This window comes from Nerophis lumbriciformis, linkage group LG04, assembly GCF_033978685.3.
Source record: "Nerophis lumbriciformis linkage group LG04, RoL_Nlum_v2.1, whole genome shotgun sequence".
In the NCBI taxonomy this organism is placed as follows: Eukaryota; Metazoa; Chordata; class Actinopteri; order Syngnathiformes; family Syngnathidae; genus Nerophis; species Nerophis lumbriciformis.
In genome coordinates, this window is record NC_084551.2 from 40,708,178 (window position 1) to 40,769,125 (window position 60,948).

At 38.3% G+C, this 60,948-nt stretch overlaps 2 protein-coding genes across 3 annotated transcripts in view; one reads left to right on the top strand and one right to left on the bottom strand.

Moving 5' to 3' along the window:
* pdp1 (pyruvate dehydrogenase phosphatase catalytic subunit 1) overlaps window positions 1–3,156 on the top strand; it is a 13,673-nt gene extending 10,517 nt beyond the window's left edge. For both annotated transcript variants that reach the window (XM_061955057.1, XM_061955053.1), the window contains one exon: window positions 1,200–3,156. In XM_061955057.1, the coding sequence (XP_061811041.1) occupies window positions 1,200–1,565 (366 nt within the window). In that variant the 3' untranslated portion in view covers window positions 1,566–3,156. The remainder of the gene's footprint in view (window positions 1–1,199) is intronic.
* A 14,369-nt stretch (window positions 3,157–17,525) lies between these two features.
* On the bottom strand, window positions 17,526–60,032 carry cdh17 (cadherin 17, LI cadherin (liver-intestine)). Its single transcript, XM_061955060.1, has 19 exons — window positions 59,952–60,032; window positions 54,613–54,672; window positions 54,253–54,348; window positions 54,023–54,160; window positions 50,999–51,134; window positions 50,777–50,935; window positions 44,270–44,422; window positions 37,892–38,097; window positions 37,693–37,824; window positions 37,475–37,625; window positions 35,052–35,261; window positions 34,854–34,930; window positions 34,592–34,780; window positions 31,543–31,787; window positions 26,051–26,181; window positions 25,743–25,967; window positions 25,561–25,671; window positions 17,972–18,088; window positions 17,526–17,899 (listed from the first exon to the last, which is right to left on the bottom strand). Exons 2-19 carry the CDS (start codon window positions 54,658–54,660, stop codon window positions 17,826–17,828), a joined length of 2,598 nt encoding a protein of 865 aa, XP_061811044.1. The 5' UTR covers window positions 54,661–54,672; window positions 59,952–60,032; the 3' UTR covers window positions 17,526–17,825.
* Between the last annotated feature and the right edge of the window lie 916 nt (window positions 60,033–60,948).

Consider the following 60,948-nt stretch of genomic DNA (forward strand, 5'->3'; position numbering starts at 1 on the left):
TCACAATTATAATCAGACAAAAACACAGGATAGTGATGTAACAATATCTGGATATTTTAAATGATGTCCTACTATTGGCTTTGATTTTAATTCTTTGTTTTTGCCCTTAAAAGGAAACTGCAGTTTTTTATTTACTTTGCCTATTGTTCACAATCATTATGAAAGACATGACGAGGGATGGATTTTTTTTATGATGCATTCTAACTCGTGAATAAACATAAATAAAATTCAGCTTACAGGGGAACCAACGAGAGGTCCTCTATTCCACCCATAAAACCCAATAAATAACCATCCAAAAACCGCCAACAATACTTTGTTTACATTTCGTGACCTGAATATTAACCAATTATTAGTGATGTTGTTGTAAGCGCTAACGCAGACAAACTATTTATAGCGGCGACGTGATCACTACCGTGTGTCCCTATGTTTACATCATCGAGTGGTCTGCTGTTTCCTCGATTCCCTGCTCCTTGGAAGTTTATTGTAGATCATAAATCATGCCTCTCACCTGGACAGAAGAAGGCTGAGGACGTATTCCGACTAGTTGGTACACTTTGACATCCAATTTAGACCCAGGAATGGCAAAAACGACACAAAAAGACACTTGGTCACTCCCCCATACAGCAGACCTTATACAGTAAGTGATGTTTTATTATGTTTGTTGGTTCTCATGAAGTCTGCAGTAAGTAATAATCAGTGATGAAGAAAAAAAACAAACGTTGTGATGCGTTTTTTAAATTAATGTGCCGTGTATGCTTAAAATGATCAAAATACGTAAATATTAAATGTTATATTGTACATGTGCCCGTTACTACATTACATATGTACTTACATAATGTATATAAAACATTAATGGAGGTGTTTGGATGTTTTTTCAAGGGCTTTATAGGCAGAATAGAGCGTCTCCCATAGGCTCCATAGTAAGTGGACTTTTGATTGCATTTATCTATTATTTAGAATCCATTAGAAAAAAAATCCATCCATCCTCATGTCTTTCAGAATGATTGTGAATGAGAGGCAACATTCTCCCCCAAAAAGTGCAGTTTCCCTTTAAAGTACCAGTATAATGTGAGACTTATGTTTGTGAGTTAGTAGATATATATTTATGTATGACACCATCTCTCTACAAAATAGACTTTTTTTACATTTCTGATGTTTTGATTGACACAATCAAGTGAATCCTAGTCTTCAACCTGCAGGTGATCGGGTCGGACGGCCTCTGGGAGACGCTCCATAGACAGGAAGTGATCCGCATCGTGGGAGAGTACCTGACAGGTGTGCACCAGCATCAGCCGCTCACAGTCGGGGGCTACAGGGTTACCCTAGGACAGATGCAGGGCCTGCTGGAGGAGCGTAAAGCCCGCGCATCGTCCGCTTTCGAGGACCAGAACTCGGCGACACACCTGATGCGTCATGCCGTGGGCAACAACGAGTTTGGCACGGTGGACCATGAGAGGCTGTCTAAGATGCTGTCGCTGCCCGAGGAGCTGGCCCGCATGTACCGTGATGACATCACCATCATCATCTCACAGTTCAACCCGCACGTGATCGGAACGCAGCGCTGAGTAAACACACACATGTAACTGAAGGTCGAGTGGTTGTGTGGATGAACTTTTTAATATTTTTTTCAAATATTTATGAAGACAGACAAGTTGCATACATCATGTTACCTTACTGTATTTATGTAGTTAACACTTTGACGCTGTTACAAACGTATCTTCTGCCAAAAGATCCTTCAAAGTTCCCAAGAGTGTCAGGTGGAAATTCCACCAACTTCAGGTTTGGCATGATGTTGGAAAAAAAAAAGCGCTGAATTATGTTTCACAAAAATATTATTTTATTGAAGGAATGTGGCTTGGCTGCTTTACTGCTCAGCTTGTAAGCTTTTAATGTTGTTTTCATTGCAAATAATCCAAAATGGCCAGATTTACATGATATTTTATTGCTGGCCATCTTTCTTTGTTTATTTGCAATATATTAGTATATATATTTAAATATATATCGACTGTAAGGGATGCTTATCTTAGCTTTAGCACATTCTCTACCAGTGATTTCCAACCGCTGTGCCGCAGCACATTAGTGAGTCGCAAGAGGTGGGCAATGAGAAATGATCTCATTAACTTAATTGCTCTGAAAATTATTATTTACCACAAATTATATCTTTGTTCATCAGAACAATTGAATGTTCTTCTACTAGATGGAAGAAGGTACATACTGTAATTAGTAGAAGTAGAAATCTTTGGGAACCTCAAAATCCATTTGATTTTGATCTTGGGGTGACGATTTCATTCAGAATCGATTCTGGATTCAACACGATTCTCGTAACGTATTATTTGGTATATCGATTATAAAACCTTCTCAACACAGGTCACAAAGGCGCCTCTTGGCTGCTGACGTACAACTTATACACGCAGCCTAAAAAAAAGTATTTTTAAAAACATAGTTTTTAAAACTATTTACAGAAATCAGAGAATGTTATTCAATCTAATACAATAAAATAGAGCAACTTCAATCCAATCCCAGTAACATTACCAATAATAATAATAGCAATACTTTGTAAAATGTTTTTAATCCAAAAATAGATTCTTAAAAAATAACACCGCTTCTCAAAAATTATGTATCAATTTAGAATCTAAATTAATAAAAGTTGCGATTTGGATGTGAATCTTTTTTTTTTTTGCGCACCCCTAATTATAAATCTTGTTAATCACCTTTTGCAAAATGTGTGCCTTGGCACAACAAAGGTTGGGAAACACTGCACTAGAATACATGTTAGTCATTTCTTATCACTTGTATTATTATTATTATATATTTGTCTAGGGTGTATCCCGCCTTCCGCCCAATTGTAGCTGAGATAGGCTCCAGCGCCCCCCGCGACCCCGAAGGGAATAAGCGGTAGGAAATGGATGGATGGATTATTATTATTGTTGCTATTATTGTTGTTACAACACTTCGTTTTATTTCTACATGACTCACACAGCAGTGTTTTTGCTGCACTTCAACTCCAGTCAAATAGTCTCTATGTATGCTTGGATATTTATTCATGTTACATGCTTTTATTTTATCTACGGTGGATGTATAAACTGTTATGAAAAGTGGGCTCTTATTTTGTATATGGAAAGATTAATAAACGTACATAACCAAAAATCTGTTGTCTTAAAGCATTAAATCTCAAAGTGTGGCTAATGTGATTTTCTTGCAAACCTTTAAAATGCACCAGCGCTGCAAAATCACGATTTAAAAAGCTAATTAAAAAAAAAAAAAAAAATTCTGCTGTACAAAGAATTGAAAAGCATTAAGTAGGTCATGGCTGTGTGTTTACATACTGTGTTCCTGAATACTGCCACTAACTGGATTCCTATAATAATACATTAATGACGAGTCAAACAAGTTAATAATCTTCCCATTGAAAAGTTGATTTAAAAAAAGTCGTTTCTGACGAAGAAAAGCAACGTAATAATGATAAACAGTTGTTACAGAGTAGGTGACCTTCATGTTTGCATATGACATAATACAAATATGTGGCCTCATAATCTTCTTATTTACTTGGTCTCCACAGCAACTGGCCTGTGTGTGTTTGTAATTAAAATGAAGTCGTTCAGTCGTACTTCCATTGAAAAGGAGGTCATGTGATGTAAGAAGAGAGAAGGACACTTTTTATTACATTTTCTAATTTATCTGGTTACATCAGATATGCATCTACATTGCATATGTACATAACCTATAATAGATGACAGTATGTGCACTGCGTATCATATAATATATTGTGACTAAATGGAATTTATGGCTTTTTGAAGGGAGTCTGATCTTCAGGAGCAGTTTCTTTCAAAGAATCGTTCAAAATACTGGCTCATTATTATAGCTACATTTTTTTATTTTTTATTATTAGATTTTTGTTGTGATTTTGTTGTAAACATTCCATAAGGTGGTGCCTTATCCCTATGCTTTGACAGTGACGTCACCATTTGGAATTTTCTCACACCTAAATAAAACTTTGTAACACAATAGCATTTTAACGATACATATAAAAAAATACACAGCTAGATTAGATTAAAATGTACTTAGATATAAAAAGTAGAGATGTCCGATAAATGCGTTAAAATGTAATATCGGAAATGATCGGTATCGGTTTTTTATCGGTATCGTTTTTTTTGTTGTTTTTTTGTTTTTTTATTAAATCAACATAAAAAACACAAGATACACTTATAATTAGTGCACCAATCCAAAAAACCTTCCTCCCCCATTTACACTCATTCACACAAAAGGGTTGTTTCTTTCTGTTATTAATATTCTGGTTACATTATGTATCAATACAGTCTGCAAGGGATACAGTCCGTAAGCACACATGATTGTGCGTGCTGCTGGTCCACTAATAGTACTAACCTTCAACAGTTAATTTTACAAATTTTCATTAATTACTAGTTTCTATGTAACTGTTTTTATATTGTTTTACTTTCTTTTTTATTCAAGAAAATATTTTTAATTTATTTATCTTATTTTATTTTATAACATTTTTTAAAAAGTACCTTATCTTCACCATACCTGGTTGTCCAAATTAGGCATAATAATGTGTTAATTCCACGACTGTATATATCGGTTGATATCGGTATTGGTAATTAAAGTGTTGGACAATATCGGAATATCAAAAAGCCATTATCGGACATCCCTAATAAAAAGTATAAATAAAACAAAAATCAGGACAAAATACAAATGTGAATACAAAATTGTATTACCCTACCTAACAGAAAAGTGATGACATACAAAATTAAACATTTGTTTATTGACATTTTTGACACACAGTTAACAGAAATACAATTCAATGCAAATCAATTTCATTTTTTTCCCCACCCTCAAAAATTAAATCTGTCAAATAAGTACAGACAAATATTGATATGAAGCCACAGACAACTGCACTTCCAAATGGCCCCAACATTGTGCAGCAACACACCAAAGCAAACAAAAGGCTCATCAATCATTCAACCACGTCTCCCCACATATTTTAGGAAAGTACCCCATACTTTTTGAAATTTTACAGAACAACCGTTCAATGTCAGCCTAATTTTCTCCAATTTAAGGAAATAAATAATATCTCACTGCAACCTTCCAGTTTAGCACAATACGTCTTCTCGTTAACAAAATAATGAATGCCACCAGATTCTTATTGAATTTGCTGAGAGAAGATGGCAGAGGGGCTAGGGAATAGTCCACTTAGAGGATTCGGTTCAATACTTTCGCCAATTAACAAAGACAAAGTATTAAATATTTCAGTCCAATAACTGCACATGGCTGGGCAGAGCCAAAACATGGGTATTACAAAACCCAAAACCAGTGAAGTTGGCACATGTACATCGTAAATAAAAACAGAATACAATGATTTGCTAATTATTTTCAACTTATATTCAATTGAATAGACTGCAAAAACAAGATACTTAACGTTCAAACTGGTAAAATTATTTTTTGCAAATATTAGCTTATTTGGAATTTGATGCCTGAAACATGTTTCAAAAAAGCTGGCACAAGTGGTAAAAAAGACTGAGAAAGTTGAGGAATGCTCATCAAACACTTACTTGGAACATCCCACAGGTGAACAGGCTAATTGGGAACAGGTGGGTGCCATGATTGGGTATAAAAGCAGCTTCCATGAAATGCTCAGTCGTTCACAAACAAGGATGGGACGAGGGTCCCTACTTTGTGAACAAATACGTGAGCAAATTGTCCAACAGTTTAAGAACAACATTTCTCAACGAGCTATTGCAAGGAATTTAGGGATTTCACCATCTACGGTCCGTAATATCATCAAAAGGTTCAGAGAATCTGGAAATCTGGAGAAATCACCGCACGTAAGCGGCAATGACGTTCCCTCAGGCAGTACTTCATCAAAATCAGTGTGTAAAAGATATCACCACATGGGCTCAGGAACACTTCAGAAAACCACTGTCAGTAACTACAGTCTGTCGCTACATTTGTAAGTGCAAGTTAAAACTCTCGCCATTTATCAACAACACCCAGAAATGCTGCCGGCTTCGCTGGGCCTGAGCTCATCTAAGATGGACTGATGCAAAGTGGTCTGACGGGTCCATCATTTCAAATTGTTTTTGGAAACTCTGGATGTCGTGTCTTCCGGACCAAAGAGGGAAAGAACCATCCGGACTGTTATAGGCGCTAAGTTCAAAAGCCAGCATCTGTGACGGTATGGGGTGTATTAGTGCCCAAGGCATGGGTAACTTACACATCTGTGAAGGCACCATGAATGCTGAAAGGTACATACAGATTTTGGAGCAACATATGTTGCCATCCAACCAACGTTATCATGGACGCCCCTGCTTATTTCAGCAAGACAATGCCAAGCCACGTGTTACAACAGCGTGGTTTGATTGTAAAAGAGCGCGGATACTAGACTGGCCTGCCTGTAGTCCAGACCTGTCTCCCATTGAAAATGTGTGGCGCATTATGAAGCCTAAAATACCACAACGGAGACACCCGGACTGTTGAACAACTTAAACTGTACATCAAGCAAGAACGGGAAAGAATTCCACCTGAAAAGCTTCAAAAATGTGTCTCCTCCTACTGAGTGTTGTTAAAAGGAAAGGCCATGTAACACAGTGGTAAAAATGCCCCTGTGCCAACTTTTTTGCAATGTGTTGCTGCCATTGAATTCTAAGTTCATGTATATTTGCAAAAAAATGTTAGTTTCTCAATTCGAACATTAAATATCTTGTCTTTGCAGTCTATTCAATTGAATATAAGTTGAAAAGGATTTGCAAATCATTGTATTCTGTTTTTATTTACGATTTACACAACGTGCCAACTTCACTTGTTTTAAGTTTTGTATTTACTTAGTTTTATAGGATTATTAAACCTTTTGCAATTCAATCTGGTAAACCTAATGTCCCACCCGCCAGACGTCGCTGTTAGATTAGGCTGCCTAAAAGATGCAAACATCAAATAAACAGTATGCAACAATGCAAGTCTGTGGTAAAACAAAAAACAAAAAGCTTGACTGATGCAAAGAAAAGAAAAACAAAACAGTGGCTCCAACCCATAGCTCTTGCAGAAACATCCCTCTAATTTGTGCACAAGGGGAATAAGATTGAAAGAAAAGGCTGTTTAATTGCTGCTTACTATCAAAACCTATTCTTTCAAAAATATATAAAGAAGACCGATATACAACCGGTAAATTAGTCAATAAAATAATACAAAAAATACTTGGTAGTCATTTTGACAGAACACAGGAACTATACCATCTGAATAATCAATAAGGAAGGCAAGATATCTCACGCTTCTGGTATTAGTAGTCCTCTAGCTCCAAAATAGAGTTTGTCTACAAAGTCCGCCGCCTTTGTTGGATCATGGAATCTGTGTGTCTGGCCGTTGAATAAATTGCTGAATTTCCCCCAGGGATCAATAAAGTACTTTTTATTCTATTCTATTCTATTCTGCAATGTCACCGGAAAGAGAAGACCAAACTTCACGTTGAGACATCAATGCAGCCTCTTCTTCACCGCAGCAAATACTTATTTACATAACTCAAACATTTTTTGTACTGTCCCATTTGACAGTGAAAAAATTTAATACATTCAATAAAGTGTGGAGTTTGCATGTTCTCCCCGTGACTGCGTGGGTTCCCTCCGGGTACTCCGGCTTCCTCCCACCTCCAAAGACATGCACCTGGGGATAGGTTGATTGGCAACACTAGATTGGCCCTAGTGTGTGAATGTGAGTGTGAATGTTGTCTGTCTATCTGTGTTGGCCCTGCGATGAGGTGGCGACTTGTCCAGGGTGTACCCCGCCTTCAGCCCGATTGTAGCTGAGATAGGCTCCAGCGACCCCAAAGGGAATACGCGGTAGAAAATGGATGGATTGAAATTCAAATTGATTAGCAACATTAACTCAGGAACGCAGTATAGAAAACACTCCAAACTACAAAACATGGATTAATGGCTACAACGAGCATGTTTTGCAGTGCACAGCTTTTCAAAAGCGGGTTTTGAAGCTGATACTGCAGTGTCAGCTTCAAACCCTGCTTTTGATACTGCATGGGTCACACCGCGCGACCCCCCACACCCCACACCCCCATATTACAGATGGACTCCGTTAGGGCTAATGTTTGCATTAGTGTCGTCCCAACACCAATATTTTGGTACCAGTACCAAAATGTATTTTGATACTTTTCAGTACTTTTCTAAATAAAGGGGACCACAAAAAATAGCATTATTGGCTTTATTTTAACAAAAAATCTTAGGGTACATTAAACATATGTTTCTTATTGCAAGTTTGTCCTTAAATAAAATAGTGAACATACTAAACAACTTGTCTTTTATTAGTAAGAAAGCAAACAAAGGCTCCTAATTTAGCTGCTGACATACCGGTACTGTATGTAGTAACATATTGTGTCATTTATCATTCTATTATTTTGTCAACATTATTAAGGACAAACGTTCTTTTACTGTTAATATCTGCTTACTTTCTGTTCTAACATGTTCTATCTACACTTCTGTTAAAATGTAATAATCACTTATTCTTCTGTTGTTTGATACTTTACATTAGTTTTGGATGATACCACACATTTAGGTACCAATCCGATACCAAGTAGTTCCAGGATCATACATTGGTCATATTCAAAGTCCTCATGTGTCCAGGGATGTATTTCCTGAGTTTATAAACATAATATAATTTTTTTTTAAACAAAAGAAAATTTTGTGATGCTAAGAATATCAATAGTAGTAGTATCGACTAGATACGCTCCTGTACTTGGTATCATTACAGTGGATGTCAGGTGTAGATCCACCAATGGCGTTTGTTTACATTCAGGAACGGCGTCATTAGCGGTGATGCCGGTGAGCTACGGTGTGTAGTGAAACATGTTTAGCTATTCCTCGTCCTGCAGGGATGATACTTGTAAGAAACTTACAAACCCCGTTTCTATATGAGTTGGGAAATTGTGTTAGATGTAAATATAAACGGAATACAATGATTTGCAAATCCTTTTCAACTCATATTCAATTGAATGCACTACAAAGACAACATATTTGATGTTCAAACTTTTTTTTTTTTTTGCAAATAATAATTAACTTAGAATTTCATGGCTGCAACACGTGCCAAAGTAGTTGGGAAAGGGCATGTTCACCACTGTGTTACATGGCCTTTCCTTTTAACAACACTCAGTAAACGTTTGGGAACTGAGGAGACACATTTTTTAAGCTTCTCAGGTGGAATTATTTCCCATTCTTGCTTGATGTACAGCTTAAGTTGTTCAACAGTCCGGGGGTCTCTGTTGTGGTATTTTAGGCTTCATAATGCGCCACACATTTTCAATGGGAGACAGGTCTGGACTACAGGCAACTTTGCGCCTATAACAATCCGGATGGTTCTTTTCCTCTTTGGTCCAGAGGACACAACGTCCACAGTTTCCAAAAACAATTTGAAATGTGGACTCGTCAGACCACAGAACACTTTTCCACTTTGTATCAGTTCATCTTAGATGAGCTCAGGCCCAGCGAAGCCGACGGCGTTTCTGGGTGTTGTTGATAAACGGTTTTCGCCTTGCATAGGAGAGTTTTAACTTGCACTTACAGATGTAGCGACCAACTGTAGTTACTGACAGTTTCTGAAGTGTTCCTGAGCCCATGTGGTGATATCCCTTACACACCGATGTCGCTTGTTGATGCAGTACAGCCTGAGGGATCGAAGGTCACGGGCTTAGCTGCTTACGTACAGTGATTTCTCCAGATTCTCTGAATCCTTTGGTGATATTACGGACCGTAGATGGTGAAATCCCTAAATTCCTTGCAATAGCTGGTTGAGAAAGGTTTTTCTTAAACTGTTCAACAATTTGCTCACGCATTTGTTGACAAAGTGGTGACCCTCGCCCCATTCTTGTTTGTGAATGACTGAGCATTTCATGGAATCTACTTTTATACCCAATCATGGCACCCACCTGTTCCCAATTTGCCTGTTCACCTGTGGGATGTTCCAAATAAGTGTTTGATGAGCATTCCTCAACTTTATCAGTATTTATTGCCACCTTTCCCAACTTCTTTGTCACGTGTTGCTGGCATCAAATTCAAAAGTTAATGATTATTTGCAAAAAAAAAAAATTGTATCAGTTTGAACATCAAATATGTTGTCTTTGTAGCATATTCAACTGAATATGGGTTGAAAATGATTTGCAAATCATTGTATTCCGTTTATATTTACATCTAACACAATTTCCCAACTCATATGGAAACGGGGATTGTACTTTAATTGTTGCCATGGAGGCAAGGATTAGTGATTTAGAAGTAGCTAAAACACTGCAGACTGCGGATGGCAGAGGTGGGACCAAGTCATTGCTTTGCAAGTCACAAGTAAGTCTCAAGTCTTTACCCTCAAGTCTCGAGTCAAGTCCCGAGTCAAGACAGGGCAAGTCCGAGTCAAGTCCAAAGTCAAGACTGGAAAGTCTCAAGTCAAGTCCCAAGTCCTGCATTTTGAGTTTCGAGTCCTTTCAAGTCATTTAACCACAGACTAATATATTTACACAGATTGTGTATGCTTTTAAAACGCTGTATTTATTTATTAAAACAAGTGCATTTGAAATTGCAGGGAAAAAGATAGTGCTGACATTGCACTTCAAAATAGCACTATTAACCAGTCATTTTAAACATGTAAGTCATTCCTTTACAGAATAAACACATTTGAAAAAAACAAGTGCAACTGTACTTATTTGCACAAAAGTGTTAACATTGTATTTCCATGGCATATTGCATTGTAACTAGTTCCACAGCAGTTTCTATCCTGTTCTTACCTTATCTCATCTCATACTGTATGTGTGTTTATGTGTGCGTACACATGAAAAACATAACAAATATATGAACATAACAATGAACAGAGTTGTACTTTTTAGATGTCAGGACCCTATGCAATATGTACACATATTCTTAATATAGTATACATTTTAACTGACCTTTATTTGACTATGTTTGTCTTTTTGTAGGTGGCTAAAATACGCGGTGCTGCTGACTGCCGTCTAACGTTACGTTACTGTGTGTGATACATTGACTAACGTTACGTTACTGTGTGTGATACATTGACTAACGTAACGTTATGTATAGGTACCTCATGAAACCCTGCTTAAAAAAAAATCACTTGACAAAAAGTATGAATAAGGTAGCAAACTGCAGTGGACGCAACAGATTGCCGTGTTTGCAATTACGTTATAACCATAGACATCTTATAAGTAGACGCAGCATTGGTTGCTGTGACGTGAGCAATTTGGCCGCCATCTTGAAGTGGTGATGAGGAGCCGGCGAGCAGCCTAAACTGACAGTTGAAAGGTAGAAAACAAAGATGGTGTTCAGCGTTTTCCTGCTCAAATCAGCAGACTGTTGAAAATAGGAATCGGGGGATTACTTTTCACAAGTAAGATTTAACATTAACGTACTATTGGTTGTATTTTATGAAAATAATATTACCACAGAGTTGAGAAGGATCAAAGATCTTCAATATTTGTATGTGAAAATCACAAAGAAATCTTCTGGGGGAGGATGACGCCCCTACAGGGGTTTGGTTTACAAACTTTCAGCCCCACCTAAAACAAAATTCACCAGCCACTACTGATTATGATGCATTCTCATTTTAGGAAAAGTATAAGACAATACTTTCTTAACAGTATAATTGTAACCAGGAATCAGTCTTCAAGTAACAATATTCAAATACTAACATTGTTGGGTTAAACAGAATTTGGTTTTATTCTGAATCCAGTGAAACAGATTGGTGGTTTTAGCTGATATGAAGACTTTCAGGTGTTTATATATGTTTAAGTATTTGGCAGACGCTTTTATCCAAAGCGACTTACATAAAATAATACATATAAAACAATCACTGCAAACATTATCATTTAAGGGAAGAATGTAATAGAAAATATCAATACAAAGTGTCAAGACAGAATAAACTCTCTGCTGCTGAAGCAACAGAGATACAGTCTATAGGTCCCTAAGATATATAGATATCTAATGTATTCATACATTGTTTATGTAGGATACACGCATATGTATATATAACCTAATCATATTGTTTCTTCAACTTAAAAATAGTTTACCGTTTTTTTTCCCCTTCTCTGGGATTATATTCCCAGTTTTGATCTCGGACGTCTGGTCACTTATAGCGTATAAGAATATTATATTACTGTTAAGCAAACTATGAATAATAAAACACGCCAAAACATGTGTCTGTTACACACGTATGACAAAAAAGCGCGTGAAAATCAGTGGTATTCAGTGAGGTAAAATGAATTAAATGCGCTGACAGTTCATTGCTCCTGCCAAATGAATTGCACTGAGTGGAGCGGATCACCACTCCAAGATGGCGGCCCCGCGCCTCGTCTGCGCCAGTAGGCAGTAGCGCTCTATGCTGCGTCTACTTAGAACATGTCTATGGTTATAACGTTAGCAGTGAGTTTGCAGCCTCACTGATTTAACTACACAGCAAATACAAGTCACGTTACTTAGCCAATAAACGTTATCTTACATTCAAAACTTACCCTTCTTTGTGCAACTTCAAATGTCGAACGAAGTTGGAAGTTGTTGCGTCTCCGTCTGTAATATTCGAACTGTGTGATTTGCATACGGCAATTCGTTTTTTGTTGACCAAGTCGTAGTTTTTATACCCGAACGAAACCAACTTTAACATAATTGTTTATCACTGGCATGTTGTTGGACAACTCTTGGTCATTGGTTGTCCTGCAATTTGATTGGATGAATGCTGTGTGATGAAAACAACGTAGTTCTAATTTGATTGGCTGTTGTACTGACAGCACACCAGCTGACAGGAATAACACGCTGATAGACAGACGAAGAAAATGAAAAATACGGAGCGCTCCCAAATAACTTTTTAAGCTTTGGATTTTGGGGAAAGTGGCAAGTCATGTCAAGTCATGTCAAGTCAAAAGGCTCAAGTCCAAGTGAAGTCACAAGTCATTGATGTTAAAGTCTAAGTCGAGTTGCAAGTCTCTTTACATTTTGTCAAGTCGAGTCTAAAGTCATCAAATTCATGACTCGAGTCTGACTTGAGTCCACACCTCTGGCGGATGGACGTTAGCCATGACTAGCTAGCTAGCCATGTCTTAAAGCACCTCTTCCTGAGGGAGTTTCAGTGTTATAACTTCACCTTTATCGTTAGTTTTTAAGCCAAAATGCGTCCATTCTCCCTTTTCTGTCTACACACTGTGTCTGTTTGCAAGTACTCCGTGATTGTGCGCTGCCAAACATGCTCGTCTGCTCGCAAAACCAGCAATGACACGACGTGACGGCGACGGGGGGTGGGCGACCGGTACTTTTTTGAGGCGGTACAGTAGTTTGCATCAATGTTATGATCAAGTTTATGATTTTTGGGTCAGGTTAGCGTTGGGATTTAAACGTGCACTCTATAAATTAACCAGTATTTCACAGCAAAATTTTACAGTAAAGTACCGGTAATCAAAATTGAACCTTACAACAAATTACTGTAAAAATTACAATGCCCTTATATTTTGCAGCATTTAATATTCAAAGTAAATTACTGTAAATGTTACAATGACAATATTTACAGTAGGGTTGGGGTTTATGTCAGTCAGAATTCGGGTTCTGGTTAGAATCTTAGTCAGGATGTTAAGACTTTTTCTTGGATTTCCGGTTTGGTCTCTGGTTTAGTCAGAAAGTATAGATTGTGCTCAGGTAAGATTACAATTTCAACTGTAAATGTTACATTCAAAAGGTAATCAAATAAATAGTCAATTAGTCTAATGTTTATTTGATTAGGTCCATTATTACAGCAGGAAATGTCGAATTTTATTTTGAAATTATAAACTTATGTAACTATTTTGTGCTTTTTGTTGTGGTTAAAGAGAGTTGGCTGCTATATTCCGTGTTTGTTTGGTTAAGTGTTGCTGGGATACAAGCAGAGACAAAGTGCAGACATGTTGGAAACACACACACACACACACACACACACACACACACACACACACACACACACACACACACACACACACACGCACACACACACACCCACACACGTGACATCCACATCCAACCCTCACATGTGATGTTTTCTTTCTGTCACCAGAAGCGTGAGTGTTGTGTTCTCTTTGTGTGACACAAAAGGCGACAATCATGCAACAGTGTAGCCCACCTCATCCCGCACGAGCCCCCTGTTGTGTAAAAAGATGAGTCAGCACTCTGCTCAGCGACAGACGGCCTGACAGAAGAGTGTTTGGCTGTAAACACAAATTGAAATGTCAGGAGTTAGAGATGTGAAAACAACAGAAAATGGCCTGCTAATAGACCTTACAGTATGCATTGCCCGATTGCGGCTGAGATAGGCTCCAGCGCCCCCCGCGACCGCGAAGGGAATAAGCGGTAGAAAATGGATGGATGGATGGATGGATGTTGGGGAGACCGGGGACCTTTGTGGGTCTTTTTATTGCCTCTTAAGATGTGGTCATGCAACAGAATGTTCATTCTAAAGGTTAGCGGGATTAAATATGGCCACAGGAGTGGTAAAGGATTAATCTAAAAATATGCATTGTCTGTTCTTGGTTAAAGGTGCCATATGTAATAATGTGGCCAGAAATGGTACTGCAATCACAGTCAAAATTCTGTAGTCCCCTCTCCCTCTCCATGACTGAGGTTGTCAGATACGCAGCCGATCGACTGGGCTCCTCCAAGGAACTTCAAACTTCCACTGCCTCTTAGGCTATTTTCAGGAAGAGGTACCTCATGCCTGCGTATAATATCACAACAAATGGCAATCATATGGTTATTGTCAGTACTGTCAGAAAACAAAGACTAAAACAAACTACAACCAATGCAAACATCCCCAGAACAAGCTTGTCAGATTATTTCTAGACCTCCACCCCAGATCACACCTCACTCCTACCCACTTCTGCAAAGTGGGCTGGCTCAGGGTGGAGGACAGAGTAAAACAACTTGCACTGAGCCTTGTCTATAAAATTCGTTACACCTCCCTGATACCGAAGTACATGTCAAACTACTTCCATAACGTAAATGATCGCCATAACCACAACACCAGGGGGAGCTCCACTAACCACGTTACACCCAGATTCCGATCTAACAAAGGTCTTACCTCATTCTCTTTCTATGCCACATCAATGTGGAATGCACTCCCAACAGGTGTAAAAGAAAGTGCATCTCTATCCTCCTTCAAAACCGCACTAAAAGAACACCTCCAGGCAACTTCAACCCTAAACAAACACCCTCCCCTCCCTTCCCCTTCCTCATCATACCTCTTCGGATTGTAAATAATCAAATGTAGACACTTTTTCTTATAATTTCTGATCTCTCTCTCTCTATGTCCACTACTTGCTGTACATTTCCTACCAAGTCAGACCAACACTGTTCCAATGTCCATTTCTCTGATGATGCAATTGTTGATGACTGAAGTGTTGATACCAACCAAACCTAAGCCCCCCCCCTCCATATCCCACACCCGGATTGTAAATAATGTAAGTAATTCAATGTATGTACTCTGATGATTATCTTGTGTGATGACTGTGTTATGAAAATAGTATATATCTGTATCATGAATCAATTTAAGTGGACTTAAACAAGTTGGAAAAACTTATTCGGGTGTTACCATTTAGTGGTCAATTGTACGGAATATGTACTGTACTGTGCAATCTACTAATACAAGTTTCAATCAATCAATCAATCAATCAATCAATCAGCAATGGCTAGCATGCTAAGCATTACACTAGGAGCGAAGCACCATCACACTAAGCCTTCGTTGCACAAACATACTAGCTTTGTTAGACAAGATCATAGACTGTATTGGACAATATAGTTTACATACGAAATGTCCATTTCCATTTATTACAAGTAATAAGAAAAGGTAAATGCCTGATTTACCTATCAAGGAGGAAATTAGCAAGTTTGACGTCAGATGAAAAAATCTTCTCCGCCTTCAATCGTCTCCATCTTTCAAAGGCATCCCTGATACAAATCCTCGTTTTGTTCCTGGCTTTGTCATAAATAAGTTGAGAATCGTAACGACGCCTTTTAGTTTTACAGTCTGACATGTTTAATAACTTTACCAGTGGCAGTAGCTCGACGAAGGAGAATGTGACACACTCACAGACTTTTTAATCGGTCAAACAATGGAGGGGGGGCGCATCGAAATAAAAACAATAACAATATTTCGGGGCTGCAAATCTAATTTTGAAATGAGTATATCCTGGCTAAATTACTGTTATCAGTTATACAGGTAATCGAAAAGGACATGATTTATTAATGCCTTTTGACATAGGGCCATTTAATGATATGTCAAAAGGCATATCATTAAATGATACGCCTTTTGTATCATATTGTCTCGATATTTTTAGGCCATGTCACGATACACAATATATATCTCGATATTTTGCCTTAGCCTTGAATGAACACTTGATGCATATAATCACAGCAGTATGTAAAGAGCACTGATTGCAAACCCCGTTTCCATATGAGTTGGGAAATTGTGTTAGATGTAAATATAAACGGAATACAATGATTTGCAAATCATTTTCAACCCATATGCAGTTGAATATGCTACAAAGACAACAAATTTGATATTAAAACTGATAAACATTTTTTTTTTGCAAATAATCATTAACTTTAGAATTTGATGCCAGCAACACGTGACACATGCCCTTTCCCAACTACTTTGGCATGTGTTGCAGCCATGAAATTCTAAGTTAATTATTATTTGCAAAAAATAAATAAAGTTTATGAGTTTGAACATCAAATGTTGTCTTTGTAGTGCATTCAATTGAATATGGGTTGACAAGGATTTGCAAATCATTGTATTCCGTTTATATTTACATCTAACACAATTTCCCAACTCATATTTGTATATAGAAAGGGTGATCCTAAAGAGGTAGGCATTTTTCAGAGGTTTCAAGAAGGTAACAAAAACATGAATGTGTGTGTGTGTGTGTGTGTTCTGGCAATGCTTACTTAATGTTTACACAGTCACTTTTAGGGGACCTCTGACGGTATGGGGACAAAAAAACAGGTCCCCTAAAGGGAAACCTTTTTAAATGATAGATCCATTCTGAAGATGCCTAAGTGATTTTTAAGCTTTGGCCCATAAAACATGTTTACTGGTTAGTTTGAGTGTGAGACATTTGCACAGCAGCCCCCTCATCGGGCTGTAGCTGGTACTGCACTCGCTGCTTCTTTTTTTTAAATGGTCCTCAGTAGTCACGTACAAATTTGTGTGAAATTTGGTCCCCATGAACCATATTAACTCTTTTTTTCCCCAGGGTCCCCAGTAAGAATGATCAGCACATTACTTCATCAATCCAGAGATTTAAAGACATGTATGAGCTTACTGGACAGTGGCCATTTTCCCTCATTTTTTTTAATACCTCCACAACCTGTAGAAAGTGTGATCCCCACAAGTGATGATCAAAAGCGTGGTCCCCATTCCAAATGATAACCAGTGTGTGTGTGTGTGTGTGTGTAAATGTGTGCATGTGTGTGTGTATGTGTGTCACTCAAACAACAAGCATGGTGTTAAAGTGGCGTCCACTAAGGTTTATTGGGGGAAAAAGAGCATTGATTGCAAAAAACTAACTGATAAATATTGAATACTGAATATGTCATTAATATTATCATTTGTTTATACATATTAATAAAAATATACATGATATGTAAATATGTCAGATTACAGCTGAGGGCTCATTTGCATATGTTGTCTATAGATGTACATTCCAATAAAAATAAATTAGGTTGCTGCGCCTGTTTTGAATCACGTCTTGTAAAAAGTCAATATAAGCTATTCCATGAATGACACGCCAAACACTACAAGTTGTTTCACATTATAGCGTTCCTCTCCTCCGTCGCCTCCTTTTTACTCGAACGTTTGATCACGATGACGAAGGCGATGACTGCAAGGAAAAAACAGGTTTGATGTTTAGGATGGATTCATCACGGTGGTGTGAAGACTTTGCCAGACTCACCGACGAATCCCAGAACTCCTGCCAGGATGCCTATTGTAGGTCCCAGGCCCAACATGAAGGCTCGCTCCGCAGGTGCCACGTAGCAGTAACCTAACTCAGTGCAGGTACACACGTGGACTGTAGGGGGAGCACACACACACACACACACACACACACACACACACACACACACACACACACACACACACACACACACACACACACACACACACACACACAGTCACACCACAGTATTATTGTTTGTAATATTGCTTGGACTTATTCTTCTTCTTCTAACTTAGTCCACATCTGACTTCAATGAGGTGATGGGCAGAGAGCCCCAAACTAGGGCTGGGCGATATGGCCTTTTATTAATATCTCGTTATTTTTAGGCCATGTCACGATACACGATATAAATCTCGATATTTTGCCTTAGCCTTGAATGACACTTGATGCATATAATCACAGCAGTATGATGATTCTATGTGTCTACATTAAAACATTCTTCTTCATACTGCATTAATAAGTCGCTCCGGAGTATAAGTCGCACCGGCCGAAAATGCAAAATAAAGAAGGAAAAAAACATATATAAGTCGCAATGGAGTATAAGTCGCATTTTTGGGGGAAATGTATTTGATAAAACCCAACACCAAAAATAGACATTTGAAAGGCAATTTAAAATAAATAAAGAATAGTGAACAACAGGCTGAATAAGTGTACGTTATATGAGGCATAAATAACCAACTGAGAACGTGCCTGGTATGTTAACGTAACATATTATGGTAAGAGTCATTCAAATAACTATAACATATAGAACATGCTATACGTTTACCAAACAATCTGTCACTCCTCATCGCTAAATCCCATGAAATCTTATACGTCTAGTCTCTTACGTGAATGAGCTAAATAATATTATTTGATATTTTACGGTAATGTGTTAATAATTTCACACATAAGTCGCTCCTGAGTATAAGTCGCACCAAACTATGAAAAAAACTGCGACTTATAGTCCGAAAAATACGGTAAGTCAATTTAGCAAAACTGTATTCATTAAACAGTTATTAAGCAGTAGCACAAACATTCATGTCATTTCCAAAACAGAAAGTGCAAGATTGTCAGAGACATTTTAAAACAATACTCAATTAGTGACATCATGCACTTTTGTGCATGATGTCACTAAGATGACACATCAAAACAACACTAAATTAAAGTGCACTTTTTGTATAGAACGCCACTTCAATAGTTTAAAACAAATAAAGTGCACTTTTGTGCATGATGTCACACTAGGGTGACCATTTCCATGACACCAAAAAGGAGGACATTATGCGCCATATCAATAAATTACTATGGTGTACATAGGACTCTGGTATACTCTTATTTATAGTACAATTTTGAGTGGTTTAAAGATTATGTTTGTGTGGCTGAATAGGAAAAAATATTAAAGTCAAGTGTTTGTTAACAGTATTTGTATTTATTCAATACATTGTGGTGTTCAAAAAGTGACCACTGAGATGAATCTTTTCAAGTGCAGAGTACCACAAAGCATAACATGTGTGGACTTAAATGTAGTTAACATATATAATTAAAAAAAAATGCCACAAAAAATGTTCCACATCAACATCAAGGCTGCTTGCTGCATATCTGGTTGCGTTATGCAGAATATGGGCCAAACAGTTTGCAGGGAGCACATCTTTTTGGCTCAGTTTCAACTTCTGATACACACTGTTATGTTTGCCACAATTGACACTGGCATTGTCTGCTGCATATGCAGACATGTTTTTCACCTCTAAGCCAGACATCTAAAGTTTTGCCAGCAGCTGGTTTGTTATGGCTTCTGACGTTTCGTTGCTGTCACTATAAAAATCCAACAGGACATGTTGGATGCCTTCATCAAAGTGAAAATACCTTACCACAATGGGAAAACACTTGTTTGTTCCTTTATTTGAGGCGTCGGTTGCCACGGAAAAGGGTAGGTTGTTTTCTTTTATGTAGTCGGTATGTTCCTGTACCGAATAGTGAGCGATGACGTTCTCGCACAATGCCTTGGCTTTTGTTCGGCCACAGGCCATCCCTTTAGCTGTGGGATAGTCACTGAAAATCTCCCGGTCCACTTTCATGCCGCAGTCTAAACTTCTGTAGGACTGGTGATGCTTTACAGCAGTGGTTCTCAACCTTTTTTCAGTGATGTACCCCCTGTGAACATTTTTTTAATTCAAGTACCCTCTAATCAGAGCAAAGCATTTTTGGTTGAAAAAAAGAGATAAAGAAGTAAAATATAGCACTATGTCATCAGTTTCTGATTTATTAAATTGTATAACAGTGCAAAATATTGCTCATTTGTAGTGGTCTTTCTTGAACTATTTGGAAAAAAATATATAAAATAACTAAAAACTTGTTGAAAAATAAACAAGTGATTCAATTATAAATAAAGATTTCTACACATAGAAGTAATCATCAACTTAAATTGCCCTCTTTGGGGATTGTAATAGAGATCCACCTGGATTTAGGAACTTAATTCTAAAAATTTCTTCACAAAAAAAGAAATCTTTAACATCAATATTTATGGAACATGTCTACAAAAAATGTAGCTGTCAACACTGAATATTGCATTGTTGCATTTCTTTTCACAGTTCTTTTTGACATACATTTTAGTGAGGGTCAAACCATCATGGCATGGGGGAAACTCTGGGTTTATGGTAATGAATGGAATAGCCGACTTGATTTGATGTTCAGTTTATGAACTTACATTACATTACATACCCCCAGGGTACCATTTGAGAACCACTGCTTTACAGCATGGTACACCTTGCACAGCTCGCAGCGGTTATCTAGTCATCCAGGGGCGACGAAACTTCACGAAAAAATGTCCTCATTGAAGAGGTGCCGCACGTTTATTACTTTTATGTTTATCCGTACCCGTATGCCGTTCAATTGCAGCTTTCCCCTGACTACTTACGTCGACATCACATCGACAAAGTGTGCAGAAGCCATGGAATGAGTCTCGACTGCTTTTCGTTATAAATTCGTGCTCTTTTGTCCATTCAGAATTACACGAGGTCTTGCGTTTTGGCATGATGTCAGCAGCACATGAACCCTTGTTTACTTTTTTAACCAATGATAAGCAGATTTGTATCCGACACCGCTCTTAGCCAATCATTTGATATGTTACTGCGTTGGGGGCATTTTTTACGGTCTTTGATTGGCTATCGCGCTGCAGCCCAGCAAAGATGAAAAAACTCCGCTCTTCAAGCCTAGTGCCTCAAAAAGGAGGACAAATACATGTCCGGCTTGATGCTGCGCCGGACGCCGGACAGGGCATAAAAAATCCGGACTGTCCGGCCTAAATCCGGACACCTGGTCACCCTATGTCACACAAGATATTTCAATAAGTGTCAAATAAAAATGAGCTGCATAATAGAAAATCTCCTTCGAATCTGTTGTTGACTTTTTTTGTCATACGGTGTTGATCTGGAAATGGTTGCTTCAGCATTTTGTGGGTGTGGCACCGGCCGAGATGTTGACATGCGGAGTTTCAAGCGTTCCTCATTCTCTAGCGGGTGACTTTTAAAATGATGCTACCCATTAGTAGAGCTACTACTTTTTGTAACAACGCTTTTGCCGATCTGTTCGACATATTCCCGCTTGAAGCCAAACCACCGCCAGACAATGCACCCCGTCCTGTTTTTCTTGGGAATTAATTCTTCCTTCATTTGTTACCAGATTCGCACCTTCTTTCTCTCGTATTACCACTCGCACCACTCCGCTAGCATCACAGCTAACTTTACCCATGCTGCTACCTCTCTGCTCCGCGAGGGCGTATGACGTTGCACGTATGTGACGTATGTAAGAAGGTGCGCTTGTTTTACGTCTCTGTGAGAAGGAGAGACAAGAAAGAGTGAAAAACGCCTGTAGTGTAAAATGCCCGCAGCGAAAAACAACTGCGTGACAACATATACTCGAATATCACGATATAGTCATTTTCTAGAGAAGTCGGCGGCATTTCTGGATGTTGTTGATAAATGGCTTTGGCTTTGCATAGTAGAGCTTTAACTTGCACTTACAGATATAGCGACCAACTGTATTTAGTGACAGTGGTTTTCTGAAGTGTTCCTGAGCCCATGTGGTGATATCCTTTAGAGATTGATGTCGGTTTTTCATACAGTGCCGTCTGAGGGATCGAAGGTCACGGTCATTCAATGTTAGTTTCCGGCCATGCCGCTTACGTGGAGTGATTTCTCCAGATTCTCTGAACCTTTTGCTGATATTATGGACCGTAGATGTTGAAATCCCTAAATTTCTTGCAATTGCACTTTGAGAAACGTTGTTCTTAAACTGTTTGACTATTTGCTCACGCAGTTGTGGACAAAGGGGTGTACCTCGCCCCATCTTTTCTTGTGAAAGACTGAGCATTTTTTCGGAAGCTGTTTTTATACCCAATCAGGCACCCACCTGTTCCCAATTAGCCTGCACACATGTGGGATGTTCCAAATAAGTGTTTGATGAGCATTCCTCAACTTGATCAGTATTTATTGCAACCTTTCCCAACTTCTTTGTCACGTGTTGCTGGCATCAAATTCTAAAGTTAATGATTATTTGCAAAAAAAAAAAGTTTATCAGTTTGAACATCAAATATGTTGTCTTTGTAGCATATTCAACTGAATATGGGTTGAAAATGATTTGCAAATCATTGTATTCCGTTTATATTTACATCTAACACAATTTCCCAACTCATATGGAAACAGGGTTTGTACATCAATATATATCAATACAGTCTGCAAGGGATACAGTCCGTAAGCACACATGATTGTGCGTGCTGCTGGTCCACTAATAGTACTAACCTTTAACAGTTCATTTGACTCATTTTCATTAATTACTAGTTTCTATGTAACTGTTTTTATATTGTTTTACTTTATTTTTTATTCAAGAAAATGTTTTTAATTTATTTATCTTATTTTATTTTATTAATTTTTTTTAAATGACCTTATCTTCACCATACCTGGTTGTCCAAATTAGGCATAATAATGTGTTAATTCCACGACTGTATATATCGGTATCGGTTGATATCGGTATCGGTAATTAAGAGTTGGACAATATCGGAATATCGGATATCGGCAAAAAAGCCATTATCGGATATCCCTACTAATAACTTATACTTGCATTTTAGCTCATTTTATTCCATTAAATCTATAAATCATGGATTTTGATACTTGGCGCCATCTTGTAAGTATGCTAACTGTTTCCATGCTTGGACAATCATGTTATGCTTGCATTTTAGTCATTTTATACGTATAAATCATGTCTTTTGATGTAGTGCCATCTTGCGAGTATACTAACTGTTCTCAGTATAGCATGCTAATGTTTTTTTAAATAGCGATATAGCTAATTGTGTATGTTCAAACATAACAATCATGGATTTTGACACTTGTCACCATCTTGCAGGTATGCTAATTGTTCTCAGGTTACATTTCATGCTCGCGTCTTGGCTGATTTTCTACATTTAAAACAAAAAATCATAGCTTTTGATACTTAGTGCCATCTTGTGAATATACCAACTGTTCTCTGTATAGCATGCTAACATTAGCATGCTAATGTTTTTTTAACTAGAATTATAGCTCATTTTGTATGTTCAAACATAAAAATTATGGATTTTGATACGTGCATTTTGCAAGTATACACATTTTTCCCAGGTTACATTTTAGCATTTTTGCTGATTTTCTACATTTAAAACAAAAAATTAGAGATGTCCGATAATATCGGACTGCCGATATTATCGGCTGATAAATGCTTTAAAATGTAATATCGGAAATTATCGGTATCGGTTTCGAAAAGTAAAGTTTATGAATCTTTAAAACGCCGCTGTACGGAGTGGTACATGGACGTAGGGAGAAGTACAGAGCGCCAATAAACCTTAAAGGCACTGCCTTTGCATGCCGGCCCAATCACATAATATCTACGGCTTTTCACACACACAAGTGAATGCAATTCATACTTGGTCAACAGCCATACAGATCACACTGAGGGTGGCCGTATAAACAACTTTAAAACTGTTACAAATATGCGCCACACTTTGAACCCACATTAAACAAGAATGACAAACACATTTTGGGAGAACATCCGCACCGTAACACAACATAAACACAACAGGACAAATACCCAGAACCCCTGGACGCTACAATATACACCCCCCCCCCACCTAAATCTCGACCCCCCCACCACCACGCCCACCTCAACCTCCTCATGCTCTCTCAGGGAGAGCATGTCCCAAATTCCAAGCTGCTGTTTTGAGGCATGTTAAAAAAAATTATGCACTTTGTGACTTCAATAATAAATATGGTAGTGCCATGTTGGCACTTTTTTCCATAACTTGAGTTGATTTATTTTGTTTAATGCATCCAGCAGGCTTCACAACAAAATTAGGCATAATAATGTGTTGATTCCACGACTGTATATATCGGTATCGGTTGATATCGGAATCAGTAATTAAGAGTTGGACAATATCAGCAAAAAAGCCATTATCGGACATCTCTACAAAAAAATCATAGCTTTTGATTAGGGATGTCCGATAATGGCTTTTTGCCGATATCCGATATTCCGATATTGTCCAACTCTTTAATTACCGATACCGATATCAACTGATACCGATATCAACCGATATATATAATCGTGGAATTAACACATTATTATGCCTAATTTGGACAACCAGGTATGGTGAAGATAAGGTACTTAAAAAAAATAATAATAAAATAAAGTAAGATAAATTAAAAACATTTTCTTGAATAAAAAAGAAAGTAAAACAATATAAAAACAGTTACATAGAAACTAGTAATTAATGAAAATTAGTAAAATTAACTGTTAAAGGTTAGTACTATTAGTGGACCAGCAGCACGCACAATCATGTGTGCTTACGGACTGTATCTCTTGCAGACTGTATTGATCTATATTGATATATAATGTAGGAACCAGAATATTAATAACAGAAAGAAAGAACCCTTTTGATGATTATTTGCAAAAAAAAATTAAGTTTATGAGTTTGAACATCAAATATCTTGTCTTTGTAGTGCATTCAATTGAATATGGGTTGAAAGGGATTTGCAAATCATTGTATTCCGTTTATATTTACATCCAACACAATTTCCCAACTCATATGGAAACAGGGTTTGTATAATGTAGGAACCAGAATATTAATAACAGAAAGAAATAACCCTTTTGTGTGAATGAGTGGGGAAGGGAGGTTTTTGGGGTTGGTGCACTAATTGTAAGTGTATCTTGTGTTTTTTATGTTGATTACTAAAAAAAATACAAAAAAACCTGATACTGATAATAAAAAAAACGATACCGATAATTTCCCATATTACATTTTAACGCATTTATCGACCGGCCGATATTATCGGACATCTCTACTTTTGATATTTGGTGCCCTCTTGCAACTGTTCCAATGTCAGCATGTTAATGTATTATGCAATAATTTTAGCTAATTACATTTGTCTTGAAAACAACTGGCCGAAAGGCAACTTGAAGCAACCTGGTGCACACAGAGCATCATAAAGCATCATTTTGGAGTTGCTATTATTGTGCTAAAGTTATGAAGTCAGGAGGATGCATGAGTGTACCGTGGAAGGCTTGCGTGACTCCGACTCCCGCGTTGTCTTTAATGTTGATGTTCAGTGAGAAGATTTCATCTTTCTCAGGAGTTTTCTTGAGAGAGAGTTTTGCGGTGGTTCCTGCATGTGAAGATAAAAAGATGGCCATGATGGACGTGCCAACAGAGGCAGTGGCACCATGTCAGTGTTACCGTCCACTACTTGCAGGTCCCAGTTGTGGGACTTCTTCCCGTGTGCGAAGGCGAAGGAGAAGGGCTGCGAGAAGGGGGGGGCGTCTGTGTCACTGGCTTTGATGAAGACTGCTTCCGGTTTCTTCCGGCAGATGAAGGCCTTGGTCTCCGTCAGTTTGGGGATGTTGTCGTTGACGTCCAGCAGCCTGACAGACACTAGGCGCTCCTCAAACTTCTCCACGTTGTCTGTGGACTCAAACACAGACTTTTAGACCACTTGGAAAGGTCAGAGGTCACTGATTCCAAACCTTAGCAATCGTGTCGCTGACCTTTCTCAAAGGCCGTGACCTTTACTTCAAAGGTCTCCAAAGTCTCCCTGTCCAGTTTTTCTTTGGTCCTGATTTGTCCTGAAGTCTCGTCCATCTCCAGCCAGCCTTGAGAGTCGCCCTCCATCTTGAAACTGCACAACAACACACACTTTTCACCACTTATGCACCTTTTACTACTACACTATGTACTACTACTACAGTACTTACTACTACACTGTTTACTACTACTACACTATGTACTACTACTACAGTATTTACTACTCCACTATTTACTACTACACTATGTTCTACTACACTGCTTACTACTACACTACTTACTACTACACTATGTACTACTACACTATTTACTACTACACTACTTACTATTACACTATATGTACTACTCCACTATTTACTACTACACTATTTACTACTACACTATTTACTACTACACTACTTACTACTACACTATGTACTACTACACTACTTACTACTATACTATGTACTACTACACTATTTACTACTACTCTATTTACTAATACTACACTATGTACTACTGCACTATTTACTACTGCACTATTTACTACTACTACACTATGTACTACTGCACTATTTACTACTGCACTATTTACTACTGCACTATTTACTACTACACTATGTACTACTACACTATACTACACTATTTACTACTACACTACTTACTACTACACTATTTACTACTACACTATTTACTACTACACTATGTACTACTACACTATTTACTACTACACTATTTACTACTACACTACTTACTACTACACTATTTACTACAACACTATTTACTACTACACTATGTACTACTACACTATTTACTACTACACTATGTACTACTACACTATTTACTACTACACTATTTACCACTACACTATGTACTACTGCACTATTTACTACTGCACTATTTACTACTACAATACTTACTACTACACTATTTACTACTACACTATTTACTACTGCACTATTTACTACTACACTATTTACTACTGCTTTATTTACTACTACACTATTTACTACTACACTATTTACTACAACACTATTTACTACTACACTATGTACTACTTTACTATTTACTACTGCACTATTTACTACTACACTATGTACTACTGCACTATTTACTACTGCACTATTTACTACTACACTATGTACTACTACACTATTTACTACTGCACTATTTACTACTGCACTATTTACTACTACACTATTTACTACTACACTAAGTTCTACTGCACTATTTAATACTGCACTATTTACTACTGCACTATTTACTACTACAGTACTTACTACTACACTAATTACTACTACACGATTTACTACTACACTATGTACTACTGCACTATTTACTACTGCACTATTTACTACTACACTATTTACTACTACATTAAGTACTACTGCACTATTTAATACTGCACTATTTACTACTGCACTATTTACTACTACAGTACTTACTACTACACAATTTACTACTACACTATGTACTACTGCACTATTTACTACTACACTATTTACTACTGCACTATTTACTACTACACTGTTTACTACTGCACTATTTACTACTACAGTACTTACTACTACACTATTTACAGTATATACAACTACAGCATGTACAACTACATTTACAGCTACAGTATTTATTACCACAGTATTTACAACTACATTACTTAATACTACAGTATATACAGCTACAGTATTTAACACAGTATTTTACAACTACATTATTTACTACTACAGTATTTACTACTACACTATTTACTGCTACAGTATGTACAGATTCAGTATTTACAACTACATTACTTACTACTACAGTATTTGCAACTACAGTATTTACTACTACAGTATTTACAACTAAATTATTTACTACTACAGTATTTACAGCCACAGTATTTACTACTACAGTATATACAGCTACAGTATGTACAACTACATTTACAGCTACAATATTTACAGATTCAGTATTTACAGCCACAGTATTTACTACTACAGTATATACAGCTACAGTATGTACAACTACATTTACAGCTACAATATTTACAAATTCAGTATTTACAGTCACAGTATTTACTACTACAGTAAATACAGCTACAGTATGTACAACTACATTTACAGCTACAATATTTACAGATTCAGCATTCACTACTACAGTATTTACAGGTACAGTATTTACTACCACAGTATTTACAACTACATTACTTACTACTACAGTATTTACTACTACACTATTTACTACTACAGTATGTACAGATTCACTATTTACAACTACATTACTTACTACTACAGTATTTACAACTACAGTATTTACTACTACAGTATTTACAGATTCAGTATTTACAACTACATTATTTACTACTACAGTATTTACAGCTACAGTATTTACTACTACATTATTTACTACTACAGTATGTACAACTACAGTATTTACAGATTCAGTATTTACTACTACAGTATTTACAACTACATTATTTACTACTACAGTATTTACTACTACACTGTTTACTGCTACAGTATGTACAGATTCAGTATTTACAACTACATTACTTACTACTACAGTATTTACAAATTCAGTATTTACAACTAAATATTTTACTAATACAGTATTTACAGCTACAGTATGTACAATTACATTTACAGCTACAGTATTTACAGATTCAGTATTTACTACCACAGTATTTACAGGTACAGTATTTACTACCACAGTATTTACAACTGCATTACTTATTACTAAAGTATTTACAGCTACAGCATTTACTACTACAGTATTAACTACTACATTATTTACAGCGACAGTATTTACAACTACATTATTTACTGCTACATTATTTACAACTACATTTACTACTACAGTATTAACAGCTACAGTATGTACAACTACATTTACAGCTACAGTATTTACTACTACCGTATTTACTACCTCTGTATTTATTCCTATAGTATTTACTACTACAGTATTAACAACTACATTATTTACAACTACATTTAAAGCTACAATATTTACTGCCACATTATTGACAACTACATTATTTACAACTACATTTACTACCACAGTATTTACAACTACTACATTTACTACTACAGTATTTACAACTACAGTATATTTGTCATCCCATTGGGTTGAGTTTTTTCTTGTCCTGATATGGGATCTGAGCCGAGGATGTTGTTGTGGCTTGTGCAGCCCTTTGAGACACTTGTGATTTAGGGCTATATAAGTAAACTTTGATTGATTGATTGATTGATTGATTGATTTACTACTAGATTTACTACTACAGTATTTACAACTACATTTACTACTACATTTACTACTACAGTATTTACAATTCCATTTACTACTACACTATTTACAACTACATTTACTACTACATTATTTACAACTACGTTATTTACTACTACAGTATTTACAACTACATTTAAAGCTACAGTATTTACAACTACAGTACTTATAATTATGTTATTTACTACTACTACAGTATTTATAAGAATTTATAACTACGTTATTTACTACTACAATATTTACAACTACATTTAAAGCTACAGTATTTACAACTACCGTATTTACAACTACATTTACTACTACAGTACTTATAACTACGTTATTTACTACTACAGTATTTACTACTACATTATTAACTACTACAGTATTTACAACTACATTTACTACTACAGTATTTACAATTACAGTAATTACAACTACATTTACTACTACATTATTTACAACTATGTTATTTACTACTACAGTATTTACTACTACATTATTAACTACTACAGTATTTACAACTACATTTACTACTACAGTATTTACAACTACAGTATTTAAAGCTACAGTATTTGCGCATACAGTACACAACATATTTACTGTTCTTTTCTTTATTTAATAAACATTTTAGTGTTTTTACAAAAGTGAAAGATCCTCTAAATCAGTGGTTCTTTAACCAGTTTCACCAACTACCACCTCAGAAAACACTTGGCTCTCCAAGTACCACCATCATGACCAACATTAAAACACAGTAGCGCAGTAGGCCTAAATATTATTTAAAAACAAGGCAGAGGTTTTATTTAACAAGTATATTTAATATTTTTGGCCATTGTAACAATACACGAACAGTAACACTGTGTTTGAATATTTAATTAAGTGCTTCTTTGGTGTACCATGAGGTGTACCACTGGTGGTACACATACCACTGTTTGAGAATGACTGCTTTCAATGAAAGGAGCTCTCTGCTGTTTTTTAAGGACTTCAAAAACCTAAGTCAGGACCATGCTGGTGTTTCTAGAAATCTGCTGCAAAAACTTGCGTCAAAGATCCTCTATACGACAGGAGCCCTGTGCTGTTCTTAAGCGATATTGATGAAACAACAACGTCAAAAAACAAACAAAAACAACGTCTAAATTACATTTTTTAAAGAATCTGCTTTAAAACTACTAGTCAAAGATCCTCTATATGACAGGAGTGTTCGGCTGTTTGTAGGAATCTCCTGCAATATGACTAAAACGCTCTTCTGTTTTTAGAAATCTGCTGCAAAAACACTAGTCAAACATCCTCTATATGACAGAAGACCTCTGCTGTTAGGATTTTCCGACTAAACAGTTATTAAAGATCCTCCAAATTAAAAAAGTGCTCTGCTGTTTTTTCCCAGGAATCTACATTAAAAACGCTAGTCAAAGCTCCTCTATATAATAAGAGTGCCACGCTGTTGTTATGATTTTCCAAAAAATATGTATATATTTTTTAACGGAGTGTTCAGCTGTTTTTAAGAATCTGCTGCACAAACACTAGTCAAAGATCCTCTAAATAACAGGAGACTTCTGCTGTTTTTAAGAATCTGCTGCACAAACACTAGTCAAAGATCCTCTATATGACAGGAGACTTCTGCTGTTTTTAGGAATGTGCTGCACAAACACTAGTCAAAGATCCTCTATATGACAGGATACTTCTGCTGTTTTTAGGACTCTGCTGCAAAAACACTAATCAAATGAATTCTATATGGTCAGTGTGCTCAGCGCTTTGGGAATCTGCTACAAAAACACTAGTCAAAGGTCCTCTATATCAGTGTTCCCCAACCTTTTTTCCACCAGGGACCGGTTTAATGTATGCATTATTTTTACGGACCGGCTTTCTACGTGTAAATTAGCCTTTGCCAACAATCTGGCACATTAAAAAGTTATATATCCATTGATGTGCATTGTCCCAATACAACTACAATGGAGTTGTAATATACATCTATTAACAGGCTCATTGGTGTGTTTAGTGGGACAGGCGAAAGTTAAGCCCGAGAAAATGTGGTAGTTTATAAATTGATTCAAGTTTCTGTGCGGCAAATGCTTCACGGACCAGTACCGGTCCCTGGACCGGTGGTTGGGGACCACTGCTCTATATGACAGGAGTGCTCAGTGAACCCAATGCAAGCAGACTGTAACAGGAGTGCAATCCTAAACAGAAGTGCACCAATTATGTTGAAAATGCAGTGCACCCCCTGGTGGCCCTTTACCGTATCTCCTTGCCCTCGGGGTCTCTGGCCTCCACAGTGAGCAGCACGGTGCCCTTGGTGGTGTTTTCTGCCACGGCCACGTCCAGCATGTCCAAAGTGAATTCCGGAACTTCGTCCACGTCGGTGACAGACAAGGACACAAAGGTGCTGGAGTCGCTGCCGTACTGCAGGCCGCTCATCAGAGGCTCCGGGTTACGAGCGTCGATCTTCAGCTTGTAGGAGGTGGATGTCTCAAAGTCCAGAGGCTGTTGACAAACACACATGTTGAGAAGATGTCTGGTATATGTATATGTATATGTATGTCTTAATTAGATTATCCAAAAAAATAGTGCTCGATACCGTGGCAGAGCGCAATATATGTATTATGTGTGGGAGAAAAAATCACAAGACTACTTCATCTCTACAGGCCTGTTTCATGAGGGGTTCCCTCAATCATCAGGAGATCTCCTGATGATTGAGGGAACCCCTCATGAAACAGGCCTGTAGCGATAAGGTAGTCTTGTGATTTTTTCTCCCACACATACATATATATATATATATATATATACATATTTGTATAAAATATATAAACATGTATATCATATATATATATTAGGGGTGTGGGAAAAAATCGATTTGAATTCGAATCGCGATTCTCACGTTGTGCGATTCAGAATCGATTCTAATTTTTTTTTAAATCGATTTATTTATTTATTTATTTATTTTTTTTATTTTTATTAATCAATCCAACAAAACAATACACAGCAATACCATAACAATGCAATCCAATTCCAAAACCAAACCCGACCCAGCAACACTCAGAACAGCAATAAACAGAGCAATTGAGAGGAGACACAAACACGACACAGAACAAACCAAAAGTAGTGAAACAAAAATGGATATTATCAACAACAGTATCAATATTAGTTACAATTTCAACATAGCAGTGATTAAAAATCCCTCATTGACACTATCATTAGACATTTATAAAAAATAAAAAAAAAGAACAATAGTGTCACAGTGGCTTACACTTGCATCGCATCTCATAAGCTTGACAACACACTGTGTCCAATATTTTCACAAAGTCATATTTTTGGTTTCTTTTAATAGTCCATCTATCCATTTTCTACCGCTTATTCCCTTTGGGGTCACGGGGGGCGCTGGAGCCTATCTCAGCTACAATCGGGCGGAAGGCAGTGTACACCCTGGACAAGTCGCCCCCTCATCGCAGGGCCAACACAGATAGACAGACAACATTCCCACTCACATTCCCACACTAGGGCCAATTTAGTGTTGCCAATCAACCTATCCCTTGTCAGCAGACTGGGGTAGATCCTGCTGAAATCCTATGTATGTGTGTATATATATATATATATATATATATATATATATATATATATATATATATATATATATATATATATATATATATATATTATATTTATATATAATACATACATATATATATATATAGCATATATATTTGCATAATACATATAAATATTATGTATATATATATTATAGATATATTATAAATATGTATATCATATATATAATATATATTATATATAATATATATATGTTTTTATATATTATATATATAATAAAATGTAAAAATATATATTGTATATATATATATATATTTTATATTTATATAATATATATATATATATATATATATATATATATATATATATATATATATATATATATATATATATAATATGTATATATGTATCTGCTGCAAACACAAGTCAAAGATTCTCTATATAACAGGAGACTTCTGCTGTTTTTAGGAATGTGCTGCACAAACACTAGTCAAAGATCCTCTATATGACAGGATACTTCTGCTGTTTTTAGGACTCTGCTGCAAAAACACTAATCAAATGAATTCTATATGGTCAGTGTGCTCAGCGCTTTTGGGAATCTGCTACAAAAACACTAGTCAAAGGTCTTATATTATACTAGTCAAAGGTATATATGACAACAATAGTCAATTTTTCTTTTAAAACCATGAGTAACATTTATGTATGTATACGTTTAGGTTTTATGTATTTAATAATCATATTTAATAGAAATGTTTTTTTAACCACAAATACAATAATGTGTTTATTTCATCAACATTTATTCTATTTAAAAACATAATGATAATTGTTTTCATTGTGATCTGTAATACACATATATTTTAATATATGAATAAAATGTATAATTTTACATAAATATGTATGTATACAGTATATTAATGATAATGTTAAATCCTTTATTTTGAAACTATAAATAAAATGTATGTATGTATTGTGTATGCATAAAATAATAATATTTTTAAGAGAAAATATTTTGTAACCATGAATTAATATGTTTATCTTATCAACATTTATTTTATTTTAATAATAAAATAGTTGTTCTTATCACCTATAGTACACATATGTTTGGATAATAATAACAACAAAATATATAATATTACTAAAAATACAATTATGTGTTCATTTAGTGGACATGTATTCTATTTCATATAATGTTTATTTTATTTCTGACCATAATAGAGAGGCTATATATAATGATAATACAATAACACAATGTATAACAAACAATAATCATCCTAATTTTAAAACCATTTATAAAATGATAGTGTTATTTTAATCAACATTTATTCTTTTCAAATATAATAAGTATTTTATTTCTGACCATAATACCTGTACATACATATATATAACATAATCCATTATTATTATTATTACATATATATAATAGTAAAAAATGATGTTCAAGTTCAGTTCTTCAGACAAAATAATGTATCTGCTATCATAACAACAATGTATGTATCCTCTAACAATGAGTTTAGTACAAAAAATATCATTATTGCAATTGTAATCATTATTATTATGATTATTACCCAATGTGGACAACATACATATACTGTCAATATACTGTATATGATAAGAGGCGCCAGGATAATGGCAACAACTTGAGAAAAACAAAAAAATAAAACATTTTCAAACAAGCTAAGCTAACAGAATTATTACTTTGTACGATTCACAGGTGGAAATGAAAGGTTAAAGGTCGTGCGTACCTTGGCGATGACCAGGTGGCCGACACCTCGGCCGTCCGTTTCCACGGCAAACACTCTGTCATCATCGCCTGCTGAGATGTGGAACTCGATGAAGGAGCTGCCGCTTTCCGGGTCGTCTGCGTCTGATGCCGTGATGCTGAGCACTGTGTGTCCTACGTCTGCGTCCTCCGCCAACGTGTGGCTGCCATACTGCACAACTCACACATTAAAACACACACACACACACACACACACACACACACACTGCAATGTGTGTTCTTACGTCGTTCTTCTCAAAGAGAGGTAGCTCGTTGTTGACATCGATGACTTTGACGACCACCTTGCATTCTGCACTGTAAACTAAGGGACACAGGATGAATAAACACACCTTTGTGTGTGTGTGTGTGTGTGTGTGTGTGTGTGTGTGTGTGTGTGTGTGTGTGTGTGTGTGTGTGTGTGTGTGTGTGTGTGTGAATTTTACCTGCATCACTGACTCTGACACTGAGTCTGTACACCTGATGCTCTCGACGCTGCAACGAGCGCAACGCTTGAATTCGACCAGAGGCGGCGTCAATGGTGAAAGCGTCGGACGAAGTGGGCGGGTCCTGGGACAAGATGGTGTAGGACAGCAGAGCGTTGAGCGTCCCCTCTTCGTCGTCATCGCGGGCCAGTAGTTGTCCAACCAGGCTGCCTAAAACCACAAGAGACAGTAGGAGGCCAGAAATATATGTACAAATCATACTTTCCAATATGGAATATTTTGTATGTATTATTATATCACTATTCTGGTATGCATATGCTACAGTATATAGTCAAATTAAAAGACTGATGGCATTTTCTCTAAGTGGCTCAATTGGCCTTACATCTTAAACTGTAAACTTGAGCCAAAATGGATGCCACACGCTTCACCACAAGGCAGTGGAACCATGTGACTGCTCCCAGGGAAGAGAGGTAACAATAATAAAAGCAATGACGAAAGTAAAGAGTATTATAGTGACATTGTAGTAGAATAAATATCACAAAAATCAATGACGAAAGTAAAGAGTATTATAGTGACATTGAAGTAGAATAAATATCACAATAAAGATATCCATCCATCCATTTTCTACCGCTTATTCCCTTTTGGGGTCGCGGGGGGCGCTGGAGCCTATCTCAGCTACAATCGGGCGGAAGGCGGGGTACACCCTGGACAAGTCGCCACCTCATCACAGGGCCAACACAGATAGACAGACAACATTCACACTCACATTCACACACTAGGGCCAATTTAGTGTTGCCAATCAACCTATCCCCAGGTGCAAGTCTTTGGAGGTGGGAGGAAGCCGAAGTACCCGGAGGGAACACAATAAAGATATGAAATATATATACACACAATGAAATAATACATAAGTTTTACTACAATGTACTGTATGCAATTTCTGGAGTTGAAACTGTAAGTTGGCATTATAATATTTTAGAATGTGTTATCTTCAATTCAAATATTTTGAAATTAACTTGTTTATTTTACTTATTTACTATCTTTCTGTCAAATTGTATGCCTATGTTTATTTATTATTCTATTTAAATTACTGTGAATCATACCTACGAATTAATAACTTTATAATGCAACCCATTATCCTCTTTTCTTTTCTTATAAAAATTTGGAACTTATTAATTTTACTTATTTAACAACATCCCAGCGTTTATTTTTGCTATTATTTATATAACTGTGGATGCTATCTACAAACTCTATTAAACTCTTGTTTCCCTGTTACAAATTGTAAAAGTTAAACACAGGAACTGATCAAACTATCAGTAATTCTTGAGAATAATAAATATTTTAAAAAGCTCTGTTTCTTCCTACTACTTTTCGGACGGGTTGAATTGTCTAACTGATGCACTTCTGTGTAACTTTGTAACCATTACCATACTTGAGTAGTTTATGTTTTATTTCAATTGTTATATATATTTTTATTTTAATCAGATGTATTTGACCAAGTAAACACATTTGACTGTGAATTATTGCAAATATTATTTCACATTTTGCTGCCACAGTTGTAAAGTAGAGAAAATAATGAGTAAAGATAATGTGCCTTCATTTCAGTCCTACAATAAAGTTATGTTTACTTTGCATATTTTGGTAAGCTTCTTTAGCTGATAATATAAATATGCATTAAAGTAAAACATCTCTCATTATGATGCTGCCCATTCTACAATAAAGAGAGTGTTATTGCGTCTAAATTGGGGCTGGAAGTGGAATTGTATTTTTAATCCACCCCACTATTACATATTTCTTTACACTTTATGTATGTGAAAATATGTAATACTTTTTTGATCAAACTTAAATTTAATTTGATGCTTGTTTTGTAGTAAAATGTATTCATGGGAAATAAGTTGTTCAATAATTAATCTTTTTTAGGACAAAATAAGAAATTGAACATCATTTTAATAAGCCTAAGTAGATTGGAAGGTTGTGAGTTCAAACCCCGGCCGAGTCATACCAAAGACTAGAAAAATGGGACCCATTACCTCCCTGCTAGGCACTCAGCATCAAGGGTTGGAATTGGGGGTTAAATCACCAAAAGGATTCCCGAGCGCGACCACCGCTGCTGCTCACTGCTCTCCTCACCTCCCAGGAGGTGGAACAAGGGGATGGGTGAAATGCAGAGGGTCATTTCACCACACCTAGTGTGTGTGTGACAATCAGTGGTACTATAACTTTAACTTTTAAATATCATCAAGGACAACTGTGTAGCAGCCGAGCACCATGGGAGACAATAAGTCATTTTCCATTGTATTCTTTATCATTGACCAAGTAGGAATTGGCTAGAAATACGTTTGATATGAAACATGGACATTTTACATCCACGTATTGGAAAGGGGGTCCTCCCCGCTTAAAACCATACTTTTCCGACGCGGTCTCACCTACGGGCTCGTCCTCCTGCACCTCAAACACACTCTCCTCCGTCACACACACAGGTGCGTTGTCGTTCACGTCCTCCACCACAACCTGGATCTCCATGGGCGGGTCCACCTCATTGTTGAATTGGTCCTCGGCCATCACTACCAGGATGTACTGGAAGACACGCAAAGCCCAGCTCAGCATCAGCCTCCCATAGAAGAAAGATGAAGGTCTTTATCACCATGTCCTTCTCCTCTCTGTCCAGCTCCTCCGTGAGAAGGATTTCTCCATCTTCATTGATCTGGAAGGGGAAGGTCAGCTCTCTCTCTTTCTGCACAAGTCTGTAGACGGCGTCGGGCTCATTGGATTGGACCTGAAAGCGGACAACACGATGCGTACTTGAGTGTTGTCAAGTGTCTTCCTCACAGACTTGTCCTCACCTTTGTAAGGACGCGTGGATAAGATCCTTCCGCGTGTTCTGTAACGCTGAGCCTGCCAGGGTTCACCCACAGGTTGGGCTGCACCACGATGTGCACTCTGGTGTTACCGCTCAACGCCATCTCAGACGCGCCCGCCATGTCCTGGACGCGCACAAACAAGGTGTAGTCGGGGTCCTCCAGGGGGTTTATGTTCCTCCTTCTTGTCTCTGACACCAGTTTGAAATAGCAAAAATGTTAAGATTGCTAAATGCTAATTAATTACACTAATTAATCACACTTTTGAATTTGGATTAATCATGACCAATCACAGGATGTTATCGCTTGTATAATCTAAATTAATTTACAAAACCCAAAACCAGTGAAGTTGGCACGTTGTGTAAATCGTAAATAAAAACAGAATGCATCTATCCATCCATTTTCTACCGCTTGTCCCTTTTTTGGGGTCGCGGGGGGTCTGAGTCTATCTCAGCTGCATTCGGGCGGAAGGCGGGGTACACCCTGGACAAGTCGCCACCTCAACGCAGGGCCAACACGGATAGACAGACAACATTCACACTCACTTTCACACTCTAGGGCCAATTTAGTGTTGCCAATCAACCATCCATCCATCTTCTTCTTCTTATCCGAGGTCGGGTCGCGGGGGCAGCAGCCTAAGCAGGGAAGCCCAGACTTCCCTTTCCCTAGCCACTTCTTCCAGCTCCTCCCGGGGGATCCTGAGGCGTTCCCAGGCCAGCCGGGAGACATAGTCTTCCCAACGTGTCCTAGGTCTTCCCCGTGGCCTCCTACCGTTTGGACGTGCCCAAAACACCTCCCTAGGGAGGCGTTCGGGTGGCATCCTGACCAGATGCCCGAACCAACGCATCTGGCTCCTCTCGATGTGGAGGAGCAGCGGCTTCACTTTGAGTTCCCCCGGATGACAGAGCTTCTCACCCTATCTCTAAGGGAGAGCCCCGCCACCCGGCGGAGGAAACTCATTTCGGCCGCTTGTACCCGTGATCTTGTCCTTTCGGTCATAACCCAAAGCTCATGACCATAGGTGAGGATGGGAACGTAGATCGACCTGTAAATTGAGAGTTTTGCCTTCCGGCTCAGCTCCTTCTTCACCACAACAGATCGATACAGTGTCCGCATTACTGAAGACGCCGCACCGATCCGCCTGTCAATCTCACGATCCACTCTTCCCTCATTTGTGAACAAGACCCCAAGGTACTTGAACTCCTCCACTTGGGGCAGGGTCTCCTCCCTAACCCGGAGATGGCACTCCACCCTTTTCCGGGCGAGAACCATGGACTCGGACTTGGAGGTGCTGATTCTCATCCCAGTCGCTTCACACTCAGCTGCGAACCGATCCAGTGAGAGCTGAAGATCCTGGCCAGATGAAGCCATCAGGACCACATCATCTGCAAAAAGCAGAGACCTAATCCTGCAGCCACCAAACCGGATCCCCTCAACGCCTTGACTGCGCCTAGAAATTCTGTCCATAAAAGTTATGAACAGAATCGGTGACAAAGGGCAGCCTTGACGGAGTCCAACCCTCACTGGAAACAAGTATGATTTACCGCCGGCAATGCGGACCAAGTTCTGACACTGATCATACAGGGAGCGGACCGCCACAATCAGACAGTCCGATACCCCATACTCTCTGAGCACTCTCCACAGGACTTCCCGAGGGACACGGTAGAATGCCTTTTCCAAGTCCACAAAGCACATGTAGACTGGTTGGGCAAATCTTCCGGAACAAAGAGGAAAACAACCATCCGGATTGTTTGAGGCGCAAAGTTCAAAAGCCAGCATCTGTGATGGTATGGGGGTGTATTAGTGCCCAATGTATGGGTAACTTACACATCTGTGAAGGCACCATTCATGCTGAAATGTACATAAGTAACATAAGCCCTGCTTATTTCAGCAAGTCAATGCCAAGCCACATTCTGCACGTGTTACAACAGCGTGGCTTTGTAGTAAAAGAGTGCGGGTATTATTTTTTATTTTTCGCTAACTGCTTATTTGCTATTACTTTTACCATCATATTTGTACATGTCATATTTGCTGATGTTGCTCTATTGTTGTTGTTGTTGTTGTTTGCTGTTGTTGTTTTTGTCTCTCTGTCTAATCCCCCTCTTGTCCCCACAATTTCCCCCTCTGTCTTCTTTTTTTTTCTCTTTCTATCCCCTCCTGCTCCGGCCCGGCTGCACTAAATTATAATATAAATACATTTAATAAAGTCAAATACAAATAAGGCAACAAGAGAAGTATTCTACACTTCTCTTTTGTAAAGTAAATCTGAACAGCCGACATGGGCATCTACATCAACTATATGATTTGCCTGAGAAGCTGGACAGGACACAAAAAAAAAAAAAAAAAAAAAAAAAAAAAAAAAAAAAAAGAGTGCGGGTACAAGACTAGCCTGCCTGTAGTCCAGACCTGTCTCCCATTGAAAATGTGTGGCGCATCATTCAGCGTCAAATACCACAACTGTTGAACAACTCAAGCTGTACATCAAGCAAGAATGGGAAGTAATTCCACCTGAAAGCTTCAAAAATTGGTCTCCTCAGTTCCCAAACGTTTACTGAGTGTTGTTAAAAGGAAAGGCCATGTAACACAGTGGTAAAAATGTCCCTGTGCCAACTTTTTTGCAATGTGTTGCTGCCATTAAATTCTAAGTTAATGATTATTTGCAAAAAAAAAAAAAAAGTTGTCTTTGCAGTCTATTCAATTGAATATAAGTTGAAAAGGATTTGCAAATCATTGTATTTTGTTTTTATTTACGAATTACACAACGTGCCAACTTCACTGGTTTTGGGTTTTCTAAAAAAAATACCCCAATATTTGAATAAAAATGCAATTTTACTGTTAAAATGTCATCAAGGAACATTTAAACAATGTTTAACTTGTATGTATTTCATTTATTTGCTCAAAAACATTTTATCTAAAATTCCATCTGAGTTCATTTTGAAGTGAAAGTTGCCAGCGAGCACACCAGTCTCCTCGCTCATCTTTGCACCGACAAAGCATTGATCTGATCACTGATCGTAAAACAACCTTTCAGCTAACCATCTGCGGTTAAGGTAAAAAACGAATTGCATGATTAATCTGCATATAAACATCATTAATGCGATAATGTGTTGTAATTAACCACATGAATGACCTTGTTATTCTCGACACACAACCCACTTTGACACTTCGCTACATGGAACACGTCCATACATTTCTCAGTTCATTCACACTAATTGATATCAATTCCAAATGTTGACCAATTTTGAATATCAGGGAAATAATTCCCAACTCCTTTGAAAATTTACTGAAATTTACTCTTAAATTTGAAATATATATATATTTATTGGCTTACTCAGAGAAGGTGATATTCAATGGACTGTTAGCTGATTAAGCAGTTGATTGCAAAAAAAAAAATTCAATAAAGAACAGTACAGTAAACCCAATCAAATCAATATAAAATCCAATCAAAAAGAAAAACAAAATCAAATCTTATCAAATGAAACTGAGATAAATTAAAGCAAATACAATTAAATCAAAGTAAATCCATTCAACATCGAATTGAATTAATTTAAATGAAAGCAAATTAAATCAAACCAAAGTGAACTAAATCGGATCAAAGTAATTGCAATCGAATCTAAATCAAATCAAATTATATGAGCAAAGTCAACCAGCAACTGGTCATCTAACTAACCTATTATAAACCAGCAACTGGTCATCTAACTAACCTATTATCAACCAGCAACTGGTCATCTAACTAACCTATTATCAACCAGCAACTGGTCATCCAACTAACCTATTATCAACCAGCAACTGGTCATCTAACTAACCTATTATCAACCAGCAACTGCTCATCTAATAAAAATGGGACCATTACCTCCCTGCTTGGCACTCAGCATCAAGGGTTGGAATTGGGGGTTAAATCACCAAAAATGATTCCCGGGCGTGGCACCGCGGCTGCCCACTGCTCCCCTCACCTCCCAGGGGGTGAACAAGGGGATGGGTCAAATGCAGAGGACAAATTTCACCACACCTAGTGTGTGTGTGACAATCATTGATACTTTAACTTTAACTAACTAACCTATTATCAACCAGCAACTAGTCATCTAACTAACTTATTATCAACCAGCAACTGGTCATCTAACTAACCTATTATCAACCAGCAACTGGTCATCTAACTAACCTATTATCAACCAGCAACTGGTCATCTAACTAACTTATTATCAACCAGCAACTGGTAATTTAACCAAACTATTATCAACCAGCAACTGGTCATTTAACTAAACTATTATCAACCAGCAACTGGTCATCTAACTAACCTATTATCAACCAGCAACTGGTCATCTAACTAACCTATTATCAACAAGCAACTGGTCATTTAACTAACCTATTATCAACCAGCAACTGGTCATCTAACTAACCTATTATAAAGCAACAACTGGTCATCTAACTAGCCTATTATCAACCAGCAACTGGTCATCTAACTAACCTATTATCAACCAGCAACTGGTCATCTAAAAAACGTATTATCAACCAGCAACTGGTCATTTAACTAACCTATTATCAACCAGCAACTGGACATTTAACTAAACTATTATCAACCAGCAACTGGTCATCTAACTAACCTATTATCAACCAGTAACTGGTCATCTAACTAACCTATTATCAACCAGCAACTGGTCATTTAACTAACCTATTACCGACCAGCAACTGGTCATCTAACTAACCTATTATAAAGCAGCAACTGGTCATCTAACTGACCTATTATCAACCATCAACTGGCCATCTAACTAACCTATCATCAACCAGCAACTGGCCATCTAACTAATAACCTATTATCAACCAGCAACTGGTCATTTAACTAAACTATTATCAACCAGCAACTGGTCATCTAACCAACCTATTATCAACCAGCAACTGGTCATCTAACTAACCTTTTATCAACAAGCAACTGGTCATTTAACTAACCTATTATCAACCAGCAACTGGTCATCTAACTAACCTATTATAAAGCAACAACTGGTCATCTAACTAACCTATTATCGACCAGCAACTGGTCATCTAACTAACCTATTATCAACCAGCAACTGGTCATCTAACAAACGTATTATCAACCAGCAACTGGTCATTTAACTAACCTATTATCAACCAGCAACTGGTCATCTAACTAACCTATTATAAAGCAACAACTGGTCATCTAACTAACCTATTATCGACCAGCAACTGGTCATCTAACTAACCTATTATAAAGCAACAACTGGTCATCTAACTAACCTATTATCAACCAGCAACTGGTCATCTAACTAACCTATTATCAACCAGTAACTGGTCATCTAACTAACCTATTATCAACCAGCAACTGGTCATTTAACTAACCTATTACCGACCAGCAACTGGTCATCTAACTAACCTATTATAAAGCAGCAACTGGTCATTTAACTGACCTATTATCAACCATCAACTGGTCATCTAACTAACCTATCATCAACCAGCAACTGGCCATCTAACTAATAACCTATTATCAACCAGCAACTGGTCATTTAACTAAACTATTATCAACCAGCAACTGGTCATCTAACCAACCTATTATCAACCAGCAACTGGTCATCTAACTAACCTTTTATCAACAAGCAACTGGTCATTTAAATAACCTATTATCAACCAGCAACTGGTCATCTAACTAACCTATTATAAAGCAACAACTGGTCATCTAACTAACCTATTATCGACCAGCAACTGGTCATCTAACTAACCTATTATCAACCAGCAACTGGTCATCTAACAAACGTATTATCAACCAGCAACTGGTCATTTAACTAACCTATTATCAACCAGCAACTGGTCATCTATCTAACCTATTATAAAGCAACAACTGGTCATCTAACTAACCTATTATCGACCAGCAACTGGTCATCTAATTAACCTATTATCAACCAGCAACTGGTCATTTAACTAACCTATTATCAACCAGCAACTGGTCATTTAACTAAACTATTATCAACCAGCAACTGGCCATCTAACTAACCTATTTTCAACCAGTAACTGGTCATCTAACTAACCTATTATCAACCAGCAACTGGTCATCTAACTAACCTATTACCGACCAGCAACTGGTCATCTAACTAACCTATTGTCAAGCAGCAACTGGCCATCTAACTAATAACCTATTATCAACCAGCAACTGGTCATCTAAGTAACCTATTATCAAGCAACAAATAGCAGATGTTAGCCCCTTCAGTAAAAATAAAACCATTTTTGTCACACAAGTCAACAAGTCATTGTTGCAGCTCCATTTAAAGGGAATAAAATACGAGAACATTTGAAATGAAACTCATCCACAAGTGTTGCATCATCAGCCAAATAAAATAAAAGATGTGGGAGACACACCTGCTCTCTCCACGCAGGTGAAGAAGGGGTTCTGGTCATGTGGGACGGTGGGCGCCGGGCAGTAGCCGTCAAACTTTGCCTTGAGAGCATCAACGCCGTGGTCTTCTCCTCTGGCGTACTGAATGGTCTCACTGGCCTTCAGGCTCTGCTGTCCTGTCACACAAACAATCAGCAGCGCTTGGTGAGATGTCACTCACAAACAGCAAAAATGTGACGATAATCATAGAACAGAACGTGGAGCTGATTGTGGCGTAGGAAAAGGAGGTACATGTGCCTCAATACAACATGGCGAGACTCAGAGACTCACATCACTTGCACATTCATTCCTCGTTAAAGTTAATGTTAATTACACTCTTCATTTTTTCTGAATTGTTAACTTATTTTCTTTTTTCAACCCTACACCATGTTTCTCAGGTGCCCCCCACCAACCCCCCCTTTTTTCCATGGAGTGGAATGTTTGCTTAATTAATTTTTGGGACTTTTTAATGACATATGCTGATCTCGGAGTGTTTGCAGGTTTTTGACATGAAATACTTGTTGTCCTACATGTCCTAGAATTGGTGCGAGTTCCAGGATTGTTCGGAAAATAGAAATTTGGTCTTAACCATGAGATGAAAATGATACTTAAAACATTGCCTGTCCAGTAAAAAAAAAAGCTTTATTGTGGTCCCAGTTTGACCCGGGAACAGATGATTTCATGTTCCATTGTTTCCTAATGTACAGTAAATGGGATTGTGTTGTAGTGTATGAACAGTAACTGCAGTACTGTAAACCAGGGATGTCCAAACTTTTTCCCAATGAGGGAAAAATGAAATAATTTTGATATGTTTGATTTTAAAAACTAATACAACATATATTGAAACCCATAGGCTCCCCCCTTAATTTTAGTGAATGATAAAAGTCCCGGGGACCCAAAAGGGTCTCAGTCATTCCAGTGTTAAAAATAAGTCCTATATATTTGTTATTATTTTACTTTCTCACTTAAATACCGATAGATCAACTTCAGATTTATTTGTTGCCAACATTTTTTTTCTGTTTTATGCCCTTTTTTTCCAAAGAACACCTGTTCTTTTATGGCAAAAACACAAAATGAGCTATATTCTCTCTAAAACATTTTTCAAAATGAATATTTGATGTGAAGTAATTGGAGCTTTAAATATGTAAATAATTCATAACAACATTGCTTTTGATTCATTATTATTTTTAATCAATGACAGTTTAAAGAGGAACTGCACTTTTTTGGGAATTTTGCCTATCATTCACAATCATTATGAAAGACATGACGACGGATGTTTTGTTTTTTAAAGCAGACTTCCCTCTCCCCAGCCACTTCGTCCAGCTCTTCCTGTGGGACCTCGAGGCGTTCCCAGGCCAGCCGGGAGACATAGTCTTCCCAACGTGTCCTGGGTCTTCCTCGCGGCCTCCTACCGGTCGGACGTGCCCTAAACACCTCCCTAGGGAGGCGTTCGGGTGGCATCCTGACCAGATGCCCGAACCACCTCATCTGGCTCCTCTCGATGTGGAGGAGCAGCGGCTTTACTTTGAGCTCCTCCCGGATGGCAGAGCTTCTCACCCTATCTCTAAGGGAGAGCCCCGCCACCCGGCGGAGGAAACTCATTTCGGCCGCTTGTACCCGTGATCTTGTCCTTTCGGTCATAACCCAAAGCTCATGACCATAGGTGAGGATGGGAACGTAGATCGACCGGTAAATTGAGAGATTTGCCTTCCGGCTCAGCTCCTTCTTCACCACAACGGACCGATACAGCGTCCGCATTACTGAAGACGCCGCACCGATCCGCCTGTCGATCTCACGATTCACTCTTCCCTCACTCGTGAACAAGACTCCGAGGTACTTGAACTCCTCCACTTGGGGCAAGATCTCCTCCCCAACCCGGAGATGGTACTCCACCCTTTTCCGGTTGAGAACCATGGACTCGGACTTGGAGGTGCTGATTCTCATCCCAGTCGCTTCACACTCAGCTGCGAACCGATCCAGTGAGAGCTGAAGATCCTGGCCAGATGAAGCCATCAGGACCACATCATCTGCAAAAAGCAGAGACCTAATCCTGCAGCCACCAAACCAGAGCCCCTCAACGCCTTGACTGCGCCTAGAAATTCTGTCCATAAAGGTTATGAACAGAATCGGTGACAAAGGGCAGCCTTGGCGGAGTCCAACCCTCACTGGAAACGTGTCCGACTTACTACCGGCAATGCGGACCAAGCTCTGGCACTGATCATACAGGGAGCGGACTGCCACAATCAGACAGTCCGATACCCCATACTCTCTGAGCACTCCCCACAGGACTTCCCGAGGGACACGGTCGAATGCTTTCTCCAAGTCCACAAAACACATGTAGACTGGTTGGGCAAACTCCCATGCACCCTCAAGGACCCTGCCGAGAGTATAGAGCTGGTCCACAGTTCCACGACCAGGACGAAAACCACACTGTTCCTCCTGAATCCGAGGTTCGACTATCCGGCGTAGCCTCCTCTCCAGTACACCTGAATAGACCTTACCGGGAAGGCTGAGGAGTGTGATCCCACGATAGTTAGAACACACCCTCCGGTTCCCCTTCTTAAAGAGAGGAACCACCACCCCGGTCTGCCAATCCAGTGGTACCGCCCCCGATGTCCACGCGATGCTGCAGAGTCTTGTCAACCAAGACTGCCCCACAGCATCCAGAGCCTTAAGGAACTCCGGGCGGATCTCGTCTACCCCCGGGGCCTTGCCACCGAGGAGCTTTTTAACTACCTCAGCAACCTCAGCCCCAGAAATAGGAGAGCCCACCACAGACTCCCCAGGCACTGCTTCCTCATAGGAAGACGTGTTGGTGGGATTGAGGAGGTCTTCGAAGTATTCCCTCCACCAATCCACAACATCCGCAGTCGAGGTCAGCAGAACACCATCCTCGCCATACACGGTGTTGATAGTGCACTGCTTCCCCTTCCTGAGGCGGCGGATGGTGGTCCAGAATTGCTTCAAAGCCGTCCGGAAGTCGTTTTCCATGGCCTCACCGAACTCCTCCCATGTCCGAGTTTTTGCCTCTGCGACCGCTGAAGCCGCACACCGCTTGGCCTGTCGGTACCTGTCCGCTGCCTCAGGAGTCCTATGAGCCAAAAGAACCCGATAGGACTCCTTCTTCAGCTTGACGGCATCCCTCACCGCCGGTGTCCACCAACGGGTTCTAGGATTACCGCCACGACAAGCACCAACTACCTTGCGGCCACAGCTCCAATCAGCCGCCTCGACAATAGAGGCGCGGAACATGGTCCATTCGGACTCAATGTCCAGCACCTCCCTCGTGACATGTTCAAAGTTCTTCCGGAGGTGGGAATTGAAACTCTCTCTGACAGGAGACTCTGCCAGACGTTCCCAGCAAACCCTCACAATGCGTTTGGGCCTGTCAGGTCTGTCCGGCATCCTCCCCCACCATCACAGCCAACTCACCACCAGGTGATCGGTTGAAAGCTCCGCCCCTCTCTTCACCCGAGTGTCCAAAACATGAGGCCGCAAATCCGATGACACAACTACAAAGTCGATCATGGAACTGCGGCCTAGGGTGTCCTGGTGCCAAGTGCACATATGGACACCCTTATGTTTGAACATGGTGTTCGTTATGGACAATCTGTGACGGGCACAAAAGTCCAATAACAAAACACCGCTCGGGTTCAGATCCGGGCAGCCATTATTCCCAATCACGCCTCTCCAGGTTTCACTGTCGCTGCCAACATGAGCATTGAAGTCCCCCAGTAGAACGAGGGAATCACCCGGGGCAGCACTCTCAAGTACTCCCTCGAGTGAATCCAAAAAGGGTGGGTACTCTGAGCTGCGGTTTGGCGCCTAAGCGCAAACCACAGTCAGGACCCGTCCCCAACCCGAAGGCGGACGGAAGCTACCCTCTCGTCCACCGGGTTGAACTCCAACGTACAGGCTCTGAGCCTGGGGGAAACAAGAATTGCCACCCCAGCCCGTCGCCTCTCACTGCCGGCAACGCCAGAGTGGAAGAGAGTCCAGCCCCTCTCGAGAGAACTGGTTCCAGAGCCCTTGCTGTGCGTCGAAGTGAGTCCGACTATATCTAGTCGGAACTTCTCCACCTCGCGCACTAGCTCAGGCTCCTTCCCCCCCAGCGAGGTGACGTTCCACGTCCCAAGAGCTAGCTTCTGTAGCCGAGGATCGGACCGCCAAGTGCCCTGCCCTCGGCTGCCGCCCAGCTCACATCGCACCCGACCTCTATGGCCCCTGCTATGGGTGGTGAGCCCATTGGAGGGGGGACCCACGTTGCCTCTTCGGGCTGTGCCCGGCCGGGCCCCATGGGGACAGGCCCGGCCACCAGGCGCTCGCCATCGTGCCCCACCTCCGGGCCTGGCTCCATAGGGGGGCCCCGGTGACCCGCGTCCAGGCAAGGGAAATCTGGGTTCCTTAATCGTTTTCATCATAGAGGTCTTCGAGCTGCTCTTTGTCTGATCCCTCACCTAGGACCAGTTTGTCTTGGGAGACCCTACCAGGGGGCATCAAGTCCCCGGACAACATAGCTCCTAGGATCATTGGGACACGCAAACTCCTCTACCACGTTAAGGTGGCAGCTCAGAGAGGAGCAAAACATTGAGTAAAACATGCTTGAAAATAGAATATCAAGTGTTGCAACACTCACAAGTATAAAACTACTTTTTTAAAGTAATCAATCCTTACTTCAAGCATGAACAAAAACAAATCATGATGCCGAGCGCATATCATTATGTCAAGATAATGGCACTAGCATTTACTTCATTTAAGAATATTTTTCAACATATTGAGCAAAAAGGTCAAAAAAAAATTTCTACCAAGAAAAGTGCACTTGTTATTAGTGAGAATATACTTATTTTAAGCTATTTTGGGTTTCATTGAGGTTACCTAATTTTACTTGTTTTGGAAAGTCTTGACAAGCCAAATTTTCTTGTTGTATTGGCAGATAAATTTGCTTAGTTCAAATAAAATACCCCTCATTTTTGTATTTTTTTTTCTTGTTTTTGAACACTGACTTTTTGCAGTGCGACCATTGCTTCTTTCGTCATCCCTGATTATTACTCACTGCAGATTTTATGAGAGCCAACAAACATAATAAAACATCACTTACTGTACCAGGTCTGCTGTGATTAGGATACCGACTGCTGGGATGTTCATATATTCCCATTTAGATGAAGAATGACTCATAATCCTCACGAAGAAACGGGGTGTTGTTCTTGCCAGTTTTGGGTCTTAAATGTCTGTCAAAGTGTCCCAAATTGTCGGATTACCTTCTCAGCCATCAAATTTCCAGGCGAGAGGCATGATTTATGATCTACAATAAACTTCCAATGAAGCAAGAAGCAGCAGACCACTCGATGATGTAAACATAGGGACACACGGGAGTGATCACGTCGCCGCTATAAATAGTTTGTCTGCGTTAGCGCTTATAATAACAATACCGCTAATACTTGGTTAATATTCAGTTCACAAAATTTAAATAGATTATTGTTAATGCTTTTTGAATGGTTATTTATTGGATTTTATGGGCGGAATAGAGCAGCTCCCATTGGCTCCGCTGTAAGCAGACTTTTATTAACATTTATTTAATATTTAGAATGCATTTAAAAAATCGATCCATCGTCATGTCTTTCATAACGCTTGTGAACAATAGGCAAAATTCCCCAAAAAAGTGAAGTTCCCCTTTAAAAAAAAATCTGACTAAAGGCTAGTGTTAGTAATAAATCATATATCAATATCCATCCATCCATTTTCTACCGCTTATTTCCTTTGGGGTCGCGGGGGGCGCTGGAGCCTATCTCAGCTACAATCGAGCGGAAGGCGGGGTACACCCTGGACAAGTCGCTACCTCATCGCAGGGCCAACACAGATAGACAGACAACATTCACACTCACATTCACACACTAGGGCCAATTTAGTGTTGCCAATCAACTTATCCCCAGGTGCATGTCTTTGGAGGTGGGAGGAAGCCGGAGTACCCGGAGGGAACCCACGCAGTCACGGGGAGGACATGCAAACTCCACACAGAAAGATCCCGAGCCCGGGATTGAATATATGTATATTATTTTTACTTTCAACGCTTAAATCGATTAAACGTTTTATTATTTTCTAATGCCAGTTTTAAAGTAAAAAACTGCCTGTATGGCAGCTTTGTGTTCTTAGTGTCAATATTGCAACATTTTATTACATTACACCTGTTTGTGCTTTTATTCCAATTTTAATGTTGTTTTTGCAATAGTGTTATTAAAATGTGCCGCGGGCCGTTATAAAATTAGTTGCGGGCCATTTGGTTTTAAACACTCACGTGCTCCCTGACTCAAAGTAATCAAAGTGGTGTCATCAAACCTCACGCGACTCGTTTAGGCGCTCTGCCTCTAATCCGTGTTAATCTTGCAAAATGAGCAGCGTAATCCGCCTTTACGGTGGCACTATTCCGCCAGATTACAGGCCCAGACAGATTCTCAATCTGGCTCTATGAACGTGAGCCACAGGAAGAAGAGCACCTTGTTGGGACGTGGAGATCTCGCCGGTGATGGCGTCCACCTGGAAGAGCAGAGTGTTGTTCTTGCTGGGGATCTGACTGACCAGGCTGTATCTCAGCTGGGCGTTGGGAGTGGAGGGGTCGTCACGGTCCGACGCAAACACGCGAATGAAGGGGACGCCTGGCGGGACACGTTACAGTTGGATAGAGTTTCCTGTTTCTCGTATTTAGACCTCCCACACACCTGCTGGAGCATTCTCTCGGACCACAGCAGTGTAGTAACTTTGGTTGAAGACGGGAGCGTAGTTGTTGACGTCCAACACGTTGATGGTCACGTAAACTGGCCCTTCCACGACTTCATCGTCTACCAAAGCTTCCACCTGGAGACACACACACACACACACACACACACACACACACACACACACACATACACACACACACACACACACACACACACACGCACACACACAGAGTCAATGTCCATTTTAAAAGCATGATGATTTCTTTCTGTTTTTATTTGGGCGCCTCACGATTCGATTTGATTCCGATTCACGGGGTGACTATTCGATTCTGGATTGAACACATTTCTCATAATATATCATTTGGTGAATTCATCATAATAAACATTTTAAAAACAGGTCTACAATCTTTACAAAAGCTCCTTTTCGCTGCTGATGTGCGAATTTTACGCACATTGCTGGTCTAAAAATAGTCTTTTCAAAAATGTTAATCCCAGAATGTTAATCAAGCTAATAAAAGAAAATAGAGCAACTCCGACCCAATTCCAGCTTTAAAAAACTCAGACTAAAAATGTACAAAGTAGTTGAAAATACATTAAAAAAAACTATTTAATACAATGTTAAACATTTTTTAACAAAAATAATAAAATCAATAGTATCAATATTAACAATGTTAATATCAATAATGTTTTGAATCAAAAATTGATTCTTAAAAAAGAAAAGTAAATAAGGTATGTATTTTTAAATACATTTTTGATAATTATGAATCGATTTATAATCTGAATAAAAAAATAATCACGAGTTGGATCTGAATCAATTTTTTAAGCACCTCGAATATGTAATTGCTGTCCAATAAAAAAGTTTGTATTTATGATATTTGTGAATATTTTCTAATAATTGTATGTGCAATGATAATTTCCTTTGTGTTTGGAATAAAATCACACAAATAAGAATGAACAATTAATCGAATAATTAAATTAGAAGAAAGTTTTATCTATGATATGTTGCTTACATGTATTGTTTTATGAGTGTAGCGAATAAAAATTTTCAAAATTGGAACTTTAAAAAGACGGTCATAGTTTCTGCAACAGAGCGCACATGAAGCGGTGTGATGCCATAGTCTGAATTTTTGTTTAAATAAAAAAAAAAAAAAAATTGTGCACACATTTTAAAAGTTAAATTTCAATGGTGATGATGTGTATTTGTTAGAAAAGAAGAATGAGGATTATGGCAATCAACATTTTTTTTTTATCTTTATTATAACTATAATAAACATTCATTGAGGAAATTAAAACAAAGATAAAACACATCTGATTACTCGATTAAAAGTTTGCAACATATACACAGATGCCAAGAGAGTGGTAACGTTCACATTTTTTTTTAAGCGTTATATCCCACCCTCTTCCGGCTTCTAGGCCGTAATGACGTAACTCTGTGGATGTGGATTACTAAAATAGTCGATAGCCGTACTACAGAGCAAAACTATCACAGGTAAACAAGATGCGCTGTATGTGCTGTCCAACAAAAAGCATGCATCTCCAATATTTCTGAGTCTTTTTATGCGCAACACAAAAAAGAATTGATTTACGTGCACCCCGACTTAAACAAGTTGAAAAACGTATTAGGGTGTTACCATTTAGTGGTCAATTGTACGGAATTTGTACTGTACTGTACAATCTACTAATTAAAGTTTCAATTTTCTTTTGCCGTTTTACGGATTAAAAAGAAAATGTAGATAATGTAAAATTTTATGGATTTTTTTTTTTTTTTTTTGTTATATATGAAGATTTGGAGATGCATCTTTGTTTGTTTAGTCATATATTGGCTTGTTTTGCATAGAAATAGGATGCTCTAAAATGTTAATAATGCATTTTCATGTATTAATTCTACTATTCTATATTTAGTTTTTGTTAAATTATTTTGTTATTATTATTATAAATAATATTATTAATTTGTATTGTATTTATCCAGGATTTATAAATATTCTATTATTAGTTTTTTATTCTAATAATTTTTTTGGGTCACAACATTAGCAACACCTGTACACTCAATGAGAGCCAACACAAAATATGCATGAACAAATCTGCTTTTTTACAAAAATAATGCTAATAATGATTATTTTTGCGGTTGTATTTACAGGAGTGTAAACCAATACTGTTGCCATTGGCAACAAGCAGCACAGGAGGCACACGCCTGTCACTATCATGAATGATGCATTGCACTTCTTCACTATTGAAATACACTCATGCACTATAATAATCTGACATTTAGCGTGTAAATATTTTGGAAAAACTGAAAAAAAATTCAATACAACTAAGTGGAAGGATGATGGCTCTCGGTCGATGAACTTCGGACATAAGCGGTTGTAGACATAATCCAAACTAGCCATTGCGTTGAAAGGATTTGTGCTGAAAATGACATTTTGTTGTACTTGTGCAATGACAATAAAGATCTATCCATCCATTTCTCACATTCCTTACTTTTAAAAGGTTATTGTTAAATGACGTTTAGTGAAACCCATTATATACATCTTTAAATTACATTTAAACCAGTGTGGGTGGCATTGGGAGCAGGTGGGTAAAGTGTCTTGCCCAAGGACACAACGGCAGAACTAGGATGGCGGAAGTGGGGATCGAACCTGGAACCCTCAAGATGCTGGTACGGCCACTCTACCAACCGAGCCACGCCGTCCCAAGTATTCAATGTGATTTAAGATTTGAGTTTACATTGATCGATTGGGTGTTGTTGAGTGTTTTCCGTGGCTATGTTGACATTTCCTTTCCTTTCTGCCTTGATGGCAGAGGTAATTATAATCAGAGGAAAGTTACATCTGAAACAAAAATGTTTACACAAAATATATTTTTCTCCTGGTCCTTTTTTTCTAAAAATCATACAAAATATCAATAATTAACGATATCGACCGATACAAAACACTTATATCGTGATACAGTTTTAAGACATATCTGATACAGAAAATAGAAATGAAAAAGAAAATTAAGATGGTTGTTTGATGGTGAGCATGTTACCGCAACCAAGTAGTTGTCATTGTGGGACCAGTCCAGAGCTTTGTCCAGGTACAACCATCCGTCCTCAGAGATCTTGATGGCATCGCTGCCTTCACCATTCAGCCTGAAGCTGTTCACACTTGGATTGTTGACTTGGAACTGAAAGAAAAGACCAGAAATCTTTATTCAAAACTTCCATCCATCCTTGTCAAATGAAATGAAGTCAGTAAGTGTGCTTGTATGTGTCATACCTGGTAGAGGACATAAGGTACAGGTGTCCCTTCTGCTACCTCCACCACCATGTTCTCAAAGGATACCTTCTGGCCCTCCAGACCCGACCCATCAGCCTATCAGGGGTGAAATGTTTTCATAGAAAATAACAATTTTGACACTGCAGAGCCTAACTAAACATGACAGTGCGGGTTATTTATTAGAGTACAGCAAAAATCCCCAGCAAAGAGAAGACAGAGCAGGGCAAAGGACACGTTTGACATCAATGAGTCACCAATGGACCATTCTGGTAATCACTTATTGCTGCATGCTCTGGGAAATGTGGAGTTTGAGAATTTCCCATGAATATTCATACGTATACTGACAGGGTGGGTACTCACAGAGCCCAGCAGGAGCACCAGAAGACACAGATGCACCATGGGAGTCATCGCCGTCACAGTCTGGGAAGAAAACACCATCGGGAAGTTGAGCGCAAAGCTCTGAGCACAATGTTCTACTCCTGCACTCTCATTGAAACCAGCTTGTGTCCATTTACTTGAGAATTGGAAGTAAGGAGAATGGGCGAGAGTAAAGGGGCAGATTGTTCACATGCTTGTCCTCCATTTATTCAGTTTCATACATATATATTATATTCTAATATAAGTGGTTTTTAATCATTTTATAATAATTTACATGATAATAATAACAATCTTGTGAAGACATACATTCCAGACTTTCAAATATGTGTGTATACTGCATACAATAAGTCACAGTTCCATAATACTGTTTAAGTTGATGTCCCTCTGATTGCCTGCCTCACGTCGATATAAGCTAGTGCTCTTCAAATATTTTCTGTCATGCCCCCGCCCTGGTAGAAGAATATATGTCCATGTTATGTTAAGTTGATGTCCCCCTGATTGCATGGCTCACGTCGACATAAGCGGTTGTCTGTCAACATAGGTGATTGTCGACATAAACAAAACCAGCCGAGCTTGCGTATTTACTTGTGATTTTGTCCTTTAATACGTTAGGAAAACGGGTGATAATAAAGGAGTGTATTGACATGATTTTGTGCAAAATTTAAATGTTTGTATTTTGTTAGATGTGTGAAAAAAGGGGGGAAAAAAGAATGGCTGAGAAGTTTACTGCCAAACAAGAAAAAAAAAGACCTTTGGATCTTCCTTTCCTGTTGCCCCTCCCATCCTTCTTCATTTATTGGTATTCATTTTGACTAAATCACAAACAATACACAATACTACAACACATGTCAGAATAAAATGACCCATTTTTCATAGATAATTACTCCTTGCCAACGTCAACCTAAACGGGTGATATTTTGTAAACTGTGCAGCAGGACTTGGTTACTTAGATAGGTTGTCGATATAAATGGGCTGTTTGCAACCTTTATGCAGCTGCCTAGAAGATGCTAATTTGTGTTGTTAGCATTACATCCTGCCCTCTTTCTTGCTTTTAGCACATTATGATGTAATAAAACATGCACATAAGTAACACACACACACATATTAGCTTTGTGTGTTGTAAACTGATGACATTAATTCAGCAATGTTGGGTACTAACGTCAGTTATTATTGAATGTATATTGTATCAAAACAACGACCTGACTGCAAATTGTTAGTTACTGTTGTGTAGGTGCACACACTCCCTGTGAAAATGTTCTTCAATATAATTAGTAATAGTGAAAAATATAGACACTTACATGTTCTGTTAAAGCGCTATCGCTAACATAAGCTAGCCACTGGTGTTCTTGTTTCATGTTTGCTTTAAAAAATGTAACTTTGAGCAAAGTGCAAGCAGGTCAAGTGTGTGACTGAGAAATGAACTCTCTTGGTTTCCTGTGCATTGTACAGTATGTGCGCACAAAGCAGAGGAAAAATGTGTTATTGATTGACAAAGAGCTTCCCGAAGAAAAGCTTTTGTCTCTGTGAGAGCATGCACGTGTACGCTGTATCTGTCTTTGACTTGCACGTTGAGCTGCACAGGAACTTAAAGTCCTCATAGGCGTGACCCTCCTGCCGCCGCCTACGCACACTCGCTCACATTTCAATGTACAAATGTGACAGTTGCTGCACAATAGATTGCAATTTGCCTTTCATTTAAAAGGAAAAAAAATGTGGCCTTTAAAAAAAATACAAATGCATACACAGTATTAGTATTTGTATTAGCAGGGTATGAGAATATTACTGTGGTATGTTTTAATAAGTTTGTTTGATTTAATACTAGTTAAATTGAATTTTTGTAATTATATTTACAATATTCTGTTACTGATTTCAAGCTTTCACAACAATGCGACAGTAATTGGGGAAAAAAACTAAAATTTTGTCCTATGAAATTATACTGTGCATATTATTCTTATTAGTAATGAATGAATGATCTTTATTTGTCATTGTGCATGTACAGGTACAGGTCCAACGAAATTTAGGTTGCTTCCCTGAGGTGCTTTGCATTAAAAAAAAAGAAGAAAGCACACAATATACAGAAACAACACAATATACACAATATGCAATATACAATATGGCCTAAGACCACTCTAAGAGGCATCACTGTACTAAAATATTGAACTGCAGAAAATGATTTTCATTTATTTTTATTAAATTTCCTTACAGCATTTATTTGTCATTGTATTGAATGACATATCTTACACAACAAATGCCGTATATTGATTTAATATTTATATAAAGTAGGGTGACAACATGCACAATATAATTGTAATGAATGTAATCATAAGAATTATGATATTACTTTGATGATTAATACATAACACATTGTGCATGTATAATATTGATAGTGTACAAACTATTTTAATGTAAGAAAATTATATAATTATTATTATATTTCATGTATGTTGATTTATGCTGTTATTATATCATATTATATATGTATAGTCATACATAGTCATTGAAGAGCATTCATTTATTTTATATTTTCCATTTTTCCAGAGGTTGCTTCAACTTTCAAAAACATAAATTGACTTTTAGATCATTGTCATATTACTGTATGTTACTTTACAGTATTATCATTCATTATATTCACTGATTGGCTGCTTTTATGGGGCATGTAAAATCTACTCCCCCAACACCCCACACCCCATAAATGTGATCTTTTTTTTTCCTGTCAGAGGTCGCCACAGCATCACAAGAATGGTTTTAGCTTTCACGTCAAATCCCCTTTACTGTTGCAGCCCCAACCTATGCTCTCTACCATAAAAGGCAAAAGAATGTAACATTATATTCCTTGCATATGAAAGGCTGGCAGACACATCAACGTACTGCCAGCTATTTATTGTTTACAACTTAAAATCATAGATTTCCTTACTTTGTGACATCATGTAACTATGCTACCTTTTTTGTTAGCTTGCAATGGTAAATGGTAAATGGGTTATACTTGTACAGCGCTTTTCTACCTTCAAGGTACTCAAAGCGCTTTGACACTATTTCCACATTCACCCATTCACGCACACGTTCACACACTGATGACGGGAGATGCCGTGCAAGGCCCTAACCACGACCCATCAGGAGCAAGGGTGAAGTGTCTTGCTCAAGGACACAACGGACGTGACGAGGTTGGCAGTAGGTGGGGATTGAAACAGGAACCCTCAGGTTGCTGGCAAGGCCACTCTCCCAACCGCGCCACGCCGTCCCAATCTTTTTATGCTAACTGGAAAATTGTCAATGCTAACTACACATACACCGAATGAAATAAGTATATCAACTATAGTTATTGCAGTATATCATTAGGTATAACTGTAAATGGTTAGTTTTAAAGCAGGGAGGGGTGTCCAAAATTGCCAAGTGCGTCAATTTGGGGCCAACAGCTTTATTTTAAATAGCTGACATCCTACTTGCTGCAAATTTGCTGCCATGTTGTGAACAATGTGACTAAATCAGGTCAATGAACATGAATTTTATTTTGAAGTGTAAATAGAACAGCATTTACTTAAATGAGCCAATCCAAACAACCTTCCCACCCCATGGCGTGAACTGCAACCAACACAGTAGGGCGACACACGTGGTCACACAACCAACTCACTGAACTTTGTGGTTGTTACAAAAACATGTCCAATCAATATATATATTTCAAAATGACACCCATTTAAAGCCACTACAATGTATTAGCTGCTTGATATTTCTGATTGATTACAAAACTTTAAGGAGGTCACAGATGTAAACAAGGTCGAAGTTAAACTTTCACATACTCTTAACATGTATAGACTATACTGTATATGTATGTGTACACAGTACACACACATATATATCTATTTAGAGATATATATGTGTGTGTGTGTATATACATGCCAAAGGTTTGGACACACCTTCTTATTTCAATGCATTGTCTTTATTTTTAAGACTATGTACATTGTAGATTGTCACTGAAGGCATCAAAACTATGACACCTGTGAAGTGAAAACCATTTCAGGTGACTACCGCTTGAAGCTCATCGAGAGAATACCCAGAGTGTGCAAAGCAGTAATCAGAGCAAAGGGTGGCTATTTTAAAGAAACTAGAATATAAAACATGTTTTCAAGTACATAACTCCACATGTGTTCATTCATAGTTTTGATGCCTTCAGTGACAATCTATAATGTAAATAGTCATGAAAATAAAGAAAACACATTGAATGAGAAGGTGTGTCCAAAATTCTGGCCTGTACTGTATATGTATGTATATAGTTACTTTACATGCAGTCGGCTTTCAGCCCCCGCCCAAATTTTTTTAGGCCAATGCAGCCCCCATGTCAAAAGATTTTGGACATCCCGTTTTAAAGTAACACGATGACACTGACACGATGGTGTGTGAGGTATTTACAAGAAGCGACACAAAACAAGATAAGCCAGCGCAGGAGCCGTTACCAAGGGAACCATAGTCAAATGGTACAAGGACAACCCAACCACCCTTTGGGAAAAGTATATCAGTCTTTGGGGAGTAGGAGAGAACAGACATTTTCCAAGGAGCCATTGGTGGCATGATGTCCCTGCATGTCGTCATGACGGAATTGTGTTACTTTGCTTTAAACAATCGCACACACAAAAAAAAGGAAAATTGACTACAACTTGGTGAACTTTGTTAGATTAAACGAACATGCCAAGGAGAAAAAGTTCTCCTCCCTTCATAACCTTATACACCTGCATAATCTATAATATATATTATGTAAAAATATGTATATGAGAGATGTTTCAAATAAATTGGGCAGCTATAAAATACTGTTAAATGTATATCATTAATGTAACGTCTGAACTTTTAATACAGTTCTTGTACTGGAAGACATGTTTAAGGGTTATACTAATTTTGCAAATATGCAGAAAAGCACATTTAATTGACAATAATGTAGAAAACAACGCTTATCTACGGCGTGATTAAGCAGTTGGTGTTGACACAAAGGACACAAGGATAGTAAAAGGGGAAGTAGACAAGGTGAAGGTGACATTGAGTGGTGACTGCTTGTGACCTTTTTGTAAAGTCACCACCATAATCCAAATCATATTCAATCATTTTACTAAATGTGTTTGTCTCACGGGGACACATTTCCAAAGTTAGTATATAATATTTCCATTTAGGAGCCGTGGCCAAGAAGGCCTTGACAAAGAAAGTTGGGCCAACTTAAAGCTCAAAAGACAGAAAAACGTAAATTGTTTTAAGTAGAAAAAAGTAACATCAACAAATTGTCTAAAGTAGTAAAAAGTAGAAGTCAAAAGAAGGAAAATGCTTAGAAGGAGTCATCTTACCTTTCTCCAGAGAGTTCTTGCCAGTCACTCCGAGTGAAGACTGATGAGAAGCCGCCTCATCCTGTCTGGTCAAACGTTAACCACATGTTAAAGCTGCAAACTTTTATTGCATCTAATGATTGTCTAATCACCTCTGGACTCTCAGCCAATGGGGGGCCATCACCTCTGGACTCAGCCAATGGGGGATCGGCCTGAAGGGAAAGAAGGAAGGAGAGGAAAATTACAGTCAGAAGTCTTAATTCAATCATCAGCTAGTATCACTTTGATGCTTTCACGTCAAATATCTCCTTACAGCTGCTTTGTTGCAAAATAATGTTAGAAAAACAACTGCAGTATGAACTACCTGGAACTTTGTAAATAAAGTATTTGTTACGTATGATAAAGCCTCATCGGAAAGAATCAATCTAACACAAAACTTATATTCATATTTATAACAAGGATATGCAATATACTTATACATTACAGTGATGGGCAGTAACAAGCTATGTAACTTAACTACATTTTCTTGTAGCTTTTTCAACAAGTAGTTTTTCCTGTATCTTAGCTACATTTAGACCCACAACAACAAAGTTACAACCTGCAGGCCAAAAAAAAAAATACAATTACCTGGATAAATGATAACATCCATACATACGGAGAAAATCCGTATGTATGGATGTTCGTATGATGAGTCACAAATGGCTAAGGTTAGGGCGAAACATTACGGACTGGCCAATCAGAGGCAAGATAAGTCAGGTCATCGAAACTAGTAAGCAAAATCATAACAAACACGCACTCATGTCACATGACGACGAGATTGTCAGAGACAGAGGGACGCTTCAAGCTGACCACTCAGAAAAAAATTAATTGGCAGATTAGATTTTTCCTTTAGTAATGACGACGATGTCCAGGAAACCCACAATAATGCGTGTCCTTAACCATATTTAGAGACATTTATGCTTTTAGAGAAAACAACGCCCCAAACGTTAGTTTTCAGTTGTTTACTCTGTAAACCAAA

Bases quoted from the DNA above. Each gene is read 5' to 3' on its own strand.
- cdh17 (XM_061955060.1), bottom strand. From the start codon at position 54,660: ATGACTCCCATGGTGCATCTGTGTCTTCTGGTGCTCCTGCTGGGCTCT. The intron at 34,931-35,051 runs GTAAAATTCACA...TGTGTCCCTTAG, and splicing joins TGTCAGAGTCAGTGATGCAG to TTTACAGTGCAGAATGCAAG. The intron at 26,182-31,542 runs GTAAAGGGCCAC...GTTGTTGTGCAG, and splicing joins CCCGAGGGCAAGGAGATACG to TTTCAAGATGGAGGGCGACT.